This window comes from Prunus mume, linkage group LG8 (genome assembly GCF_029339155.1).
Source record: "Prunus mume cultivar Tortuosa linkage group LG8, ASM2933915v1, whole genome shotgun sequence".
Taxonomy (NCBI): Eukaryota; Viridiplantae; Streptophyta; class Magnoliopsida; order Rosales; family Rosaceae; genus Prunus; species Prunus mume.
Genome location: NC_142705.1, coordinates 18,199,916 through 18,271,842, shown reverse-complemented (window position 1 = coordinate 18,271,842; position 71,927 = coordinate 18,199,916). Strand labels below are relative to the sequence as shown.

General features: G+C 36.4%; 5 protein-coding genes, 1 long non-coding RNA gene, 1 other non-coding gene and 1 pseudogene across 8 annotated transcripts; 6 read left to right on the top strand and 2 right to left on the bottom strand.

The window, feature by feature from the left end:
- Positions 1 to 110: 110 nt before the first annotated feature.
- On the bottom strand, positions 111 to 217 carry LOC148914933 (small nucleolar RNA R71). Its single transcript, XR_016123039.1, has one exon. It is a non-coding gene; the product is annotated as a small nucleolar RNA R71 (small nucleolar RNA).
- Positions 218 to 15,346: 15,129 nt separating this feature from the next.
- On the top strand, positions 15,347 to 18,256 carry LOC103339186 (uncharacterized). Its single transcript, XM_008242468.2, has 5 exons — positions 15,347 to 15,462; positions 16,474 to 16,564; positions 16,843 to 16,927; positions 17,390 to 17,542; positions 18,066 to 18,256. Exons 4-5 carry the CDS (start codon positions 17,420 to 17,422, stop codon positions 18,123 to 18,125), a joined length of 183 nt encoding a protein of 60 aa, XP_008240690.2. The 5' UTR covers positions 15,347 to 15,462; positions 16,474 to 16,564; positions 16,843 to 16,927; positions 17,390 to 17,419; the 3' UTR covers positions 18,126 to 18,256.
- A 6,776-nt stretch (positions 18,257 to 25,032) lies between these two features.
- LOC103339187 (microtubule-associated protein 70-2-like) lies at positions 25,033 to 30,995 on the top strand. 2 transcript variants are annotated; one of them, XM_008242469.2, is made up of 11 exons: positions 25,038 to 25,422; positions 25,749 to 25,834; positions 27,328 to 27,393; positions 27,493 to 27,663; positions 27,968 to 28,138; positions 28,258 to 28,413; positions 28,515 to 28,661; positions 29,459 to 29,530; positions 29,638 to 30,171; positions 30,261 to 30,448; positions 30,705 to 30,995. In XM_008242469.2, exons 1-11 carry the CDS (start codon positions 25,203 to 25,205, stop codon positions 30,724 to 30,726), a joined length of 1,833 nt encoding a protein of 610 aa, XP_008240691.2. In that variant the 5' UTR covers positions 25,038 to 25,202; the 3' UTR covers positions 30,727 to 30,995. The 2 variants fall into 2 exon arrangements, with proteins under 2 accessions (XP_088899635.1, XP_008240691.2); XM_089043509.1 differs by lacking the exon at positions 30,705 to 30,995 and having other exon boundaries at positions 25,033 to 25,422; positions 30,258 to 30,396.
- Positions 30,996 to 34,131: 3,136 nt separating this feature from the next.
- On the top strand, positions 34,132 to 37,306 carry LOC103339205 (receptor-like protein EIX2). Its single transcript, XM_008242487.3, has one exon. The coding sequence runs from the start codon at positions 34,360 to 34,362 to the stop codon at positions 37,108 to 37,110; it is 2,751 nt and encodes a 916-aa protein (XP_008240709.3). The 5' UTR covers positions 34,132 to 34,359; the 3' UTR covers positions 37,111 to 37,306.
- A 1,499-nt stretch (positions 37,307 to 38,805) lies between these two features.
- On the bottom strand, positions 38,806 to 39,725 carry LOC148914932 (uncharacterized). Its single transcript, XM_089043342.1, has 2 exons — positions 39,617 to 39,725; positions 38,806 to 39,398 (listed from the first exon to the last, which is right to left on the bottom strand). Exons 1-2 carry the CDS (start codon positions 39,723 to 39,725, stop codon positions 38,806 to 38,808), a joined length of 702 nt encoding a protein of 233 aa, XP_088899468.1.
- A 6,570-nt stretch (positions 39,726 to 46,295) lies between these two features.
- LOC148914931 (uncharacterized) lies at positions 46,296 to 48,108 on the top strand. The gene is made up of 2 exons (XR_016122955.1): positions 46,296 to 46,470; positions 46,687 to 48,108. It is a non-coding gene; the product is annotated as an uncharacterized LOC148914931 (long non-coding RNA).
- Positions 48,109 to 50,115: 2,007 nt separating this feature from the next.
- Positions 50,116 to 52,279, top strand: LOC148914930 (uncharacterized; annotated as a pseudogene).
- A 2,824-nt stretch (positions 52,280 to 55,103) lies between these two features.
- On the top strand, positions 55,104 to 58,111 carry LOC103339207 (receptor-like protein EIX2). The gene has a single exon (XM_089043508.1). The coding sequence runs from the start codon at positions 55,186 to 55,188 to the stop codon at positions 57,943 to 57,945; it is 2,760 nt and encodes a 919-aa protein (XP_088899634.1). The 5' UTR covers positions 55,104 to 55,185; the 3' UTR covers positions 57,946 to 58,111.
- Positions 58,112 to 71,927: the final 13,816 nt, after the last annotated feature.

Below are 71,927 nucleotides of genomic sequence, written 5' to 3'. Positions count from 1 at the left end.
AAGATAAAGCAAAAATGTGGTTGAACCCCTTGAGGCCTAGATTTTTTACTAGATAGACGGAGGTACAGAACAAGTTCTTAAAGAAGTTCTTTTCGAATGAGAAAACCGATGCACTAAGGGATAAAATAAGGCAATTCAATCAACAAGAAAATGAGTCCTTTTCAGAGGCATAGGAATGGTTCAATAATTTGTTAATACAGTGTCTTCATCATGGTTTGCCTATTGTAGTTCTCATCAGTGGCGGACCCACAGAGGCGCAAGGAGGTGCAGGTGCACCTCCTCTCGCAAGAAAACGCGTTGGAGATTCAGAATTTGCCCCTTTGCTTGTGCCCTCCAAGTGTTCGATTAAAAGCCTCAAAGAGGCTGTTTTGTTGCTGCTATGTGAGACCCTGAATATTTACCTTAGATTGTTGAGCTCGATCTCACCATCACGTAGGAGAAAATGGTTCATCAATTGGACCTCCACAACCAAAGTTATAGATTTTAGAAGATTTTGAAAAATTTTCACTTAAGTTGCAGACACAACCAGCCAAGAAGAAGATGACTTGTGTTTGTGGTTAGAATCCTGTGCTTCTCAACTTGCATTCCTTTTTAATGTGGTCCACTATCAGGGCGCCATGTGTCAAATTTTAATTAGACCAAATTTAGAAATTCATTAAAAATTCATATGTTCTCCAAAAAATTCACTGAAAAATACCCCAAACTCATAATCACATCTACTTTTATCTTGTGACCTCCAAATCACATGTACTTTGGGTTAGATTAATTGGTATTGATTTTGGTTAGATTAATGGATGATTTCATATGAATTTTGATAGACTAATTGTGTAATTGACATGCATTTTGTTCATATTTGATATTAACTTTGGTAAATAATTGTATAACATGAATTTTGTGCATTTAATTTATATAGAAAATAGATTATAGTCAATTAGGCTTAGACGTAAAACTCTTATTTATTTTAATTATGGATAATATTAGTGTTGTTTAAATTGTAAGGCTATTTGGTTATTATTATTATTTTTCGGATGTTCTAGCCTTTTAACATTGCCCCTTCCCTGAAAAATTCCTAGATCCGCCACTGGTTCTCATGCATATATATATTTTTTTTTATAAGGCATTAATCATTTCAAGTAAGGCTGCATTAAATAACTATGAAAGTGGATCTATTAAGAAAAAGACGCGAATTGAATGTCAAACTTTGTTTGATCCTCTAGCTATCGAAACACAACATTCTAAAGCAAGAGGTAAGCATGCCGGAGTTTATGAAATTGGTAATTCTAATGCTTTTGCTTCAAAAGAGTAGGTTGATGCTATTACCAGTAAATTGGATGCCTTACTTGCTATAAGTGGGAGAGTTTCAACACAAGAGATTTACAATATTTGTGTTGTTCCTAGTCATGCCACCATATCGAGTCCTCATGGAGTTGATTTTCAGAATTTGTGCAAGAATAAGCAAACATGGTGAATACCTATAGACATCCTAGCAACGATCCATTCTCCAACATGTATAATCCGGGATGGCAAAGGCACCCGAATTTATCTTGGAGCAATAATCAGAATGTGCAAAGACTATCATCGGGATTTGAACTACAAAAGAAGAAAAATAACTTGGAAGACATAATCACACAGCTCGCCACAAATACAAATAGGATGGAGATAACCCTACAAAACCATGCCGCTTCCATCAGAAATTTAGAAGTTTAAATAGGTCAATTGGCTAATGCACTCATGATACGAGAGAGAGGAGTTTTACCTCCAATCAGAAGTTAATCTGAAAATTCGAGAACATGTGAAGGCATTTACACTTCGAAATGGGAAGCCCATAAAAACCACTGTAGATTTAGACGCAGAAAAGTAGCAACATCAGCTGAAAACTACAGAAAAAGCTTATGAACATAGCCTTAACACTGCTGGACCACCACAACTCGCCGCCATGAGCTCCACCAGAAATTCAGCAAAAACTAAGCAACCACCATCCACATTCCAAAATCCCACGTTTCGCCGATTCCTTTTCCACAACGCCTGAAGAAAAATAAGAAGGATGCACAGTTCTCCAAATTTCTTGAAATTTTCAAGAAACTGCAAATTACCGTTTCATTTAGCGAATCACTAGAGCAAATGTCGAGCTATGGAAAGTTCCTCAAGGAAATATTAAGCAAAAAGAGATGTTTCGAAGATATTGAGATGGTGAAATTGATGGAGGAGTGTAGTGCAACAATACAAATGCAACTACCACCTAAGCGAAAGGATCCAGAGATGTTTTCTATTCCTTGAACCATTGATACTATTTCTTTTCAAAGAGCATTGTGATATCTAGGTTCGAGTATTAAACTAATGCCTTAGTTTATAGCTAAAAGAATTGGTTTGGGGAAAATTAACAGGACCTGCCTTGAATTCCTTGGAATTTGTGATGAGTCCTGTGGTATTTTCGACATCAAGATGATGTTGGGCCACTTACTAATGAAATAGCCTCTTTTCCAAATCAAGGAAAAGAGGGACGAGACTTTCTGCAGAAATTTTGGCAGTCTCCCTTGAAAAACAGACATTTACCAAATGTTTCACCTGTAAATATCACAATATAAAAACTCCCAACTGACAGCATGCACAATAGGAAAGCCATAACGATTAATACCAAGATAGTTCTCATATACACCCCAAGCATTTTCCTTAAAACTTCACAAATCTATAATCTCATGCAATCAAAATACTCACAATCATTCCTCTCATGAATCATATTTTTCAAAGTATAAAATGATACATCACCCAACACTATGTGATTTCATAAATAGAGTATTAGTCATGCATCATACTAGGGTCCAATATACCAAAATACGTATACCTTCAGGTCTGACATCTCTGAACCTACATGTATATTAGTGCATAGGCACTAGAGCCCACAACTAACTTCTCAAAAATACAGGTAACATAGTAAGGCTTTAATACATAAGTGCGTTAACAACAAAGGTTATCTAGCTCTAAGTATACAACCACATAATATTTAAACTTCATAAAATCATAGACTGGACAATTGAACGGAAATGTGTGACATAATAATATCATAGTCAATCTACCTAGACACGAAGTAGATAATGCATAACTTTAACAGTTTATTTTGCGGTTGCACCTAGGTTAAACCCTAGGCTACCTACGTACCCCTTTGTGAGGGATCAAGTCACCTGTATTTCTTAAATCAACATTCACGATTTAGATAATATACGAGTATTTAAAGTAATGTCAACGATTAAATATAGATTCAATTACAACATCAAATTCCACAAGGCAACCACTGAACACTTTAATAGTTCCTTTCCTTTTATATGTTCTTTCTCACAACATACCCTATCCAAGGCGTACGTTGCCGAACAATACTTTCCAAACTATCAATCGACGCTTATACCTGATCGATACTCACGAAGTACCAGGTCAAGAATCACGACCCGAAAATGTATATATATATATATATGTATATATCAATACACACACCTCACACCATCATCATGTACCAAAGGAATAACAATCCAATCCGACGATCGTTTGACTATACCACATGGAGGAATACTTAACAACCATGCGGCCAGGGACGAGCCGTCCATCTAGGGGACTAGGCTAACCGTAAAGCACACAGAATTCTCAATACTGTAAGCTCAGAATAAGTCCTCACGTGCGCAGACTAACCAGCTATCCATTTTTATGTATCCAAGTATCCATGTCCACAGTTTCCAAGTATTGGTATCCAAGGGGAAGTCCATATAATAGTATATATCATATAACGAGGAAAACAATCCACACGGGGATCGTTTGGCTAAACAACACGAAGGAATCCTCAACAACCATGTGGCTGGGACTAGCCGTCCAACCGGGACTGGGCTTACCAAGATGCAAAGTAGAATCCTCAATACTCGTGCGTCTGTGGCAAGTCCTACGTGCGCAAACTACTGAAAGTTCCTACATGTTCAATAGGGTTTATTATACATGTCCTGCAAGTTTGGTCTGAATCGAACGGTCGAATCGCTCGCGATCGCACAATAAGACGATTATCGTTTAACGCAAACTTTAAGTCATTGAATCAGAGTATCCAAGACTCCAATTCATGATCTACGAATTCCTACACGATCCTAGAGATGCCTATATCAACATATTTGAAAATGGAGTCCATCCAACGGTCCGAACATATTGAACCCGAACAACGCCTACTATGCGTAATCCGATCGACACTCAAACGATAACCAAATTCAAATCTGAGCATACCGTCGTGCTCAGGACGACATGAGGATCATTTTAGGACCCAATGGCCCACCACAAAGTGGCCCAAGCATGGGCAGTGTGTGGGTGGCCCGAGTAAATTCCAGAGATCGGAAAATCTCCAAACCGCCAATCAAGACCTATGCCAAAAGGTCAAGCACATCAAGAGGAGTAAGTTTCATACCTGCTTCGAGGACTAATTTGGCCATTAAAGCCCTCGAACGAACGGTTTTCTTAGAAAACCTAGAAGGCAATAGTGGTGGTGGAGTGATTTCGGACCCAAAAGGGGAGGTAGGGGAGTGATTTAGGACCCAAAAGGCACTGGTGGTGGAGTTGGTCGAAAACCAATAAAGTCACAGCTTCGAAGTAGCCATTTTTTGAACCTCTGTTTAGATCGATTTTCTGGTTTAATCACTTGGAATCATGGCTAGATATGGGTATATATGGAAAGAGGAGAGAGAGACGAAGAGTTTGCAAGTTGTGGCACCGATTTTGGGGGTTGGACGGCAGAGATATCTCTATCTGAAATTGAGAGAGAGAGAGAGAGAGAGAGAGAGAGAGAGAGAGAGCATATTTGTGAGGGAGAGAGAAAGAGAACCAAATTTTAAAAACCCATTTTTGAAATATTTACGGTTATGCCACTGGGCTTCCATAGATCATAAACTTTTCGTTACAACTCTGATTTGAGCTTACTACGTGTCTACGGACTCATCTCGACGTGATCTACATCATGGTGCAATTCCCCAATGACCAAAATAACCCTATCCCCGGGGGCAAAATCATAATTTCATAATTTATTAATTTAATCAAATTAAACGAATACTTAAATTTGGGTCGGGATGTTACAACTAAGAAAACTACTATTTCTTTGCAGATGGCGGATAGATCACTTACATATCCTCACGACATTCTTGAAGATGTATTAGTGAAGGTGGATCACTTCATATTCCAAGTTTATTTCAAAGTTTTGGATATGGAAGAAGACGTCGACACTCCAATTATTTTAGGCCGCCCATTCCTCATTAAGGGAAGAATGATAATTGACGTAGAAAAAGGTTCTTTGATCCTACGAGAAACCAATCAAGAGATGGAATTCAAAGTTTTTTATGCAACCAAGTACCCCATTGATTCAAAGTTTTTGGAATTTAAAGCCTAGATTATTGACTTCATATTTCTCTAATACAAAAAGTAAACTGCAATAAAAGTAAATAAACTAGTAAAAACAATGAGAGCAAATCAATAGATTGATCAAAACTAAGGATTGCCACCACCTTGTATCGATTATGGTTCAAAGTAGAGCTAAGGAATAAGTGGCAATCAAGTATAAGATCAGAACTAGGCTGTGACGGGATCATAATGATCAGAATAGAGCAAAAGGCACTAAGAATGGCCTTCAACTGAAGGAATCAATTGACAATCGATACCAAGGAGGCTTGGTAGAGAAATAAACAATGAAACCAAGTCTTCGACTGAAAGAGCTAGGGTTTTTGTGTAGAGTTTATTGTTAAAAAATTATGCCTCCTTTGGTCGTGAAGCATCATCTCCTTTTATATGCACGTAGCCCTAGCATAGAGAAAGTACATTCCTATTAGGTTACGGTTAAGATCGGATCATAATCAATCAGAGTCAATCTTCTCAATTGATTGTCTTCACTGTCAAGTAATCCTCAAGAATATCTATTAATTTAGGTAATTATCATATAAATAATAATTCCTTAATATCAGCCACAGTACGATATTCATTCAATATTAAAGCCCAAGCCATGATTTGGCTCAATATGACTTTAAACTTGGTTCTGTAAAAACAGGTCCAAAGAAAGTCACTTATCGCTTATGTTAGTGTTAGAGGTTATCTCTCACACACTGCCAATGTGTCATAGGGTTCGAACCCAGGACCACTAGTCAAATTCCTTTTCTATTGGGCTAGACCCCCGTTGGCAAAAAAAATATAAATTCTTATTTTAAATTGAATATCTTGAATAGTGGGTGCAAAATAGAAGTTTCCTACTTGTCCTCGCAAGGCCATAAGGCCATTTCCAACACATGAGGCCAAATCTAAAAAATTCAAAATTATAGCCTTATTCTTCTCCTAACCCAAGAAAAGTAAGGGGCCAAAATTTGGGAAAATCCAAACATGGGGCCAAATACCAATCCAAATATTGCCTGGACTGGAAAACTTTTTGGTGAAGCCCACTCAAGGATGACGCAGCCCATGTGCAAGGAAGAATCAGTAGGCCCCGCAGCTATTGCTATGTTGTAGATGTTGTCTCGCCATGTGGCAAATGCTGGCAACAATTCAAACATCTCTTCTTCTTTTTTATTATATTCTAATAGTAACTCAAATCAACGATCTAGATTAAATCGAAGTTATTTTAATGGTAAAAAAAGAAGATCCAACAGCTAAAATTTAAATCCAATGGTCAAAATAATATTTTAAATTAATCTAAATCATATGCAACCCCAAAACTCACTCCAAACTCTATAAATACCCACTCATTTCTCAAATAATCTACCCTTTCATTCTTGTTGAAGATGTCCACAAAATCTCAACAAGGTATGAATTGGAGGTCCGAAGAAGATGAGGCATTGTGCAAAGGGTTCGTTTCCGTTAGTGAAGATGGGACTATTGGCACCAATCAAGCAAGCGACCACATTTTGGCAGCTTGTATATCAAAAGTTTCTGAAAAATTATAGGGGCCTTAGTGGACCCGAGCGACGAACACACCAAGCCATTGCTTCTCGGTTCAAAACTATCAACCAACATTGTTCTCCTTGGAAGGCATGCTTGACTAAGGCCAATACTAACCCACAAAGTGGCTCAAATCTACATGATGTGGTAAGTACCCATTCTTATTAAAGCCTTAAATTATATTTGTCATTTTATTCAACTCCAAACTCTTTTTTTTATCCATGCATAGGACGTGTATGTGAAAATGATCTTTCTTAATGATAATAAGCCTCCTGTTGATGCCCAAAAAAGTCACGGGAAGTCCAAAGACATTTAAAACCCAATATAACGTATAATGTTGGTCATACGTTAATCTAAGCTATATTTTGGGAATTCATTCATTAAATAAATATAGAAATAGTGTGCATGTCATGCCATGCTAAGCCAATAATACATTTTTCATATGTTGATCACCTATCAAGCTCACATGTAGGGGTGGCAATTTCGGACACGACTCGAAACCCGCACGATAAAAAAACAGGTCAATTTCGGGTCAACTCGTTCTTACCTTAATAAACGGGTGGATTTCGGTCAACCCGCTATAATACCTGTCTAACCCGTTTATTAAACGGGTCATGTCAACTTGTGTAATACACGCCAACCTACGAAAAAATGAAGAGAAATGTAGAGTTCAGCACACACACAAGGGGTTTCGAACCTCCACCACCCTCATTCCTCTCCAACAATTTATACTATGGCTTTTAATATTTATAATGTTTCTTTTTCTTCTTTTGTTTTCCGTCTATCTTCTCTTTCTTTTTTTCTTTCTTTTCCTTCTCTCTTCTCTCTTCTCTCCTCTTTTTTTTTTCTTTCCTTCTCTTTAGTTTTCTCTCCTCTCTTTTTTATTTATTTCCTTCTCTCTTCTCTCTCTCTCTCTCTCTCTCTCTCTCTCTCTCTCTCTCTCTCTCTCTCTATATTTTCTCTCTCTCTCCTCTCTCTCTGTCTCTATTTTTTTCTTTTCCTTCTCTCTTCTCTCCTCTCTCTATCTTTTTTTTTCTTTCTTTTCCTTATATTTTCTCTCCTCTCTCCATTTTTTTTATTTAAATTTTTTCAATTGTGAGTTTTGTAACATGCATGTTATTATTTATGAACTTGTTATACGACTCGAAACCCACACGATAAAAGACGAACTGAACCCGACACGACACGTTTATTAAATGGGTTAGGTTCGGGTTGAGTATTCTTGACACATTTATTATCCCGACACGACACGACCCATTGCCAGCCCTACTCACATGAACCCAAGTCATGTGGTTTACAGGGGCTTGCATGAGGGATTGTGGTGTGGAAGGTTACGGAGGTCCATAAGGCCCACAGAAGCTCTTGGACAATGGACACGTTGGGCTAGCTACTTGGGAACACCAAAGTCCAAGCCCATTACTTGGAGTTCTCCAATATGAGTGAGCAAACGAGATATTTTTCAAGCTCTTCCTTTTACCCATAGGAAATAGTCATTTTCCAATACCTAGCTTTACATGCTAGAAATAAGAATGTCCTAATGCTCCCTATTACCCGTTGGAAACAAGCAAATTCCAACACTTCCTTTTACCCATAGGAAATAGTCATTTTCCAATGCCTATCTTTACCTGGTGGAAATAAGAATGTCCCAATGCTCCTTTTTACCCGTTGGAAATAGACTAGCTCCAACACTTCCTTTTACCTATTGGAAACCAAAGAGAGCCTTCACCTTCTATAAATTAGGAGGCATTGCCCAACCAAAATCAACCCCTCTTGGTTGTTTCAAGCCTCTCAAAAACCGAAGAACTCACCTTTCTTCAGCTGCAAGCATTCCAGAACCACCAATTTTTCTTCACCATTAAGCCTCCCTCATTCGGCTGCAAGCAACACAGCAGCCATAGACCAATTTTTCTCCAACCCTCAGTCCCTTCCTTTAGCTGTTGGAGCAGCACAATAACTTTTTGTTTTGGCTACTGCAAGCATCCCAACAGCCATCAACCCCCTTCTTTAATCATCACACCTCCTTCCTAGCTGTTGCAAGCACCACAACCATAATCTCCTCTCCTTGAAACCATTCTCCCTATAAAGCCTCGCCCAGCATAACTCCAAGCTTTTCCTTCCTCTTCATACCCTTCCAAGCTATAAACACCATAGCCTTCAAGCCTCAAGCTTTTCTTCCCATCCTCCTTCTTTTGAAACTCTTAAATCTATAAAGCATCACCTAACTCCAAGCTTTTCTTTCCTTTCAAGCTTTAAACACCATAGCCTTCAAACCTCAAGCTTTTCCTTCCATCCTCCTTCTCTTGAAACTCTTAAATTCTCATAGCCATAGCCACAAACTACAAATTATCAACACCCAAACTCAAACATATCCAACACCAAGCGAAGCACATGCATTCTCATTTGCTAACCTTGTGGGTCTTTAGCTCCCACACTCCAAGCTCTCGTGCCAAGCTCATATAATCTCATATCAACATTAGCAAGTCATCTTCAGCTCTTCGTCGAGCTGCCGGAAACATTAGCACAAAACATGCAGCCGCTGGAAGAAGAATAAAGTACTCCCCTGGGACTTGCTTCTCACTCGGGATACTTTGGGCCTAGTTCTTGCTAACTCAGAAAAAGAGGCAATGAAGGCTTGATTCATCACTCTATGGCGATCCAAGAATCAACAAGCCCGGACGAGCCTTCCGACGGAAAAAGACCCCAACACCTCCAAATAGGCCTTTCAAGTTGTACCATTCTTGGGAAATCATAAAAGATTGCCCAAAGTGGAATGATATAAATGAGCCTCCCACACAACGATGCAGACGATATCGCCATGCCTAGTCCACGACCATCCTTGCCTAGTCCAAGGCTTGAGGGCCGAGATAAACAAAAGGCTGCCCAAAAAAAAAAACAAAAAACAAAAAGGGAATATGGCTGACCCTTCTCAACAAACAAGGGATAAGTACTTGGAATCATTGGTTGAGCAAGGCATTCCTTTCGAGAAGGATAGGAGACCGGAGCTCAATATATTGGACAAGTTTGTCCAAGATCAAGCTTACGCTTATGCTTATGCGTATTAGAAGTAACAAGATAAGGAAGCCCAATAACAAAAAATAATGTCTATAGACGTGTCCAAATTTACTCCAAGAAAGAAGAAGTATTGGGGGGTTAAACAAGATGAAATTATGTAAGAACATGCACTGGGTCAACAATTTGCCGTTAATCTTGAAGACAACTCAGGGGACTATTATCCAAGCCCCCACGATGGTGGTTATTAGTTTATTCCTATTGGGTTTCATGTATGGTGAATTTTGGGTTTAATGTATGGTGAATTTGAAGTATTGTGTGTTCTCTTTTAGAACAAAATTATATTTGTGAAATTTCAAATTTTTTAAGATCAAATTGTTCAAAAAATTAAATTATGAAGTTATTTAAAAAGATTAAATGAAGAAAAGTTATCCATGAAAAAAAAAATAGACTTGAACCATTTTTATACAATTTAGGGTTAATGACCTAAATGGTCCTCAACTATCGCGAGATTATCATTTTAGTCCACCAACTAAAATTTTCAATTCAAACGTCCTTAAACTTTTATAATGTACCAAAATCGTCCTTCCACAAAGTCTGTGTATTATTCCGTTAAATCGAGGGACAAAACCGTATTTTTAGGTGAGTATATTTAACGGAATAATACACAGACTTTGACGGAAGGACGATTTTGGTACATTATAAAAAGTTTAAGGACGTTTGAATTGAAAATTTTTGTTGGTGAACCAAAATGATAATTTCGCGATAGTTTGGGGACCATTTAGGTCATTAACCCAACAATTTAATAAAGTTGCGGATTTTGGGGGGGAAACTGGTTTGAGTCCGGACAAAACTCAAATAGTTACTTTTTGGATAGAGGAAATTTGGATTTAAGTCCAAATGGGTTGGAGAATGCCTAGGACCATCTCCAACCATTCGGGTGGAAACCCAAATTTTCAGTTTTAAGTCCAAAATTCTTCTCAAACCCATGTATTTTCGGGGGTGGAAATTTGAGAAATCTCAAATTTGGGGTGGTCCAAGTTTTGCCTAGACTGGTATTTTATGTGGAGCCCAAAGTTTGCTTGGAAGTAGGGCTCGTCAATGGGTCGAGTCGGGCTAGCCTGGCCCAAATTTAATGGGCTTGAGAAGGGCCGGACCGGGCTTTAAAGAGGAGAGAAAAAATACCGGGCCAGGCCAGTCAAGGTTTCAAAGCCCAAGCCCGACCCATGGGCCGGGCTTGAGAAAGCCCATCGGGCCGTGCCGAAACGGGCCTACTTCATTCGAAAAAAATCAGAAACTTAATCATAAGGGCATTTTAGTCCAAATTTGAGATTAAACTCACTTAATTCCAATATTTTCACATTAAACCAAATTCATAAAACACTCAATAAAGTCACACAACTTAATAAGATTTTCCACAAAAATAATAAAATCAAGTATTATTTTTTAGGTTATTACATAATTAGACCGTAATACGTTTTAAGAAATAATTTAAAAAAATAATAAGTATCAAAAAAATATTTTTTTTAAAGAATGGTATGAATAAATATACAAATGTTTGGTGATGTGTTCAAGAAAAGCATGATTATATTTGGTGGTACGATTATGTTTCGTGATATGATTATATTTGGTGATATGATATGTTTTTCATCTTATTTATATATATAATTGTTGTATTAATAATTGACACAAATTAATGTGCTAATCATCCAATTATAAACTAGGAATGAGTAAAGAAAAGTAAATGAAATGAAACAAATTATATATGTGATTTAGGTGATATAATCCTAATCCTAAACTCTTATTTATACATAATTATATATGTATGCGGGCCTAACAGCCGGCTGCGGGCAGACACCCAAGCCCAAGCCTGTTTAGCCAGCGGCCAGTGGGCCTTTTCGATGGGTGGCGGGCCCCATTGGCCCAGAGCCCGTAGGCCAAAGGATGAGGCCTACTTGGAAGCCCATGTGAAGAAGAAAAGTTGATGGGCCCCACGAGACAGCTTTGTTGTCTGCCAGATTTGTGCGATATAATTAGCACCAAGAAAGTGATTCCAACGCCTAAAAATTCAAAAGCCGTGCTGTTTTTTTTATTAAAAAAAACATATATATTTTTATTAAAAAAACATATATATTTTTATAATTCCAACAACTATATTTTACATTAATGATCAAGATTAATTTTAGGCAATCTGAACTGTAAAATTTCACATCCAACGGCTCAAATTTAAATCCAACGATCAAAATAATATTTATAATTAATCTAAATCAGATCTAACCACAAAACTTATTCCAAACTCTATAAATAGTCATTCATTTGGTAAATAATCCACCAAATTTTTTTTTTCTTTCTCCCTTTGTTCTATTTTTTCATTCTACGTTCATTCTTGTTGAGAATGACCCCAAAACCCCAAAGAGGTGTGAATTGAAAACCACAAGAAGATGAGGCATTGTCAAGGGCGGAACCACAACCACGACTAAGGTGGGCTGTAGCCTAGGTAGCTTTTGAAGGAAAAACCTATATCTATATTGGCCAACAACAACAAGTCTGCTTCCTTTTGGGGAGCTTTTGAAGATAAAAAACCCATATGGCCCCATATGTGATTCTTGAAGGCTTTTCTAATTTGTTTTCTGTTATTTTTAACCAATGACTGGCATCCACGTGTAGATTATAAACGTGTACGCTACAGTTTTTATTTTTGCTTCCTTCTTTTGTTTTTTTATATAAAAAAAAATTATATTTTAAGCTAAAAATTTTAGCTAGCCCACCCGTTAAAAAATTCATGATTTCGCCGTTGGGCATTGTGCAAAGGGTGAGTTTCTATCTCTGAAGATAGGCCTATTGGCTCCAATAAATCAAAAGACTCATTTTGGTTGCGTGTGTACCAAAAGTTTTTGGAAAATAATCCGGGCATGAGCGGAGCCGAGGTACGATGACAGCAAGCTATTGCTTCTCGGTTCGAGATCATCAACCAACAATGTTCTCTATGGAAGGCATGTATGATAAAGGCCAGTGCAAGGCATATGAGTGGCTTCAATCTTGAAGATGTGGTGAGTACCCATTTTTTACAATGCTTAAATTTATAATTCTAATTCTTTTCAATTATTAACTTGATTTTTATTTTATTTCATGGGTATGATATGAATGCAAAAACAATTTTCTTGAATGATAATAAACCTCCAAAATAGACCTTTCAAGTTGTATCATGCTTGGCAAATCTTAAAAGATTACCCAAAATAGAACGACCTATGTGAATCTCCTACACAAACATTCAAAGATTCTTCTCATAGTGGCAATACAGTCAATTTGGAGGAAGATGAAGATGATGTGGTCATGCCTACTCCAAGGCCGTTGGGAAGAGATAAACAAAAGGATGAAAAAAAGAAAGGGAAAGGTGTTGAAGGTTATCTCAACCAAAGTGGAAAGTTCTTGTTTGAATTGGTTCAACAAGGAAATGAGGCAAAGGAGGATATGAGGCAAAAGTTAGAGCTCCTACAAGAACAACATGCCTATCAAATCCAACAAGATAAGGAGGCCAATGAACAGAGGATAATGTCCATGGACCTATCCAAATTTACTCTGAGAAAGAAGAAGTATTGGGGAAATATGCAAGACGAAATTATTGAGGCCGAAATGAATACAAGTTCCCCTTACAATCTAGAAGACAACTCTAGAGACTATTATCCAAGCCCTCCACATAGTGGTTATTAATTTATGTTTAGTTGTAATTGTTGATTATCTTTATTTATAATTATAGTTTATCTTTATTTATGATTGTCTTTTATTTTCCTATGATTAGTCTTTTTTAAAATTCAATGATAAACCACATAATTCATTAAAATCACACAACCACTTTTATAATTTAAACACACAACGTAGCTCATTGGCCCTCTCCTTCGCATCTCCAAATGTGGTTGATCAAATCATTTCTTAGATTATGATGCACTTGCGAAGCACGGACTCCATTATGACGGACCATGTAGTCTGAGATAGTTTGTTTGTCTCGATTTATATTGTACGTGATAGTTGGCTCAAGCTCATAAGCAAGTCTTGCTCTTGCTCTTTTAGATGTTCGTGGACAATTATCATCATCATCAGATTCTGCATCTATATCCTCATACTCATCCTCAACAATCATGTTGTGCAATATTATGCTCATCATGATTGAATGAAGTTGTTCTTTGCGCTACATACGTGCAGGTCCCATAACAATTGCCCATTGAGCTTGAAGTATTCCGAAGGCTATTTGAAATCATTCTTATAAGCCTCTTGTTTTTGGGCAAATAGTTTTTTTGTTTTTTTTTTTTGAGTATCCGGTTGGGATCGTCTTAACCAATATAGCCCAACGAGGGTAGATACAATCGGCCAAGTAATAATCCAGATTGTGTGGTCAATTCGATAGAATAACACTTCTTAAATAGATAAGAGAATGAGATGACCTACATGTTTAAAAATAATTGAATAAAGATAGGAAAAGATAGGAAAAGATAAGGGAATCCAATGAAGTGAGATGAACAAAGATGAGCAATGGTTCAGAACATGATTGAAACCAGACAATAAGAGATGGGAAATGGTTGAGAAAATAATTGAATGAAGATAGGAAAGATAAGGGAATCCAATAAAGTGAGATGGAAAAAGATGAGCAATGGTTCAGAACATTATTGAAACAAGACAATAGGAGATGGGAAAGGGTTCAAAAAATAATTGAAGAACACAAGTGGAGGTGGGCAAAAGTTCATAACATTATTGAATGAGGATAAAGGAATCCAATGAAGTCAAAGTAAAAGTAAAAATGGAAGACAATTATGGTAATGGCTTCAATGAATGGTTCGAATTATTCCGGGCATACGCAAAAATAGCAGCTCTAAGGATTGCTACCGCTTTTAAAAAAATCGTGTGGTTCAATTGTTTTTAATATAAATTGTGTGCTACTTGTTTTTACTTTCAAAGTCCATGAAATAAAATGGTGTTGTACTTGTTTTTATTTTTAAGTGAAATTCTATTATGTTTTGGAATTTTAATTTTTTTTAGGTTAAAATATTTAGAAAATTAAATTACGAATGTTGAAACAAAAATAATGTCAAGAAAAATTAACAAGAAAAAAAAATTATGGGATAATCATTCTTAAAAAATTTAGTAAAGTTGCGGACTCAAATTATGAATATGTAAGGTTGGAGGAAAAAAAAAAATTTGAGTCCTGAAAATACATGAATAGTATTATTTTGGAGAATAAAAATTTGAGTTTAGCTCTAACATGGTTGGAGATGTCCTAACAATGGATGTCCGTGAGGGGAAACCATATATGGTTCATTAACTCTGAAAAACCAAATTTTTTTTAAATGAGTCATCTATCGGGTTAGAAGTTTAAAATGGGTTGGAAGGTGGGTCTTTTAAGTTTGAGATATTGGATCCGACCCGACCCAACAACATAATCCTGGTGGGGCTGAAAATAAAGAGGCACTCACACACGGGTCCTCTCCTCTCGCGTGGCTCTTCTTGCTCTCCATTGCGTTTGCGCAGGTAATTCCCAAGCTTCAACTCCAAGCCTACATTTTCTCCCTTCTCAGTTTCCTTTTCTAAGTGAATGAATACTCTCTTCCATTCTCATCATTTAACATAATAAAACAATCAAATTTTTACTTCTAATTTCGCGTTTTAGTGATTGAGTGGTTGCAATCTTGTATTTCATTGGTAGTAAAATCCATGTGAGGCTGCTAACTGTTTGATGAAATGCCTCTGGGAGAATCTCTGTCTTTTCTCTTTTTCTTGTGCCGTCTGTATTATAAGGGTTTTTTTTCCCTACATTGTTACGACCTCCATTTGAAGCTCAACTATAAAGGGCCAACTAGGCATGTTTGAGCTGCTTCTATCCACTGCGTTGTAATTTGTAGCATATGGCATTTGGAAACTTGTTGCTTGAATTTTTCTACTGTATGCGTACATGTGTTGCTTTTTGGAATAAGTTTCTGAGCGAGCAAGCCTCTCTCAGATTGTGCCCTCTCCTTCAGAGGGAGCGTCTTTCACAGCGAGTTCAGAGTTCAAAGCGTGCTCTTTGTATTTAATGTTACAGGGGCTCAATTGTTTGAACAATTGGGGTCATCAATTTTGGGATCACAAGTGAAAACTTTTTGCATCTGATCACAAGTTAACACTACTAGCTGCCTGGTTTCCTCGTCTTTGTGGTTAGCTGGTTGGTAGGCCCTTTTAACCTCTACGATGGAGTAATATTTCCTCACCTTTGAAAAACGCGTATTGGATCATCTTGTTGTGCATATTATATTTGGCTTTTATAGCATACCTTTTAGTCTATGATTTGGAAAGTTTTCAAAAGGCAAGTGCTTGGTATTTAAGTTATAATTCTCTAAAAACTACTAAGCTAAAATAAAACCAAACCATTTATGTGATCCGTTTCATTTTGTTAAGCATGAAACTGGAGGTCTTCCTCCTTATCCCTTGTATTAGATTGTTAGACATGGATCTGATATGGGTAATAACCTGATTCCTTCTGTAAATGTGAAAAAACAATTTCAGGAGGAGACAGGTTTGCACTCGGTGAAATCATCTCAGCGTACATCTGATTACTGGCCCATTGATGTCTTTGTCAATCTCTATTAAGCCTCATGTAAGTAAATTTTAATCCTATTAAGAGATTAGAGTAAAATATCCAATTGTGCTCTTGTGTCCCTTTCACATATACTTTCATGTGACTGATCTTGTTATATGAGACTTGTATTTCATTATTTAGTTGCTTTGGTTTCTCTGTTTTCGGTTATTAGTGTAAGATCAGTTAAGTGGTTTCTCTGTTTTTGGTTATTAGTCTAATACTTAATAATAATTGTTAGTAATCAGTTAAGTGGTTATGATAAGTACACATGCTAATATTGATGTTCTGTTTTGCAGATAAATAATAGGATTGTCAGTAAATAATTGGATTGTCAGAGATTGTACTTCTCTCTCGTGGCTCTTTTCTTGCTCCATTGCGCAGGTATTTTCCAAGCTTCAACTCCAAGCCTACATTTTCTCCCTTCTCAGTTTCTTTTTTTAAATTGATAATTAAATTTTTGCTTTTAATTTCGTGTTTTAGTGATTGAGTGGTTGTCGATTGTATTTCATGTTTTAAATTGATAATCAAATTTTTACTTTTAATTTTTACATTAGCCTACCAACTGTTTGATGAAATGCCTCTGTGAGAACCTTTTTGTCTTTTCTCCTTTTCTTGTGCCTATTGCTCACTCAAATGAGTCTGTATTATAAGTTTTTTTTTTTTCCCATTGTTACGACCTCCATTTGAAACTTCGAACTATAAACTCTATCCACTGCATTGTAATTTGTAGCATATGACTATGGGGCAACTTGTTGCATGAATTTTTTTACTTTCTCATCATTGTGTGCATGTGTGTGTTGTTTTCTGGAAAAAGTTTCTGAACTGCTATGGTCTTGATTACAGAGCTGAAAAAGAGTCTTGACAGTAAAGAAAATGCCACATAGAACTCGACCTATGACTGCACTCTTGGTGTTTACTGGGCTGAATATTGTACTAGTTTCAACCATTACTCCAGTCTATGATTTTGTCTGCTTCCTTCCATACTGGGAAAGAAGGGTATGTTTTCTGTCACTATTTGTTAAGCAAATTATATTCCAGAGAAAACAAATATGGTATTAAACTTCTTAGAGAACTTTCGTTTGGTTGGCCATACGCTTGCAGGATGCATCTTAAAACTAAGCTTGACCAACTCTTTAACTATGCTTGCTTCCACATGATGTTATTATATTCACTCACTTACCAACTTAAATCTTGATCTTCCCGGTTTTGTATCAGTGAGGTCAAAGTTGTCAAACATAAACATAATTTTTGTTGCTTAAAACTTTCTGGTATGATCACTAAGTTGATATCTATTCCATAATAGTGGCTTCGGTGGAATGAATTTGAAAGCTTGGAAATGTAAAATTAGACATATTGTTACTGAATTTGATTTCTTCTGTTATTCAGTTTCTAAAATAAAAAACTGTAATCCCTCCAATCCAATGCGATCAGTTCTGGATTGGATTGGATTGAGTCAGTTGGTTGGTCTTTTAGATTCGTTTTGTGGATCCCTACATCTGGTATATATGTTTCTTTGCAGAGAGAACGACGTCGTCAGGAACGTGAAGCAATTTTATCAAATGGTCCTGAATCAAAATAGAATTATTAGTGAGGTCAAACCTCTTGAGTTACAGGTTTTAAGCTTTTTTTAATATTTAATGTAGTTCTGCTACATGATTTATTGTAAGATTTTAGTAAATTAAGGATAAGAAGGTATACTAAGCTTTTGCATGCCTGCTTATGGATGCTCTCTCCGTATATTGTGTAATCTAATTATAAAATATGTTTAAAATAAAACCTCAAAAATTTAGAGGAGATTACAGTTCATGTGATGCAGGACAGCACAAGGTGGGGTGTTGCCTATGATTAAGTAGAGAAGAGAAAAGATGTAAAGGAGGGGACAATCAAGGCACCAAGCCTTCAATAAGACTTAATTTTTCTTTCATCCAATCTGGTTTGCTTTGCAAGGAAGTGCCTTGTTTATAGGCTTCAAATAGAACTCTTAGTAACTTTTAGAAATACAAAAATACTCATTAAATAAGAATTGAGTAATAACACTTTTATTTATTTCATGATTCTTGCACTACCATGTACATTTCATTATAGCATTATCATGAAGAGGATATTTTTTTCTCCCACTATTGCATTATCATGTGTCCCCCAATCAAACAAAGTTCCCCGTTCCATAGGCATTGCAACATCAATACTTCATGTAAGCTTGCTTCCTCTTGGTTGGTTTGATTCAGTACTTGCTATCTTAGTGGAGAAATATTTTCTCCCTTAGATTTTGAGAAGTTGCTAGATGATTTGAAAATCATGGAAGTTAAATAAATCCATTTGTTTAACATTATTGTTTTACATTTATTTCTACGTCATTGAAAGGTCTGTGACGAAGTTTGTAAGGCTTGTTAAGAAAGGTCTACTGGTGATTGATTTTGGAATCTACAACTTTAGCATTGAGGTTGAGAGTAACCAAAATAAGGGTTTCTTTTTTCTTTTTCCAATTCAACTGCATCAAGCAATCTGCTTAATTATATCCAAGCACACGGAGGATATAATGAGGGCTTATGGAGGGGGGTTATGTTAAGCCGTGTGATCAAATGCTGAGTTATTATTGAATTGTTGGATTGAACCTCCTCATTATAATCTCTCAATATAGCCCCTCATTATAGAAGCTCCTGACGGAGCATATTCTCTAGGTATTGGGCTTTTAAATATATGCCACAACAATATTGGGTCCTGGCAAGTGATAGGTCTTAATGTTTTGTGCAAGCAAAGTGTTTTCTTTTTCTTCGTTGGTAAATATACAAGCAAAGTTTCGGAAGTATCATAAGGAACGGTAATGTTCAAGAACATGTAGCGGATAAAGTACTTGATCAAACTACCAACCACCCTCGTTCCTAAATTAATGTCTTATCTCCCATAATCGGGAGCTCTTATTTGTGTAACATATAATCCATGTACTGTTTACAGATTTCCAATTTATTGTTTGTTTATCAATCATAAACTGCCTCTTTGTTTTGGTAACGGTGGCAGCACATCCTCCAAATATATATATGCCCAATGATAATTTTTATCTTTTATACAATCAATATTGGAGGAGGGGGGAATCAAACTTAGGATCTCGGATGTATAGATAAATGTTCTTAACCATATGAGCTATAAGCCCCTTGCACGTGCAATGATTATTAAACCTAAGGATTTACACGACAATGATACTACAATCACCAAAATATTCTAAGGATTTGTATTTCATATGTTATAACTTATAGCCTACCCATTACATGTTTTAGATCAGTTGTTTTTCGTGTGCACGTGTGACTATCAATCATTGATGCATATAAAATCCGTACTTTATTAATAGTTGGAAATATATGTATGAGCAACTCTGCTACTCTTAACCGTTGATACATACCAAACACACAATACATCAATAATTGGAAGTCTTGATGATTCTCCCTTCTCTTGTATACACTATTATTGTCTGCTATTCAAGTGGGATTCAAAACTTGATTTGACCCAACTCAGAAATCGTACAGATTAGCCAAGTGTCAGGGATCGAGGTACCATGTCTTAATGAGTGACAAATCATTAGGAAGAATGAGATAGATAGATAGATTGATACCAATAAATTAAATTAAATAATTCTGCAACCAATATATAACTAAATGAATAAACAAATAATATTTAGATAGATAGAGAGCTACAAGCTACAAGGAAGGAAGGAAGAAAAGAATTCAATTCATGCTTTGTCAATGTTGTGGTGCTTCTCTTCTCTACGCTTTCTCACCTCCCATGGCATGTGCTCTTGTCCCACTTTGTACCCTTTACAGTATTGCTTTGCTTTTTCTCTCAGCATCAATCCACTCCCCTCATTTCCTTCCTTCCTGCTTTTGACACATCATTGCTTAATGCTTATACTCTTGTGTTTCCCCAACTCAACGTTCCTTCTAATTTCACATGTTTGATCGCACATCTTCATCATATGCACGCATTTAGGTTTGCTTTCAAAACTCTTCTACTGGATTTGTCTTCCTATTTTTAAAAATCATCATATAAAAAAATGATTAAAGGATATATATATACAACAGGCGCTTAGATGGAGAGCTTTACTTGAGATATTTATCGGGTAACTTTATTTAAGGGACATCCTTGTACGTTTTATTATGCATTGTATTATGTATGGTATATTTTTTAAGTGTTTCTTCAAAGATTATCCTTATAAAAAGTCACAAAATTCAAAACTATTTAATCACTCAATTAAATGGTTGTCATTGTTAGTGTTTTATTGAACACAATGTTGATAGATTTTGTTGATCACAACAAGATGTCTTAATAATTTTCAATTTGTCTAATTATTTGCAATGATGATATTTGAATGAAGATTATCGAAGTAAAATTTGTAGTGGGTTCCGAAAGAGCCCCCTCAATAAAATTGATTGTGTGTATATGTATATATATTATTGGACACATATATGCATATATTTGGGGTAAAAAAAATGTATGCAACCCATGAAAACTACTTTTTGTGCAAATTTTGATTAAATCTCTATCTACATGAAAGTAGGATTGGTAGAAAGCTACAAACCTCATTCATTCATGTGTCCATTTTTGTTTCCAAATGGAGAAGCAAAAGCAACTTATTCTCCCTTTCTTTTTCTGTGTTGTAAATTCACAATTTCCATATTCTCGTTTAGTTAGTTGTCAACTTGGTTAGCATTTCCCTTTCTTGTCCAGAAATTTTGATGACCTGATTAACTAACATGATGTATGTTGGCTTCTTGCCCCTCAAGCACAGTCAAATCAAATTGTTGTTTGATAGACCACTTTAATTTATGGCTAAATTACTGTTTCACCCCTTGGAACAGATGCTCGATCTCACTTTACTCCTTGAAATTGAAATTTTTTCACTTAACCCCTTGAATCTCTAAAAATTGTTGGAATTTTCTCACTTTACCACTTTCATCCATTTTCATCCACAAAACTGTTAAGTATGCTGACGTGACGTGGCAATTTAGTAATTTTACCTCATCTCTCTTCTCTCTTCTCTATGTGCCTCTCTCTCACTCTCACTCCCACTGCCTCTCTCTTCTCTCCCCTCCCCGACCCAACCCCCATCGCACCTCACCTCCTCCCTCTGGTCTCTCTCATCTCTTCTTTCTTCTATCTCCCCTCCCCTCTCTAAACCCAACCTCCACCCCATATCTAACCCTCCTTGGAATTACTCAACACAACCAAACCACCACCACCCAGCACCTCAGCTGACACCACGCACCATGTCTTCTCAAGACACCACCTTGTGAGACAGAGACAGAGAGAAAGTGCTTGCCTAGATTAGGGCCATGCCGAGAATGGAGGTGAAGACGGTGGTTGCCCAAATTCCGACTTGTACATGCATGAACTTGGTCTCATCTCACAGGCCCAAATTCCGCATTGGATTCCATTTTGCAAGTTAGGAAACTCCACTACGATTTTCAAGCTTGCTAATGCTTCCGTTTGCAAGCTTGTTAATGTGTGAAGAAAAGATGGGGGTGGCTGTGGATGAGATTTTTTTAAATTTTGAGATTAAAGATTTTTAAAATATATCCAATTTTCTTACTCATCACACACAAGGACTTAAAATTACTAAAATGTTTGTGCCACGTCAGCACACTTAACTGTTTTGTGGACGGAAGTGGTAAAGTGAGAACATTTCAGCAATTTTTAGAGATTCAAGAGGTTAAATGAGAAAATTTATGTTTCAATGGGTAAAGTGAAATCGAGCATCCATTCCAAAAGGTGAAACAGTAATTAAGTCTTAATTTAATTTTGTCCGTTGCGTTTAAATTAAATAACATCATTCTACGTGTGCATACATGTATGGTCAATAAAAGTGAGAGAGAGAGAGAGAGAGAGAGAGAGAGTTGTAAGTAACATAGTATTAAGGAGATAGAACTAAGTTTTAGACTCAACCGTGTTATGGTTTTTCTAAACTTCTCTTTATACTGATATTTGTTTTATTTTATGTATTTTAATTTGGTATATTTATTTACATTAATTATTTTCTGAATTTTTTGTAAATAGAGCAATTAAATCTCCTTATTTTTCCAACAAGAAGAGCAGGCAGAGCTTCAATGGCAATACAACCAATTTCAGTGGAGCTTTGTTAGTGAGAGTGCATATATATATGAGACATCAGATTACATTACTTGGTCCACATATATGATAAGTACAATTTAGTCCCCGTTGTATACTTCTTTTGCATTGGCATATACTGGATTAAATTAAGCTTATTGAATCCAACAAAATGTTTTCCTAATTAGGCAATAAAACTCAACCAAATATGGAAATAAGATTTCTCTATTACTTTTGAAAAAAGAGGAAGAAGAGAGAAGCAATAGTTATTTCCCTTAATTTAGAAGAGAGAACTCCTAATCTTTGACTTAAAATGCTGAACTCCAAGCTTCCTAGAGATTAGATATCCGGCCGTTCGCTGTTAAGATTTCAGAGGGACGGATTCTTGGCCCACCACTAGTGACATCGATATTGTCCCCAACTTAACCACTTGTTTAGCAGGTGTGAGGTTTTATACAAAAAGCCCTGATGTTATTAGGACTGAAACCATTTATTATATAAGACTTTCTATTTTGTTAAGTTTTCGATGTGGGACTCAGCTTTAGCTATTTTTGGTGTTCTAAACTTGTTGAATTGGATAACTGGATGATACGCCTAGGAAACTTGATTGTTAACCTGCGGGTAGAGAGGAGGCACCAAAGGTTACGAAGTCAAAGAAAAGAGCGGATGGCCCACTCAATCAAATCAATAAACAAAGGAAAACATTATATTCCATACCTATATAACGGCGAAGAGAGGAAGTATTACGTGGAATGGCCGTTGAATGGCCTCGGAGTGAACGGGGGTACCTATAGAATGGGAATTTGCATCGAACTTCAGTCTTTTGGTCAATCTCAAACCTAAACTTGAAACTTGGATTAAAAACCTAGGCTTATAACAATGTTATGATAACATAGAGTTAGATCCTAAGACCCCGTTTGGTTAATGGAAAAGGAAGCTTAGGATGAGAAATCAATTGCTTTCACATGTTTGGTAAGTCCAAGTATGGGAAATGATTGCCTAGCTGGCACATGAGAAAGTAAGAGGGAAAGTGAAGCCCTCCTTCCAACTTGGGTTTTGTTTTTCAATCTCATGGGAAAGTTTGGGAAAATGAGTCAACATTAAATGCACACTTTTCATGACCATTTTGTCCCTATTTACAATTTAGAATTGCAATATATCATTAAATGCATTTTTTTAATTTGATTTAATATAGGTATAATTGGAAAATTATACAAACTTTGTTTTCCATTCCTACTCAAAACAAATATGAGAAAGGAAATAAAGTGATATATTCCGGTTACTTTCCTAGCATTATCAAACGTGGGAAATAAATCTTCTATATTCTTATCATTTGGGAAATGACATGAAAAGTAATTTCCCCTCAAATCCGTTATGTGAACCAAACGGGGCCTATTCCCTAAACCTCGAACCACAACATTGTATAGGATTTAAATCTTGATCACCCTAACTCCTAAGCCCTACACCTTATCTTGCCTTGCCTTGAAGTCATGGATCTTGTGCCTTGAGCGGAATTGTGATGCTTGGCCTTGTAGCAAACACATTTCATAATTCCTGAAGTTGAAAACAATTTTGTACTGGTATCAAACATGTTTTCCAATCATAAGAGTAGTGATATAGGCCACACTTTTTGAATTCTATTTTAGGCTTAAATAAATTATGACATCACATTATATTTTATAGACATTCAATAAGACTATGCTCATGCGAAAATTCCTTAGCATAGTTGATCGGTGACATTGTGCCTTATAATTGATTCATTATTTCTTTTTATACAAGTGATATTTTAGATGAAGAAAGATTTTGAACATAATTTCACATATATAAATAACTGCTCTTAATGACTTGAGTTAAACCTCTTGCAACGAAAGAAAAATCAATTTTAGAACGCTTTCAACATTAGAACGAAAATTCTGCAACCATAAAAGTAAACGATTTCACTCCTATTTTATCACTTATACTTTTTAGCTTATAAAAAGAGTATAATGATAAAATAGAAAAAAAAGAGTGGGAAAATCACCACTCTAAAAGTATACAAACCCTTCAATCAAATCATAGGAAAAATATTTTATATGTTGACTTTAACAAGTAAATTCATTTGGAGACTCGAACTGAGTTTTGTCTTGAGCAAAAAAACAAATTTAAATTCATTTGACGACAAAGAATTAGTGTTGTCAGGTTTAGCTATTTGGACTTTGTTCTCATCGAACAGCCCCCCTTCCTTTGACAGATAGACTCCAACCAAATACGGATGCAGCTTACAAAGGGTAGACAGCACCACACAGTATAACTGCCTCCACCCTCCGTGCTACGTCGTCGTTTCAGTTCTCTCTCTTGCATTTAAACCCCGCCTAAACCCCATCTTAGATTCTTAATCCCTTTCCTTAAACAAAGAATAAATAAATAAATAAAACAAAATAAGACAAAACTCACTCTCACTAACACTTAGAACAGAGTAAATTATAGACTCTCTCTGGGTGGAGCTCTCTGTTCTTGTATTTTAGGGCTCAGGGAGGTGTTGAGTGAGCACGGCAGCAGCGGATCTTTCTCCCCAGCTCCTCCAATGGCCAGCGCTAACGCTCACATTAGCAACGGCGACCACGAGCAGCCGCCGACGAAGCCGGCTGGGCTCACGGCCTCGGGGTCGTTCAGGGCTCGCAGGAAAACCAGCTCCTCCGCCGGAATCTCCCGAGCCGGCTCCGAAGTCGATGACATCATCACCCTAATGCACGGCTCCGATCCAGTCCGAGTTGAGCTCAACCGCCTCGAGAACGATCTCCGAGGTCTCTCTCGTCTTCTTTCCTTCTCCGCTCTCCATTTTCCCGGCAAAATTTGGAGCTCACATTTTCTTTGTACATAGGGAGAGAAGATATTCTTATTTCATGAAATTGACCAATTCGTCGTATTTTCTGGAAACCAATTTCTTCTAAATTCAGAGCCGCATTTTCTTGCTAAGGAAAGAAACGATATTTCAAATTTGTTAGCTTTGATTTTTTCTTTTTCCTAAAAAGAAATTTCTTATTTATAATTATATTTCGTGTACTTTATAATTTATAAGGTCAAATTTGACTGATATATACGTTTTTTAATTTATGAAATGAAATAACAGATAAAGATAGGGAATTGGGAGATGCTGTTGGGGAAATCAAGTCTTTGAGGAATTCAGAGCGCCTTAAAGAGAAGGCGGTGGAAGAGGTACTCTATTTTGCTTATGAAGCCGAAGTTGTGCTTCTATTTGCATTAGCAATTGGATTGATTTTTATTTTCTTATAACAATTTGCGTAGCACGATGTTGTCAAATTTTGGTACTTTATAGTATGTTATTACCAAGTTTTGAGCTAGATAGGCTTGTGAAGTTGTGATTATGGTCATTGATTGTTGTTGCATGATCAAAGAAAGTATCTTTATTGTTTTTTTAATGATGGAATTAGCAATATACTAGAATGTATGAATGAGACAGATTTTGTCAGACTTTTATTTGCCAACTCTTTCTAAAGTTGTTTTTTTTTCTATCTAACAATGTTTTACACCTTCTATTAGATGCAACAGTTATTTTGGAGAACTCTTGCTTAAAAAAAATACCCTTCCACTTCTTAAAATTAAAGAGCAATCTATTTCCATGCAAAAAATATATTGTAGTTATTTTAAATACTGCAAACAATTTAGTATATGCATTTCATTTGAGTTAGGCAGGAAATTTATTTTTTGACTGATTGTGAGTCTACATACTAAGGTGTGCAATGCTGTTTTATATCCATAAAAAAATGTCTGTAAGTGGAACTTCTGGACAACCAAGATGAGATTTGATAGTCTTCTATGTTAATCTTCAGTCTTTTTATACTTTAAGCTGAAACCTTCAGTCTGCTATATTACCTAGTGGTTACTGGATTTTAAGTATTATTGCCTTTTGGATTAATGGTTTTATTCTATTCTAACATTTATTGATCTCAAATTTATCAAGATAACCCTACTTATTCAATTGCCATGTTGTGAATGGATGTTTTGAGCTTCTAATGTTTTAGTTTTTATTTTTTATTTTTTTATATAATCATTTTCTTCTATTGTGATGGATTCACATTTTATTGCTTTAAAATATTGACTATTATATCCAGCAGCTTCACTTAACAAACAGGTGGATGACTAGAATACCCGCCTTTTGGGACATAGACATGGTGAAAATTTTATAATGCCACTTTCCAATGAAAGACTTGAATTCTAAATGATTACAAGAGTCTTAGCAATTGTGTTAAAGCTGTGTCAGTTTTAAGCAAAGCTTTATAAGCAAAATTTCCAATTGGACTCTTTTAACCTTTACCCTCCAAAAAAAAGAACTTGAAATGTAATGGGTTATACATTTTTTTTTACTGACAGTGAGTAGCTAATTTTGAAAAATCCCTGCAACTTGGAGGAGATATTATTTTATTAAACAAATTAAGAAAATATCTCCTTTACCACACGATTATAGCCATATTGTTATTCTCAGTTTTGTTAGTTTTGTTCTGTTCGATTTTTTATTGATGCCTTCTTCTGAGTGAGATAATTATAGGTTTATTACAAAATTATCAAGATTTTAAGAACCATGTTGAATTTTATTTATTAATGTATTGCTCTTTATTACAAAGGAGAAACTTTATGTTCAATCAGAAATGGGACTATCTGATTATTTTTCTGTTGGTTAATGATTCCAGTTGACAGATGAACTAAACAGGGTGGATGAAAAGCTGAAAGCAACTGAAGCCCTTCTGGAAAGCAAGGTACTAGTTGTATTTCCCTTTGCTCCCTCATTGTACTATCTTCTGTAACCAACAAATGGATTTCTGTTTGCAATATAATGAGTACACTATGATTTGCAGAATCTTGAGATTAAGAAAATAAATGATGAGAAAAAAGCAGCTTTGGCTGCACAATTTGCAGCGGAAGCCACACTTCGAAGAGTTCATGCTGCACAAAAAGATGATGAAATGCCCCCCATTGAAGCCATCATCGCTCCACTGGAAGCAGAGCTTAAGCTTGCTAGGCAGGAGGTATATACTTTCCTTCTGCAATACTATGACCTCAATTTGTATTTTCATCTATTCTTTTATTCAACATTCTTAAGACAGATAGGATTGTTGTAAAACTTTTGATGTAGTAATGTTCTGTGTCAATTTTCGCTGTCTATTTTGGTTTCCATATTGGTTTATACATGTGAGGTTTAGAATGTTCATAATGTATTGGGTTTCCATATTCTTACTGTCTTTATGGGTCTATTGATTCATGCACATGAAAAGAAAAATAAAGAGTTAAATTTTTTTTTTCAAAATACCTTTTCATGTTTTGGTTTTTTAGGTAGCAAAGTTGCAGGATGACAACAGAGCACTTGATCGGCTTACTAAATCCAAGGAGGCTGCTCTAGTTGAGGCCGAGAGAACTGTTCAGATTGCTATGGTAAAAGCATCCTTGGTTGACGATCTGCAAAACAAAAATCAAGAGCTGATGAAACAGATTGAAATATGTCAGGTATGTATGCTCTCTGAGTTTTCCTGCTGCAGGCAATGTGTGTGATTGTGGGAATGTACCGTGGGTTTTGTACTAGCATTATACTCTATTTTTTGTAACATGTACTAGTGGATTATCAGGAGGAGAACAAAATCCTTGACAAAATGCACCGGCAAAAGGTGGCTGAGGTTGAGAAGCTAACACAAACCGTTCGTGAGCTTGAGGAGGCTGTTTTAGCCGGTGGAGCTGCTGCCAATGCTGTGCGTGATTACCAGCGTAAAGTGCAGGAGATGAATGTAATAAACATTTCTTGGAACTCCAGTTCTTGCAAATCACTTCGTAGTTGTTCTGAGTCTGTCACAAATGCAAACTGCCTCTAACCTTCAAGCTTGTGTAGGAGGAGAAAAAACTGTTGGAACGGGAGGTGGCTCGTGCAAAGGTCTCTGCAAATAGGGTTGCCACTGTTGTTGCAAATGAGTGGAAAGATTCCAGTGACAAAGTGATGCCCGTAAAACAATGGCTTGAAGAAAGGAGATTTTTTCAGGCATGTTACAACTTCAATGCCACCTCATCATTTCTGCATGCAATTCCTTTAATTTGTACAAATAGTCATTTCGTTTCATTGGCTCAAGTTGCATCCTTAACCCAAGAGGTTGGCATTATGGCAATCGAATGGGGCTTAGGCGCTTCATGCTGGATGAGGCAACTGCATGGACCTAGTTATTATCAATTAACATGTGGACCAGATGCCTCGTCAGCCCAAAAAGAAAGCATGAATTAAATTTTTTTTTTTTCTTCTTTAAATTGTTCTAAAAGTATTTAATGATCATCTATGTTAACCCAAGAGGTTTAACATATGGAATTATCATCTAGTACCATAGATGACCTGCAATGATTTTTGTTGGCCTACTGTCAAGATGCATATAGGATAGTGATAGAGACTACCCCGTATCCCAGGACCTTAAAACAGATATCCCATCTGGAAAATGGTTCTTTATTGCATAGATCACATATAATGCTTTCCCCAAATATTTGCAAATTGAGTAGTTGCTAGAAAACGGAATATATATACAGAAATTCTCCTATGCGGACATCTGGACGTTATTATCGTGCGGACCCCATGTATTTTGTACAACCCCTCCCTGCTTTGTTGCCTATTTACAATGGCATCCGCACGATAATAACATGCGGACATCCGGATAAGAGAATAACTGTATATATGTAAGGAACAGTTTTTATTTTACCTTAAGAAGCGGCGGTGGAAGTGAAAACAGATCAAGAAAGGAACAGTTTTTTTTTAATTTGAGATTTAAAATGAAATATTTGACATGATTTTTGTAGGGAGAAATGCAACAACTTCGAGACAAACTGGCAGTAGCTGAGCGTACTGCAAAGGCAGAAGCACAATTAAAGGTATGCTAACTGTTTTAAATTTAGTCTGCTCTGACAAGTAAGGGTAACTGTTTCCTATTATGTGTTTAAGCCTCTTCTTAACAGTTGAGCATTAATTGATTTCTTAGGAAAAATACCAACTAAGATTCAAGGTTTTGGAGGAAAAGTTTAAAGCAACGAATGGAAAATCCCGCCCATCCTCAGATGCAAGAATCATCAGCAATGGGCCTTCAAGGCGTCAGTCTCTTGGTGGAGCTGAGAACTTCTCTAGAGCGTCCTCTAATGGCTATCTATCTAGGACAAAATCAAATTTACAATCTGGTTTCAACCGTTCCAACACTGCTACTGCAATATTGAAACAAGCCAAGAGTTCATCTAGATCGTTTGATGGTGGTAGTAGATTGCTAGACAGAGATAAGCTAGTACCAGATGCAACTGGGAAAGATAACACAAACAGTGCCAGTGATCAGACTCAGATGGATGAGACAATTGGTAGACATGAGGAGAGGGCAAATGGATCTTTGGCTGAACAATCCAGGACAGAGCATGAAGATTATGTTTCTGGAGTGCTGTATGATATGTTACAGAAAGAGGTCGTATCTTTGAGGAAAGCTTGCCATGAGAAAGATCAAACCCTCAAGGACAAGGATGATGCAATTGAGGTTAGCTAGTAGGATGTATCTCATTAATTTTGCAACCTCTCTCCACTTTTGTTTTGCTCTTAATTTGTTTCTTGTGTGGAATCAAGTAGATGTTGGCAAAGAAGGTGGATACACTTAACAAAGCAATGGAGGTTGAGGCCAAAAAGATGCGGAGAGAAGTAGCTGCCATGGAAAAAGAAGTCTCTGCTATGCGTGTCACCAAGGAGCCTGATCAGAGGGCACGGCGCTCAAGTGCTCCCCGAAGGGTTGTAAATAGCTCTCATACACTTTCTTCTAGGTAAATAGTTGTGTATAATCTTTAATGGCCTAAAACTGATGCACTAGTTGTGGAACAGGCCGTCATTCTTGTTCCTGCTAAGTTCTTGATTATATAAAACAAACAAAAATGCATGGTGCGATATACTTATTTTTTTCTTTTCACTTTCTTGGTCATCACATGGTGTAATATCAAATGCTGAAAGTTGATAACTTTTGAGCTACTTCGAGTAGAAGACCATTGATCAATCTGAACAAAGTTTTCTTCTTTCTTTCAGGAATGCACATAAGTCTAGGTGATTGACATGGCCACATGAAGGGCGCCACACCAATTCTTCGGATCTGCAATCAATATAATTGTACGGTTTTGTCTATGATTTTTTTGCTCGTCTCCATCTATTTAAGTTGTCTTGTCCAGGTAGGCAATTTGTAAAGAACTGACTTGAGGTTTCTCAGGTCACCCTGCCGTGTATATTTCTTTTGTACTAATATTTCCCAAAAATATACCAACCGTGGGTGGCATGAAAGTTATGAAAGAGATGTGGCTTGTTCGATGCTTTTCAAGGAAACTGCAGGCATGATAAAACTCTGTATACCATAAATGTATATTGGTAAGGAAGTTCTCGTTAATTCAATACAGCTTTTAGGCTACACCTTCTCCAAAAATGGATTTACTGGGTTGATGGCATAAAAGGTTTTATGCGGACAAAGGCTAGAGTTAACAAAGCAATGGAGGTTGAGGCCAAAACAAAATTTGAAGTCTTTTATTTGAATTAATCTGATAGACTACTGAGGGCCATTACTAATTTGGTCAGACATCAATATTGTTCCAAACTCAACAATGACCACCAATATTGTTCCAAACTTAACAATTTAGGTATAATATTGTGAGTAAAATTAGACTCAATGGACTCATCCAGGTTGTCCAGGTATTGGTCTGGAGAAATTTGCTCGGGTTGGAGGTTGATAGGGTGGTGGGTTGTTGGAAAGAGAAAAGAGAGAAGGGTGGTAGAGATTAGTGCATGTGGTAGATTGTGATCTTATAATATTACATAATCAGCATTGGCTTATGCATACTGCTTGATTTGTAAATTATAAACAATTTTCATTTTTGATAATGTCCTCATATGAAATTCGTAGGATTTGAGTGTTTAAAATATATATATATATATATATTTTAGCATGACCTCTTGTTTCATATTTATGGCGAGTTATTTACACTAATACCTTATGAGGTTTCTTATGTTTTCACGAAACTCTTTCAGGTCTCAAAAATTATATAAACATCCCCTGAGGTTTCAGTTTGTTTTCACAAAACCCTTTTCATTAATTGTTTGTTCAAAAATTGATGATTTTATTGAATTTTTTTAATGCAAATGACAAAATTAACCTCAGAGTATCCACAATTATGCTCCCTATTTTTTAGTTAATTTTTAGCTAAAAACATATCAAAGTTATTTTAGGAGCTCTTTATAAAATTTGAACTCCAATCATGCTCTTTAGTTTAGGGGGTCATAAATACTATAAATCTTTTTTAATTGGTCAATCTCTTTTAAAAAAATAATATAAAAATAGTTAGCATGAATCAAATGTTTGAAATACTTATTAAATAAAGCAGCATTAAATTATAGGGAGTCATCAGGAGTCCTTTCTCTCTTTTCAGATTTAGGATTCCTAGAGGTCTCCGTATTTTAGGAGGTGGATAGGGAGCATGGTTGGAGTTGTATTTTTCTAATTCCTCCCTAAAATTTGTCTAAAGATATGGTTTAAGGAGCCCATTGTGAATGCTCTCAATGAAGTATATGCAATCTAATCTCACAGGACAACTGTCAATTGGATAATTTTTTTGGTATAAAATCATCAATTTTTAGATGAAGAATAAATGAAAATGAGTTTTGTGAAAAGAAATTTAAAACCTCAAGAGGTGTTCGTATAATTTTTAAAACCTCGAGAAGTTTTGTGAAAAAGCCGAAAATCTCAAGGACTGTTAGGGTAAATAACTCCTCTATGACTACCTCTAATTGTTTATTTGAAAAATATGTGACGTAAGTATATTATTTTGGATATCATTTGTCTGACTTGTACTCCATATTTGTGGTCTTAAATATCCCAGTCACATTGACTGAAATTGCTACTTTAAACTTCAAAGTCATTATCTGGCTTGGAAGTCTTTGCGTGCTGATGGGGTTGAACGACTTAGCCCATAACTCAACTTGACTTGGAAGTCTTTGCGTGCATGATCGTAGCAGTGTCATTATCAGTATTTTATCTTTATCAGAGACTTGGAAGTCGTTTAATCGATGTTCACACAATTTGTGTTGGTAGGGACCCGTTTATGAAAAAAATTTGTGCGGACAAAGGCTAGAGTTAACTCATGCTCTCCTTTTGTCTCAGTGAGATAAGCTGCCTTACTTGGATTTGCTATCTAACCATTGTATGAAATATTTTTCCTCATCGTTCAAAGAATATACCGTCATCGAAAACAAAATTTGAAGTCTTTTATTTGAATTAATCTGATGGTGTCTCTCATTTACTTTTAGCAAATATTTAGTCAGATCAGTTGGTGTTCTTATGTTTTAAGTGGTGTACAACGGACTACTGAGGGTCATTACTAATTTGATCCAACACCAATATTATTCTCAATTTAATAATTCAGGTCTAATTTGGTCCGACATCAATATTGTTCTCAATTTAATAATTCAGTATAATATTGTGAGTAGAATTCGACTCAATGGACTCATCCAGGTTGTACAGGTATTGGTCTGGGGAAATTGGCTCGGGTTGGAGGTTGATAGGGTGGTGGGTTGTTGTTGGAGAGAGAGGAGAGAAGGATAGTAGAGATTAGTGCATGTGGTAGATTGGGATCTTATAATATTACATAAACAGCATTGGCTTATGCATACTGCTTGATTTGTAAATTATAAACAATTTTCGTTCTTGATAATGTCCTCATATGAAATTCGTAGGATTTGAGATTTTTTTTTAAATAAAAAAAAGGAAAAAAAAAGAAATATAGCAGGATCTCTTGTTCCATATCTATGACGAGTTAATTACACTAACACCATATGAGGTTTCTTGTGTTTTCACAAAACCCCCTCAAGTCTCAAAAATTACATGAACACCTCTTGAGGATTCAGCTTGTTTTCACAAAACCTCTTTTCGTTGATTGTTTGTCCAAAAATTGGCGATTTTATTGAAATTTTTTTTTATGCAAAAGACAAAATTAACCTCAATGAAGTATATGCAATCTAATCTCAAAGCATAAGTTTGTCATTTAGAGAATATTTTGTATAAAATCATCAATTTTTGGATGAAAAATCAATGAAAAGGAGTTTTGTGAAAACAATTTTAAACCTCAGGAGATGTTCGTGTAATTTTTAAAACCTCAAAGAGTTTTGTGAAAAAGCCAAAAACCTCAAAGGATGTTTGTGCAAATAACTCTTCTATGACTACGTCAAATAGTTTATATTAGAAAAATATGCGATGCAAGTATTCTTTTGGATATTATTTATCTGACTTGTACTCCATATTTGTGGTCTTAAATATCCCATTGATTGAAATTGCTACTTTAAACTTCAAAGTCATTCAGGCTTAAGTGCTGATGGGGTTGAACAATTTACCCCACAACTCAACTTGACTTGGAAGTCTTTGCATGCATGATCGTAGCAGTGTCATTGTCGATATTTTATCTTTATCAGAGACTTGGAAGTCGTTTAATCGATGTTCACACAATTTGTGTAGGTAGGGACGGGATTATGGAAAATTTTCGTTCTTGGTAGCGTATTCGCGGCGTATAATTTTATACAATTCGAAGTGTACAAAAGCTCAACCATCTGAATTGTCATTTATTCCTTTATACAGGGCATCTCTGTACTCTTAAATCTTCCAGACTCATATCTTTAGTCCTACAGGTCATCCCATTGCAAAAGAATCATGGGTCACAGCAGTGCTAATGCTTCCATCCACCTTGTCTCACTAATTATACTGTCAGGAATTTTATCCCTTGAAACCATTAAACTCGGTTTGTGCAGTGATGATCATAATGTGGGATGCATAGATATAGAGAGGAAAGCCCTTCTCAAGCTCAAACAAGGCCTCATGGATCCTTCCGGACGGCTTTTGTCTTGGGTGGGAGAAGATTGCTGCAAATGGAGTGGTGTAGGCTGCAACAACATAACTGGACGTGTCAACAGGCTCGATCTTCGCAATCATGATTGGTATCACGATTTTTTTGATAATTACGGAGCAACAGAGCATGCATTTAGTGGTGAGATCAACCCTTCTTTGCTTGTTTTGAAAGATTTGGATTACTTGGATTTGAGCATGAATGACTTCAGAGGTGTCTTTCCAAGTTTCATTGGATCACTAGAGAAACTGAAATACCTCAATCTCTCTGGTTTATCTTTTGTTGGAGTCATTCCCCCCAATCTTGGAAACCTCTCAAGGTTGCTTTATCTTGATCTTAAGAGTATTGGAACTCTTGAGACTGACCTTCAGTGGCTTGCAACTCTTTCTTCCTTAAAGTACCTTAACTTGGAAGCAGTGAACCTTACTAAGACTACATCCTATTGGCTTCACGCTGTTAATATGCTCCCTTCACTTGTTGAATTGCATTTGCCCTCTTGTGGTCTTCCCATGCTTCCTCTCACTCTTCCTTCCATCAATTTCACATCCCTTTCAGTTCTTGATCTCTCTGGCAATAAATTCACCTCCACGATACCTCCTTGGTTGTTCAATCTCACTAAACTAGAGAATTTGGATTTCGCATATAACAGTCTGACAGGAAAATTGCCTGATTATTTGGGATATCTTAAAAGCTTGAGATACCTCGAATTGTTGGATAACTCACTTGAGGGTTCAATCCCAAAATCGATTGGAAATTTAACATCTCTGAAGGAGTTTAACCTTGAACATAATCAAATGAGTGGGATTATCCCAGAAAGTCTTGGGGAGCTCTCATCGCTGGTTTCACTTGATATCTATAGCAACACATGGGAAGGTGCCATTACAGAAGCTCATTTCGCGAAACTTGGAGGCCTAAGAGAAGTATCAATCGGAAATTATCCCCCAAACATTTTGCTTTTCAACGTAAGTTCTGATTGGATACCTCCTTTCAAATTAATATACTTGTACATTAGATCATGCCAACTGGGTCCCAAATTTCCTACGTGGCTTAGAAATCAGACTGAGTTGACCACAGTGGTACTCCGTAATGCTAGGATTTCAGGCACCATACCAGATTGGTTTTTGCAGTTGGATTTGCAATTAGATGAACTAAATTTCGCTAATAATCAACTAAGCGGCAAGGTGCCCAATTCATTAAGATTCAGTTATGGTTCCACTGTTGATTTGACTTCAAACCGCTATAAGGGCCCACTCCCACTCTGGTCCTCAAACATTTCCTTTCTGTATCTTAGAGATAATCTATTTTCAGGGCCAATTCCTCATAACATTGGTCAAGTGATGCCCAATTTGACATATCTAGACATTTCTACGAACACTTTGAGTGGAAGCATTCCCCTGTTCTTGGGTAATTTAAGCCAATTGCAATTCATATTGATCTCAAATAACCTCTTGTCTGGTGAGATTCCTCATTTTTGGAACAATATGCCATCATTGCGTTGTATAGACTTGTCAAACAACAGTCTCTCTGGCACAATCCCAAGATCTTTAGGCTCTCTTACTTCACTCGAGTTCTTGGGCCTCTCCAGCAACAACTTTTCAGGTGAAGTTCCTTTCTTGAAAAACTGCACTTACCTGAATATTCTTGATCTTGGTGATAACAAGTTTTCTGGACCGATTCTGGCTTCCATCGGAGAAAGCATGCCCAATTTACAGATTCTAAGCTTGAGGTCCAACTCATTTACGGGACGCATCCCTTTAAGTTTATGTGGCCTTTCCGCTCTCCATATATTGGACTTCTCACACAACAATCTTTCCGGAAATATTCCCCACTGCGTAGGTGATTTGAGTTACTTGAAATCTGAGTCCACTGACTATTATCCCTATGGTTACTTGGGAAGATTTGAGTTGGTGTCAAAAGGAAGAGTGTTGGTATATGATTATATCTCCATCCTTTACCTTGTTACTAGCATTGATCTCTCGGACAATAAATTGTCAGGAGAGATACCTATGGGCCTAACAAGCCTTATAAACTTGGGCACCTTAAATTTGTCCATGAATCATTTGACAGGAAATATCCCAGCAAATATCGGAAACTTGGAGTCTATAGAAACTCTTGATCTATCGTTGAACAAACTTTCAGGTTCAATTCCACAGAGCATGGTTAATTTAACATTTTTGAATCATTTGAATCTGTCATACAATAACTTGTCCGGGAAAATTCCAATGAGTAACCAGTTTCAGACCTTTGTTGATCCGTCAATTTATGAGGGCAACCCCGGTCTTAGCAGTTGTCCATTACCAATTGTTTGCCAAGACAACAAAGGAGCACCTCAAGTTCCAAGTGGAGATGGAGGAGAGGATGATGACAGTAAACTTGAAAAGCTACAGTTCATCATCAGCATGGTGATAGGTTTCTGTGCAGGGTTCTGGGGAGTTTTTGGGACTTTGGCCATGAAGAGGTCTTGGAGGCTTGCCTATTTTCACTTCCTTGACAAAGTGAAAGATGCTGTCCTTGATTTTTTCTCAGCCATTGGTACTTATCTGCAGAAAAGATCCTAGAGCATAGAAGAAGCTGCACATGCTAAGGCATATGTATGCAAGCAAATAAAGCAAAGTTTAGAATTGTCCTTTACAATTTTGTAAGTTGGTTATTGTAATATGAATTTATACTTTTGTGTATTGTGCCTTAACGAAACAATCGCTTCAATCCATTTGAGTCCGAAAATAAAAGATTTAATGAAGTTCCTCACAATAAGTATAATTGAGGTATGTCCTAGAGCAACATGTGCAAACACATCCACTATCAACAAATTAGGATGTTTATAAATTGTTTGGCAACCTCACATAATTTCCTCCTATAAATTGTTTTTGTGCTAAAAGGGCGTTATTTTCCTGGTGTTGATTTCACTAATGCCGTTGGTGGATCCAGACCTTCATGGGTTTGGACAAGTCTTCTGGAAGGAAAAAGGGTAGTCATTGATAGAGGTCGAATACATATCATAAATGGTGAGAATATATACTTGTATCTGGTCTGACAGCTGGCTCTCCCCTTCACATGATGGTCGCATTACTCTGATCAACCCTGTCCCCACTTCTGCAGAGATTGACTATTCTACCCCTAATCAATTAGATTCACAGGATGGAGTCCAACTTTGGGTCAGTTGAGTGGTTTCCTGGAAAATGTGGCAACTAAGGAATTAAAGTTACTCTGTCAGTATTCTTGTTCAAAAATAACTTTTTATTTGTTTGAATTTGAGTGATTTTATTTCATCAAATTGACCAATTCGTCGTAATTTCTGGAAACCAATTTCTTCTAAATTCGGAGCCGCATTTTCTTGCTAAGGAAAGAAACAATATATCAAATTTGTTAGAGCTTTGATTTTTTTCTTTTTCCTAAAAAGAAATTTCTTATTTATAATTATAATTTATAAGGTCAAATTTGACTGATATATACGTTTTTTAATTTATGAAATGAAATAACAGATAAAGATAAGTTCTTCCGATCTAATATGAATCTAGGAAAATTCAACTTATTACATTGAAAGAATTGTATAGATGAATAGATGAAAGAGGTATTATTCAATTAATCACAGAGAACAGTGACATGAAATGATAAAAGAAAATTGCTAAAAACCCTGCGCATCCTATTTAAAATAAGTCAAGAGTATTGATATTATTGCATTCGATTGAAGTCCCAAGCACTAGCATAAACCATTTCCAATCAAATTGTAGGTAAAACCTCTTTGAAGATGAATTAAGCACAACCAAATAACATGTGACAGATATGTACATATTCAAACCTGTAAATAAATAATAAAAAAATTTAAAAAATCTCACAATCCAAAATGAAAAACAGCCACAAACAGACCAAACATTTTTTTCTTCTTTGTATTTCCAGCTTTCCCAGATAGTTATTTTTTTGGTAATTAAAAGGGGGTATTCAATTGAGATTTTAATAGATTGTAATTACATAATTTTAATGTAATTGATTTCAGCCGGATTTGTAATTATATGATTTTAATTAACTTCGAATTTTACTTATGATTTCAAGAAATTGCAATTACATAATTTTACTTATATTTCTTTACAAGCTTGACAAGTGAAAATGAATCAGCATGGGACTGAGAGCAAAACATGGAAGAACTATCTATTGCTACTTTTTACTTGCTACAGGGACAAAGTCGCAGTAAATGATAGGTGAAGTACTCCCAATTTCCGTATATGGCGTAAGCAATCCTTACTTCTCCACTATGGTCACCAAAAGTCTTCCCTAATTTTCTTTGTATTTCCACCCACAAGAGACGGTGGTGGCCTTACAGCCCAACAATCCAGTTGCACCGCTCTAGCTCCAATCGCAGCTGCCTTATGAGCGGCGCAATTCAAATGCCTAGGCACCCAATTCCATCTAACGTCGCTAAAGAAGCTAGATAATCTGTCATACTCATCCAGTAACGGTTTGACTGTCCAAAGCCCATTGTCTGAAGCCCCCCTTGTACCTTCCACAAGCACCTTGGAGTCCGTCTCTAAAATAATTTTTCTATACCCTCGGCTGATTGCATACTTGACAGCACATAGACCTGCAGCTGCCTCAGCGACCAAGGCTGCACTACAACGGAAAGATGTTGCCAGCCCCCAACAAAACAAGCCTTCCTCATTTCCAACAATCACCCCTAAACCTGCTTTAAAGAACTTCAATTGCCAAGCCCCATCAAAATTGATTTTTAGGAAGTTCACCTCTGGGTGCATCCATCTTGACGTTTGTCTCAAGGGGTCTGGAGGGGCAACCCAAATTGAGACTTCAGGTCTAGTCTTTACTCCCTTTAAATTCTCCGAAAGCTCGCATGGTTCTATCAATTGTAACAATAGGATCGATTAAGTAGCCTTTGAAGATGAAATTACATCTGGACTTCCAAATTTCCCAGCAAGTAAAGCTGATCATTGAGAATAAGTTCATTATCTCCTTCTTTCCCATGTCCTTCAGGCTTAAGACTTCCAACAACCATTTATCAAACGTAGAAAAGCCCTGCAAGTTCACTCTGTAACTGAGGGGAGCCCCAAACCAAACCGCTTGTGTCCATGGGCAGAGAAAAAGCAAGTGTTCCACTGTTTCCTCTAACTGACCACAAATGGGGCACAATGGTGAGCTCACAATTTTCCTCTTGAACAAATTCCATCGAGTAGATTTGGCATCATTTAACAGTCTCCATAAGAACACACGAATTTGGGTAACGTAACAATCTTCCAAATACTCTGCCACACCTCCTTTTGAACTACATGAGAAGTCGAGCCCCTTTCACCCTCCCTGATTCGTTTCTGAGCATGGATTCTCCGATATCCAGATTTGACAGTATAATCTCCATTTGAGGTCCAGGGCCAAACCCTTCTATCACAGCCGTCAGAATTACCAATAGGACAGCAACGAATAATGAGGTCCACTCTCCATGAGTGATTAACTTTGTCCATAATTTCACAAACCTGTTGGGGGGCAGAAGGAGAGATCAACTGAGACACATTAATGATCCCCTCATGAGGAGGAGGTAGCCAAGAGTCCTTCCAGATGTTCGTATTAGCACCATTAAAGATTTGACAACGAGAGTCTTTAATAAGAGCATCTCTCCCTTCTAATAAACTGGCCCAAGCCAAGGATGCTCAAGCTCCCTTCTTCGCCTGTAAAAAATCACAATCCGGGTAATATCTAGCTTTCAAAATCTGCACCCATCCTGCATTTGGATTTTGTAAAAATCTCCAGCATTGTTTTGTGAGCAGAGCTGTATTGAAGGACATGAAATCTCGAAAGCCCAGACCACCCTCTTCCTTCGGATTGCACAAACTCGCCCATGACTTCCAGTGAATTTTGGAACCATCATCACCGTTCTTCCACCAAAATCTAGCCAAATCTCCATTAATATCTTTACAAACAGCAGCAAGGAACTTAAAGCAAGCCATGGGATACGCCGGAATGGCTGTAGCCACCGCTTTAAGGAGGATTTCCTTTCCTGCCAAAGACAAGGCTATCTGTTTCCAGCCGTCAATCTTTCTTCTCACTCTATCTCTAATATAAGCTAAAGCTGCTCTTTTTGACCTTCCCCAAACCGTTGGCAACCCTAGGTAAATACCAGCATTCATTTTCTGCTCCATTAATACCAAAATCTCACACAACTGCTCTCTAAGGGGTTCTGGGGTATTCGGGCTAAAAACCATATTAGATTATTCAAAATTCACTTTAGATATAGATTTTAAATAATATACACGTGTAATAATTTGTAGATGCATCTTCATGATACATGGTGTATCGTATCAACACCCTAACTCATCCGTAAAATAATCACAATTGACATGCAACTTTCGTTCGTATTTATCTTACTAGCAAGAAACAAAAGAAGTTTAGTGTGAAACCAAATATGAACAAAAAGGAAAATTGCATCATCATTTGGAATTTAAAATGTCTAGATTTAATAAGGGATTTATAGCTCAAGTGGTTAAGAGCATTTACCCTTGCATCTCAGTTCTTAGGTTCGATTCCCCTATCCCTCAATATCTCTTGTATAACAAAAAAATTGCCTTTTTTTTTACAACATATACCAATTATTACCTCAAGTTAATTAACAAATGAGGTGACACATAATATAACACTTGCTTTATTGATTATAAAATGAAATGTTATCACATCAATTTGAATTTTAAAAGTTGGAATAATTATCAGAGATTCTCAGATTATTCTCATTTGGATGTCTCTAGGATTATTTCAATTATTTTTTTTTCTTTTAGTACAAGCGATTGATGGAGGTGGATTTACACAAATATTCATTAATTGGGAACTGCTCCCAACTTAGTTACGACTATAGCTAAGTAAAACTTGAAACTAACCTTTTTTTTTCCTCATATTTCCAGCTTTCCCAGACAGTTATTTTTTTGGTAATTAAGGGGGTGTATTAAATTGAGATTTTAATAGATTGTAATTATATGATGTAATTGATTTCAGTTGGATTTGTAATTATATGATTTTACTTATGATTTTAATATATTGCAATTACATGATTTTACTTATGATTTTAATTCACTTTGAATTTTACTTATGATTTTAATAGATTGCAATTACATGATTTTACTTATATTACTATACAAGCTTGGCAAGTAAAAATGATTCAGCATGGGACTGAGAGTAAAACATGGAAGAACTATCTATTGCTACCTTTTACTTGCTACAGGGACAAAGTCGCAGTAAATGCTAGGTGAAGTACTCCCAGTTTCCATATATGGCGTAAGCAATCCTTACTTCTCCACTATGGTCACCAAAAGTCTTCCCTGATTTACTTCTATTGACCAACTGTCGTGTGTGAAATTTGAATTCATGTGCGGAATTACTTGAAGAGTGGAACGAACTCTAGTCATGTCCAAGTTGTTTATTAAAACTTTTCCTTTGTGTATTTTCCTGTGTTAATCCCATCTTAGCGCTTACCTCCAGCCTAACAGGCCAACCCAAATTTCCAGCCTAGTCCCTTTCAGAGAAACTATAATGAGGGTTGCCTAGCTATTATTAGACGTTTAAATTGACCCCCTCAATTGTTAGCAAGATCCTAGCTTAATTAGAATATTTATTTCCTAATTTATTAGGATTATATTTCTTTCCTTTTTGTACAGATGTTGTGTAATTAGGTTTTTATCTTGTTTTCTAGTTTGACCTTACTAGGGTTACATCCTTGTACTATAAATACTTTCTTTTGGAGAATGAAATACAACCTGAAAAATATTCTACCCATATTGTTTGACTTGGTATCAGAGCCAGGTTTTCTGGTGACTGTGTATTGTGCCCACCCGTGTTCTATCCCCATATTTTTTTTTCTTCTCTACCTATGCTGTGTGTGCCCTCTTGGGTTTGTGTGCTGTGTTGTAGTGTTCATGCCTCTACTGTGTTCGTACCATTCCTGTGTTCGTGCATCTGCCGTATTTGTGCCTTTGCTGTGTACTGTTGTATACTATGTCGTGATTTGTTGAGTTTCTGCTGCAATCATGGGTGATAACTCCATTGTTGGTGTTGTTGCTGCTGCCTCTGCAAATTTGTGTGTTTCTGATTCTATTCCAGGTATTGGCTCTAATACTTGGATAATTGACACTGGTGCTTCTGATCATATGACTTATGATGCTAAATTTTTTGATGAGTTGTCTGTAACACCCGTGACCCATACATAACTAGTGCTAATGGCTTGCCCTCTCCAATTACTGGTGAGGGCACAATCTCTCTCACTCCTACTTTGTCTTTGTCTCGTGCGTTACTAGTTCCCAATATTCATTGTAATTTGTTATCTGTTGGTCAATTACTTGATACACTTAATGCTTCTGCTACTTTCTATCCTACGCATTTCTCTTTTCAGGATCTCAAGACTCACGAGACGATTGGGCATGGTAAACGGATAGGGGGGTTATATTATTTGACATTGCCTTCTGCATCAGTTCGTGATCGTGTCATTAATACTGTTCAAAGTTGCAGTGTCAAAGACAAACAACAAATTTGGTTATGGCATCGTCGCTTGGGACACCCGTCATTTGACTACCTTAAGCGTCTGTTTCCATCTTTATTCTGCTATTGTGATGAGTCCAGTTTTAAGTGTGAGGCATGTATTTTGGCCAAGAGTTATCGCAATGTGTTTCCTTTGAGTGATAGTAAAGCTACAAAGCCTTTTGATTTAGTGCATTTTGATGTGTGGGTTTCGGCTCCGTTACTTCGAATGAATTTCGTTGGTTCGTCACATTTATTGATGATTGTACTCGACTCACTTGGGTTTTCTTGCTGAAAAATAAACATGATGTTGCTTCCATCCTTCCAGAGTTTTGTACTATGGTGTCTACTCAGTTTCATGCTCGGGTCAAAGTATTCCGAACTGATAATAGAGGTGAATATGTGAATAACACTTTTGCATCTTTCTTCCTTGCTCAAGGTATTATTCACCAAACGACAACCCCATTTACTCCTCAGCAGAATGGTGTGTCTGAATGCAAAAATCGCCAGTTACTTGAAGTTGCATGCTCCCTTATGTTGGACATGTCTATTCCTCATCATCTTTGGGGGCATGCTATTTTAATTAATGGTACTCCTAGCCGGGTTTTTGATTTCAAGACTCCACATGATGTGTTTGGTGACCATGTTTCCTCTGTCTCAGTCTCCAAGTTGCCCCCTCAAAGTTTTTGGGTGTGTTGCCTATGTTCATGTCTACTATCATCAACGAAGTAAACTTGATCCTTTCGCTCTGCGATGTGTCTTTATTGGTTACTCTTCTACTCAGAAAGGTTATAAGTGCTATCATCCATTTACCCAGAAAGTACATGTTACTTTAGACGTGACTTTCCATGAAGAAGTGCCCTATTATGTCTCTCATTCCTCTCCAATTCAGGGGGAGAGGGGGAGTGAATTGGAGAGTCTTGGATTGGAGAATGATGTATTTGAAGATACTGATCTCAAGAAGGAAACGACCTATCGCACTGAAGCAAGTGACCGGTCGCCTATATCCGAAGATGAAACTTGTGGTCCCTGTGAAGAAATGAATGATCACCTTTTGGAACTCAACCAGTCGCCATATCCGGAGATGAAGTAGGTGCTCGATGTGAAACGACCGGTCATGCTGAAGCAAGTGACCAGTCGCCTGTATTTGAAAATAATGATAGTGATTCTTGTATGGATGAATTCGATGCAATATCCTCATTTTCCCTGTCAGTATCCCTATCTACTCGTGATAGTGAATCAAGTGAGGTAATTTCTAATGATCTATCTGTGTCAACTTATCAATTACCCCCATGAACCACTCGTGGGAAACCTAAAGTACAATATTTTCCTGATATACATGTCAAGTCTAAATATCTCATTAGCCATTATGTGTCAACTCATCGTTTGTCTAAGTCATATGCATCATATTTGTGTCAATTATCTAGTGTATGTATGCCAACTAAGCTGCAGGATGCTTTATCTAACCCCAAATGAATGGATGCCATGAATGTTGAAAAATAACTTTTTATTAGTTTGAGTGATTTTATTTGTGAATTTGTCAATTTTGGTGATAATATATTAGTTTGGGAAATGCACATACATCTATATATATAAAGCTAAAGGCATAGAATGGTAAAACATTCAAAATACCAATAAAATGCCCTTGGTTAATGCAAACATTAAAAATTGAAATTATTAATTAAATGAGGATAATCCGCTGAAACTTATTAATCTAATCCAATTCAATTCAATTTCAATCGGTTTCAAAGATTTGACGGATTAGATTGGATCTATAATTTTCAAAACCAACATGATTGGATCAGATGACAGATTTGCTTATGAGAATCCAATCAAATCAAATCATATCAAATCTAGTTAATTTTAAGTCTAATTTGATAACAATCAATAAAATGGAAATTTATAAGGATATAGTCAATGGACTTTTTTGAATTTCTGTTAGCTTGAGGTCAATGGGCCTTCACAAGGCCTTTAAGGCATGTTTAAGTCAATGGAGTTTCAATCAAGTTGTGATTAACTGAAAAAAAAAAAAAACACATAGTATATATATGTTTAAAACTGAAAACCCCAGAACTTTAAAACAAGATCGATCCTCACCTTTAGGTGAAGAAATCAAAACATGTTTATCAATACTAAGGCATGAAAATCACATAAGCTTTCTGTACAAGAAAGGTTCCACATCTTTGGACAGAAGAACAACCTTGATAGCCTACGTGTTTCATCTCTTATGCTGTTCTGCTGAAAATAATTGCAGGATAAATCATTCACATCTTTGGACAGTGAATCATTCATTATGCCTTTATTTTCAACACAAGTTTGATCATAAAACTTTGAATGTACAGATCTTGTTGTGTCTGAGTTGCTTTGGCTTGCTCAGAGCACGACAAGAACTATACAAACCTTTGATCAATTTCCGTTTGTCACAGCAAGGTGTTAACTTTAACTCTTGCTGTGTCAAGTTTCTTTAACCTTGAAAACTTAATTATCCTTCAATTTTCAAGTTCTAAATGCTGCAACAAAATTGGTTAGGTAGAAGATAAAATAACTTATGCTCTGATACCACATGTAAACTTTAAAGCTATAATAACTTGAACACTAACCTTGTTCTGCCATTGAAACCTTTTATCGAACACTTGGGAGACAGCTCTTCTCTAAGATAACCGACTGCCTTATTCTCAAATTCCAGATGGGGTGAATTACTTGATGAGATTTTTGTGTGTATCGGCTCTTAGAGGGAGCTGCTCTATTTATATGCATCACTCAAGGAGTCTTGCCCATCAAGAGACTCCTTGAGGTATCCTTATTGCTATAGAACTGTTAATCCTAATTCTCATAGAACTAGAAACCCCTTTAGCCTTGTAATCCATATGGAACACTGACACAGAGGCTGCAGGTCGAGAATTGTGTTGAGTTCTTGATCAGTCTTGAGTCTTGCAATCCGATAATGAATAGAAAACCAATTCTAAAAGGATTGGGATAATAAACTATCTTACATTATTGTCTCAGCCTTACTTCTTACACTTTTATCTTTTTGATGGCATAGCCAATTGGAGAATTGACGGTGAAGAAGCGGTTGGTGGTTGGATTGAGAACATATATAATAATAGTCATACTGGATTTTGCCTGTTGCAGAGAAGGGAAAAATGAAAAGGAAAAGGAAAAGTGATTCAAGACATAGAGTTACCTGCAAAAGCGATGGAGGAACTAGAAAAGAGGGACCTGGTCGCAATAGGAGTCGCAGGTTGCTGCTTCTTTTCTTTTCCTTTTGTTTCTTCCCTATGTATGCTCTTGGGGGCGTCGTTTCAACAATTGAGGTGGTAGTCCAAAGCTTCTTCTAGTTGAGTTTTAGACAGTCATCGAATAACTTGGTCAGATGCCCTCCAATGTTTCCTTGGTTCGACGGTGGAGAGGAATTGGGAGAGGTTGGTTTCATATTCAGAGAATGAATTTTTGAATTTTTCTATTAAAAACCCACACTTTTCTTTGTGGTTAAAATTTGTAAGGTGATTATTTTTTTATTAAAGTTTGTATTTAGTGAGTATGTAAGTCAATTTCCCTATTAGTTTTTGTATTTTGCTACATGGTTTTTTCTTGGGAATTTGGAAAGTGTTTAAGGGTTTTGTTATTGGTGGTAACAGGAGTCACAAGACAGAGTTTTCACTTCAGGGTGTTCCTAGCAAGAGCGGATCCGGTGTCCTCATTTTCTATGTCCCTCCATGCCCCTTCTCTAAGTTTTTGGCAAGTATCTACCTACTTAACTCCGATATAACAACATTAAATTCTATTAAAATAATACAAAAAAAAAAAGAAAAAAAAAAGAAAAACAACCTAGCAGGTAATAGAAAACCTCGCACCCACTACAACCCACCCAACCCCATCTCATCTACCATGTGCATCTTCCCTTTTCACTGCCAGTGACCCTATTTGGCAGCCACCAAAACCCCAACCAATCTTTCCATGAGCTAGGGGTGTACAAGATCGAATCTAATCCGCCGAAACCGATTAATCTAATCCAATTCAATTCAATTTTAATCGGTTTCAAAGATTTAGCGAATTAGATTGGATCCATAATTTTCAAAATCGACATTATTGGATCTGATGACAGATTTGCTTATGAGAATCCAATCAAATCAAATAAAGTCCAATCTAGTTAATTTTAAGTCTAATTTGATAACAATCAATAAAATGGAAATTTATAAGGATATAGTCAATGGACATTTTTGAATTTCTGTAAGTTTGAGGTCAATGGGCCTTCACAGGGGCTTTAAGGCATGTTTAATTTGTATTTTAATTTACGTTTCTACCCTTTTATAACTAAAAACACCCCAAAATCCATCAAAACACAATATACCGTTGTATCCCATCAAATCCACCGAACTGCAATGTCGAACCCAACCCCACCTCCGATCTTTCCCGTCTCTACCACCTCTGATCTTTCCGGTCTCAACCACCACAACCTCAGTCGGCTCCGCCCAATCCCAAGCCCCGATCGCCACCCCAGGCTTCCACACCTTCCTCAACCACATCTAGGAAAATCTCCGCAAAGGCCTCTCCCAGCGCCGCCTGTGGTCGGAGCTCTTCGACCACTCCACCTTCGCGAAGCCTGAGTTGTTCTCAGACGCCACCAGCCGCGTCCGCAAGAACTAGAGATTCTTTCTGAAACCAATTCATTAATTGATTACACTGTAAAGTGTAAACAGCATATCGTTCTTGACTATGCTCTGTTTACAATCAATCAAACGTCCAACACCTTAGAGGATGCTAGTTCTTCTTACTGTTCAGTATCATTACAAGTTGTTGACTTTCATCCTTCAACCTCTGTAACACTCTAGACTTATATATCTTTCTTACAGTGCTTTAGTTCTCGTGTACCCCTGCAACCGAGGCTTTTCAAGGCAGCTCCGGCTCCAATGCTTATGGGTCTGATCATAATGGTCACATCAAGGGCGTCACGCCCATTCTTCGGATCTGCAGTCAATAGAATTGTACGGTTTTGTCATGATTTTTCACTCCTGTCTCCATCTATTTAAGTTATCTTGGCCAGACAGGCTTGTAAGGAACTGACTTGAGATTTTTCAGGTCACCCTGCCTTGTATACGAGGATGGCATGAAAGGCATATGAAAGAGATGTGGCTTTTGTTAGATGCTTCTTTCAAGGAAACTGCAGATACGATAAAACTCTATATAACACAAATGTATATTGGTAAGGAAGATGACGTTAAATCAATACAGCTTTTAGGAACAAAATTTGAAGTCTTTTATATGAATTCATTTACTTGCTGTAGCAAATATTTAGTCAGATCAGTTGGTGTTTAGTACCTTCTTATGTTTTAAGTGGTGTACAACAGACTATCAAGGCCACTATTAATCTGGTCCAACACCAATGTTGTTCTCAACTTAACTATCTAAATCTATATAACACAAATGTGTATTGGTTTGGAGATATTGACTGAGGGTGGAGGTTGATGTATAGGGTTATTCGAAAGAAAGAACAAATAGAGGAGGAAATTATGAACCTTACAAAGCTACAAATGTAGAACACCTCTCTTTGAATGGATGATCCAAATGGTGATCTCCACACAATCGAATCACCATAATTTTATGCAAGGAAACTATTCAAGCATAGGATCATACCTGTTCAAGAGCATATATGGCTCAAGAAAAGAAAAAAAAAACAAGGAAGCACATGGCAATAATAACAAAAAATCACACATCAAAATTATCATTTGGGTAAGAAATTTCATAATTCAAGTAGGCATGATTATGGCTCAAGAAAAGGAAAAAAGACAATACAAATTGAAAAAAAAAAAAAAAGTTATGAAAAATTACCTTTTGTAATGTCCATGAGAGGTTGTTCAAATGTCCTATATCAAAAATCAAGACAATCTAAATCATCACTTTAACCATTCAAATGACGTGACACAAAAGTTAAGAAAATGTCGATTTTTAGTCCTTATAATTTGAAAGTTAGTGTCTATAAGTTTTTCAATATTTTCTAAAGTTGTCAAGACTTAGAAATAATTAAAATTATGTTTTGTAATTATGTTTTGTTTTGAGTTGTTTTATCGTGTCAACCCACAACCCAGGTGCTTGTCCCTTTCATATTTTGCCCCTCATATTTTGCTTATTAAGTTTGGTTTCCTAGAAAACACGAGAACTAGAGAATAAGGCTACTCTATCAGTATTCTTGTTCCAAACTAACTTTTTTTTTGTCTGAATTTGAGGGATTTTATTTGTTCAATTGTTATTTTTGGTGATAAGATATTAGCTTTTGTATTTTGCTGCACGGTTTTTTCCTGCCTTGTATATTTCGTTTGTACTAATATTTCAAGGAAACTGCAGACATCATAAAACTCTGTATGTACAGCTTTTAGGCTATGCATGGCCTTTACCAAAAATGGGTTTACTGGGTTGATGGCAAAGAGGTTTTGTGCAGACAAATGCTATTCAACCCTTGTATGAAATAATTAAGGGTTACTCATGAGTCATGCTTTCCTTAATTTTGTCCCCAGTCTTGACATAATTTCCCAGAGATAAGCTGCCTCACAAGGATTTGCTCATCGTTCAAAGTAATAATATCGTCAACACAAACAAAATTTGAAGTCTTTTATTAAAAATTAATTTGATAGTGTCTCTCATTTACTTTTAGCAAATATTTAGTCAGATCACTTGGTGTTCTTATATTTTAAGTGGTGTAGAATGGTCTACCGATGACCATTACTAATCTGGTCCAACACCAATATTGTTCCAAACTTAACAATTTGAGTCTAATATTGCAAGTAGAATTAGACTCAATGGACTCATCCAGGTTGTCCAGGTATTGGTCTGGGGAAATTGACTGGGGGTGGAGGTTAAAAGTCATTTGGCTGAAGTGCTGATGGGATTGAACCATTTACCCCACAACTCAAACTGACTTGGAACTCTTTGCATAATTTCGCACTATTCAAAGACTACGAAAGCTCAACCATCTGAATTCTCATTTACTCATATATACAGGCATCTTTGTACTCTTTAATCTTGCAGACTCATATTTTTAGTCCTGCAGATCATCCCATTGCATAAGAATCATGGGTCACAACAGTGCTGCTTCCATCCTCCTTGTCTCACTAATTATACTGTTCGTAATTTTATCCCTTGAAACCATTAAACTCGGATTCTGCAATGATGATCATAATGTGGGATGCATAGATATAGAGAGAAAAGCCCTTCTCAAGTTCAAACAAGGCCTTGAAGATTCTTTGGACCGGCTTTCATCTTGGGTGGGAAAAGATTGCTGCAAATGGAGTGGTGTTGGCTGCAACAACATAACTGGACGTGTCAACAAGCTCGATCTTTGCAATCGCTTTTGGTCAGATGATGACGGAGCAATAGTGGTTAATGTAATTAGTGGTGAGATAAACCCTTCTTTGCTTTATCTTGATCTTAATAATGACCTATTTCAGACTGACCTTGATAGCCTTGGTGACCCAAATGAGACTGACCTTGATGGCCTTGGTGACACAATTGAGACTGACCTTCAGTGGCTTGCAACTCTTTCTTCCTTAAAGTACCTTAACTTGGGAGGAGTGGACCTTACCAAGGCAGCATCCTATTGGCTTCCCACTATTAATATGCTCCCTTCACTTGTTGAATTGCATTTGCCCTCTTGTGGACTATCCATCCTTCCTCTCACTCTTCCTTCTATCAATTTCACATCCCTTTTGGTTCTTGATCTCTCTCACAATTATTTCACCTCCACGATACCTCCTTGGTTGTTCAATCTCAAAAGCTTGAGATACCTCAAATTGTCATATAACTCATTCCAAGGTTCAATCCCAAAATCAATTGGAAACTTAACATCTTTGGAGAAGTTTTACCTTACAAGGAATCAAATGAGTGGGATCATCCCAGAAAGCCTTGGGGAGCTCTCATCATTGTTTTCACTTTATATCTATGGTAACACATGGGAAGGTGCCATTACAAAAGCTCATTTCCTCAAACATTTCCTTGGTTTTCAACCTAAGTTCTGATTGGATACCTCCTTTCAAATTAAGATACTTGTACATTAGATCATGCCAACTGTGTCCCAAATTTCCTACATGGCTTAGAAATCAGACTGAGTTGACCACGGTGGTACTCCATAATGCTAGGATTTCAGAGACCATACCAGATTGGTTTTTGCAGTTGGATTTGCAATTAGTTAAACTAGATGTTGCTTATAATCAACTAAGCGGCGGGTGCCCAATTCATTAAGATTCATTAAGCGGCAGGGTGAATCGATTGTTGATTTGAGTTCAAATCGCTTTGAGGGCCCACTCCCACTCTGGTCCTCAAACATTACCAGGCTGTATCTTAAAGAGAATCTATTTTCAGGGCCAATTCCTCATAACATTGGTCAAGTGATGCCCAATTTGATAGATCTAGACATTTCTAGGAACTCTTTGAGTGGAAGCATTCCCCTATCCTTCGATAATTGAAGCCAATTAGAATTCATGATTATCTTAAATAACCAATTGTCTCGTGAGATTCCTCATTTTTGGAACAATATACCATCATTGCAAATGGTAGACATGTCAAACAACAGTCTCTCTGGTACAATCCCAAGATCCTTAGGCTATCTTACTTTACTCAACTTCTTGATCCTCTCTAGCAACAACTTTTCAGGTGAAGTTCCTTAAAAAACTGCACTGACATGTTTATTCTTGATCTTGGAGATAACAAGTTTTCTGGACAAGTTTTCAAGAAAAGAAAAAAAATAAAAAAGGAAGCACATGGCAATAATAACAAAAAATCACACATCAAAATCATCATTTGGGTAAGAAATTTCATAATTCAAGTAGGCATGGTTATGGTAAAAGGAAAAAAGACAAGTTACAAATTGAAAAAAAAAAAAAAAAATGAAAAATTACCTTTTGTAATGTCCATGAGAGGTTGTTCAAATTTCTTATATCAAAAATCAAGACAATCTAAATCATCACTTTAACCATTCAAATGACGTGACACAAAAGTTCAGAAATTTTTTGTCCATAAGTTTTTCAATATTTTCTAAAGTTGTCAAGACTTAGAAATAATTAAAATTATGTTTTGTTTTGAGTTGTTTTATCGTGTCCACAACCGAGGTGCTTTTCCCTTTCATATTTTGCCCCTCATTTTTTGCTTATTTTGTGTTTGGTTTCCTAGAAAACACGAGAACAAGGGAATAAGGCTACTCTATCAGTATTCTTGTTCCAAAATAACTCTTTATTTGTCTGAATTTGAGGGATTTTATTTGTTCAATAGTTATTTTTGGTGATAAGATATTAGTTTTTGTATTTTGCTACACGGTTTTTTCCTGCCTTGTATATTTCTTTTCTACTAATATTTCAAGGAAACTGTAGACATCATAAAACTCTGTAGTGTTTTTTTTTTTTTTTTTTTTTCTCCTTTTGCTGTCAAAATAAGAAACAAAGTTTCGTTTATCTATATATATATAGCAATAGGTAGAGAATGGTAAAACATTCAAAATACCAGAAAATGCCCTTGGTTAATGCAAACATTAAGAATTGAAATTATTAATTAAATGAGGATAATATGGTAAATTCACACTTAAAAAAATTAAAATTAAAAGAAAAATCAGATAATAGATCTTATTTTTACGAAACACAACTACCCATTATCTTTTTAATTCAAAAAAATAAAATAAATTCTTTTAAAAAAGGCCTCTCGCAGGCGTGGAAGCGCATGCAGAGAGACTAGTATATATAATACAAATTTATATATAAAGCAAAAGGTAGAGAATGGTGAAACATTCAAAATACCAGAAAATGCCCTTGGTTAATTCAAGTATTAAGAATTGAAATTATTAATTAAATGAGGATAATATGATAAATTCATATTTTTTCATATTTAAAAAAATTAAAATTAAAAACAAAATTGGATGATAGGTCTTACTTTTATGGAACATAACTACCCATGTTATCTTTTCTTAATTCTAAAAATAAAATAAAAAAATAAAAAAGAAAACCAATTGACACATGCTCACACACATGCGTGAGCATGTGCGAAGAGGCTAGTATAAAGAAAGCATAAAAGAAGAACCAAATACGGAAGGCACTTTCAAAATTAAGCTTCACAGTGAGTGTTGGATAATGGATGAGTGAAAAGGTCAAAACAATTTTGGAAGTGTGAATAAAAGAAAGTAATCATGTCACGGAGAAAAATAAAAACCCTTCATTGTCTTGGTGTTGGAAATATTAGAGTGGATGCATAAAACTCTAAAACAATTTGAACGTTAATAAAAAGGTGAAGATGTCATTACAAGGAAAAAAAAAAAGACAAAGCTTCACGGTGTTGGAAAAAGTTTTGTGGACTACTTGTTTCAAAAGTCTTCAAATGAATGTGCTCATTAATTTTTTGACTCACACATTTTGGTCTTTGTCATCGCATTTTGTCAAAATTTTCGTAAAAATTGGTCGCTTGACAACGCATGACATAAAGTAAACAAAGCTATATATCGGAGAACAAAAATATCTTCAAAATGAGAATGTTTCAAAAATTCAAAAGCCACTTGTGATAGTGTGAAAGAAAGCTCCATTTACATTAGTGTTGGAAAATTTTCTATGGACAAGACAAGACCAAAGCATTCATACAACTATGAAAGCGGGCATAAGAAGGAAGAAATCTTATCGGAGAAAGAAAAGCTTTAACACTGCGTTAGTGCTGGAAAAAATTTAGTGGATGAATAAAAGTTGATAACAATTCTCCAAGTGGTGTGCCAATTTTAGTGGATGAAGAAAAATTCAACACGGGCTACAGATGAATCTGTATGCTTGTCATCTTCATACTCCTCGAGACTGATTTCTGATCATACCCTGCAAAGATGGAAACAAATTTGAAATTAGCTTAGTATTAATTTGAAATTACCACATTTGTATACCACATTCTCATATCACCTTATGTGGCAGATTTGAAATTAGCTTAGTATTCTTTTCTCTTATGATTTATTAACACTTTTAAAAAAATGACTAATTAAACTTGCTTTATTAAAATACACTTCATTGATTTAAGTGATGCAAATATGATATATGGTATAGAAATATGGGATAAAAATGTGGTAAGTGTAGCATTACTCCTTATAATATTACATAAACACCATTGGCTTATGTATACTGCTTGATTTGTAAATTATAAACAATTTTCATTTTTAATAATGTCCTCATAAGAAATTCGTAGGACTTGAGAGTTTTTTAATAAAAAAAAGAAAAGAAAAAGAAATATAGCAGGATCTCTTGTTCTATATCTATGACGAGTTATTTACACCAATACCTTCTGAGGTTTCTTGTGTTTTAAAAAAATCCCCTCAAGTTTAAAAAATTACATGAACACCTTCAGAGGTTCCAATTTGTTTTCACAAAACCTCTTTTCGTTGATTGTTTGTCCAAAATTTGACGATTTTATTGAAAAACAATTTATGCAAATGACAAAATTAATCTCAATGAAGTATATGCAATCTAATCTCAAAGCACAAGTTTGTCATTTGGAGATTTTTTTTTTTTGGGTATAAAATAATCAATTTTTGGATAAAAAATCAATGAAAATGAGTTTTGTGAAAACAATTTAAAACCTCAAGAGATGTTCATGTAATTTTTAAAACCTCAAAGAGTTCTGTGAAAAAGCCAAAAACCTCAGAGGATGTTTGTGTAAATAACTCTTCTATGACTATGTCAAATAGTTTATTTGAAAAATATGCATTGCAAGTATTCTTTTGGATATTAAATTTCTGACTTGTACCCCATTGACTGAAATTGCTACTTTAAACTTCAAAGTCATTATCTGGCTTAAGTGCTGATGGGGTTGAACCACTTAGCCTACAACTCAACTTGACTTGGAAGTCTTTGCGTGCATGATCGTAGCAGTGTCATTGTCAGTATTTTATCTTTATCAAAGACTTGGAAGTCGTTTAATCAATGTTCACACAATTTGTGTTGGTAGGGACCGGATTATGGAATTTTTTTGTTCTTGGTAGCGTGTCCGCAACACATAATGTTGAACAATTCGAAGTGTACAAATTCTTAACCATATGAATTCTCATTTACTCCTATATAAAGGGCATCTTTGTGCTCTTTAATCTTGCAGACTCATATCTTTAGTCCTACAGATCATCCCATTGCATAAGAATCATGGGTCACTGCAGTGCTAGTGCTTTCATCCAACTTGTCTCACTAATTATACTGTCAGGAATTTTATCCCTTGAAACCATTAAACCTGGTTTCTGCAATGATGATAATAATGTGGGCTGCACAGATATAGAGAGGAAAGCCCTTCTCAAGCTCAAACAAGGCCTCACAGATCCTTCTGACCGGCTTTCGTCCTGGGTGGGAGAAGATTGTTGCAAATGGATTGGTGTAGGCTGCAACAACATAACTGGACGTGTCAACATGCTCGATCTTCGCAATAGCTATTCAGATGGGTTAAATGGTTACAGATCAATAGAGCATGCATTTGGTGGTGAGATCAACCCTTCTTTGCTTGTTTTGAAAGATTTGGTTTACTTGGATTTGAGCATGAATTACTTTGGAGGTGTCCAACTTCCAAGTTTCATTGGATCACTAGAGAAATTGAAATACCTCAATCTCTCTGGTGCATCTTTTGGTGGAATCATTCCCCACAATATTGGAAATCTCTCAAGGTTGCTTTATCTTGATCTTGGTAATAACTATGGTCACCCAATTGAGACTGACCTTCAATGGCTTGCAACTCTTTCTTCCTTAAAGTACCTTAACTTGGAAGGAGTGAACCTTGCTAAGACTACATCCTATTGGCTTCCCACTGTTAATATGCTTCCTTCACTTGTTGAATTGCATTTGCCCTCTTGCGGACTTTCCATCCTTCCTTTCACTCTTCCTTCTATCAATTTCACATCCCTTTTGATTCTTGATCTCTCTATGAATGGTTTCAACTGCCCACTACCTCCTTGGTTGTTCAATCTCACTGAACTAGAGATGTTGGATTTGACATATAACAGTATGACAGGAGAACTGCCTGATTCTTTGGGATATCTTAAAAGCTTGAGATACCTCAAATTGTCAGTTAACTCATTTCAGGGTTCAATGCCAAAATCGATTGGAAATTTAACATCTTTGGAGGAGTTTAACCTTGGATGGAATCAAATGAGTGGGATCATCCCAGAAAGTCTTTGGGAGCTCTCATCGCTGGTTTCACTTCATATCTTTGGCAATACATGGGAAGGTGCCATTACAGAAGCTCATTTTGCGAAACTTGGAGGCCTGAGAGATGTATCAATTGGAAATGATTCTCCAAACATTTCCTTGGTTTTCAACATAAGTTCTGATTGGATACCTCCATTCAAATTAAGAAGCTTGTACATTAGATCATGCCAACTGGGTCCCAAATTTCCTACATGGCTTAGAAATCAGACTGAGTTGACCAACGTGGTACTTCGTAATTCTAGGATTTCAGACACCACACCAGATTGGTTTTGGCAGTTGGTTTTGCAATTAGATGTTCTAGACATCGCTTATAATCAACTAAGTGGCAGGGTGCCCAATTCATTAAGATTCAGCTATGATTCCCTTGTTGATTTGAGTTCAAATCGCTATGAGGGCCCACTCCCACTCTGGTCCTCAAACATTACCGTGCTGTATCTTAGCGATAATCTATTTTCAGGGCCAATTCCTCATAACATTGGTCAAGTGATGCCCCATTTGACACATCTAGACATTTCTAGGAACTCTTTGAGTGGAAGCATTCCCCTGTCCTTTGGTAATTTAAGCCAATTAACAACCATGGTTATCTCAAATAACCACTTGTCTGGTGAGATTCCTCATTTTTGGAACAATATACCATTTTTGGTTGCTATAGACATGTCAAGCAACAGTCTCTCTGGTAAAATCCCAAGAACCTTAGGCTCTCTTACTTCACTCAAATATTTGATCGTCTCTAGCAACAACTTGTCAGGTGAAGTTCCTTCCTTGAAGAACTGTTCTGACATGAGGATTCTTGATCTTGGTGATAACAAGTTTTCTGGACCGATTCCTGCTTCCATCGGAGAAAGCATGCCTTCTTTAAAGATTCTATGCTTGAGGAACAACTCATTTACTGGAAGCATCCCTTTACAATTATGTGGCCTTTCCACTCTCCATATATTGGACTTATCACACAACAATCTTTCCGGAAATATTCCCCACTGCGTAGATAATTTGAGTGGCTTGAAATATGAGGTCAAAGACATAGGTATAGAAGTCTACGGTTACCAGGGAAGATTGGGGGTGGTGTCAAAAGGAAGAGTGCTTGTATATGACTCCATCCTTTACCTTGTTTATAGCATTGATCTCTCGGACAATAACTTGTCAGGGGAGATTCCTGTGGGGATAACAAGCCTATTAAAGTTGGGCACCTTAAATTTGTCCATGAATCATTTGACAGGAAATATCCCAACAAATATCGGAAACTTGAGGTCGATAGAAACTCTTGATTTATCAGTGAACAAACTTTCAGGTTCAATTCCACAAAGCATGGTTTCTTTAACACTTTTGAATCATCTAAACCTGTCATACAATAACTTGTCCGGGAAAATCCCAATGGCTAACCAGTTTCAGACCTTTGTTGACCCATCAATTTATGAGGGTAATGCCGGTCTTAGCGGGTGTCCATTACCAATTGGTTGCCAAGAGAATGAAGAAACACCTCAAGTTCCAAGTGGAGATGGAGGAGAGGATGATGATGACAGTAAACTTGAAAAGCTACAGTTCGTCATCAGCATGGTGATAGGTTTCTGTGCAGGGTTCTGGGGAGTTTTTGGGACTTTGGCCATCAAGAAGTCCTGGAGATACGCCTATTTCCAATTCCTTGACAAAGTGAAATATGGTATCCTTGATTTTGTCTCAGCCATTGGTACTTATCTACATAAAGGATCGTAGAGTACAGAAGAAGTTGCAAATGTGAAGGCATATATGTATTCAAGCAAATAAAGCAGTATTGTCTTTTACAATTTTCTAAGTTGGTTGTAATATGCATTTGTACTTGTATGTGTTGTGCTAGAAGCACCAAGCCTTAAGGAAATAATTGCATCAATGCATTTCGAAATCGATAAATTTATACTGAAGCAGGTGCTTCTAACCCAAAGATAATAATAGAAAATAAATGTAAAAACAAGAAAAATAAAAGATTTAACAAATTGGGTATAACTGGGTATGTTCCAAGAGCAGCATGTGCAAACACATACACTATCAACAAATTGGGATGTTTACAAAGTGTTTGGCAACCTCACAGCCCAAATCGCCAAATACACCTAATAACATTCACAGCACAAAGAACAAAAGACGTGACACCGAATAACTAAAGTTAAGAAAATGACGTGACACCGAGTAACTATTCAAAAGACGTGACATCGAGTAACTAAAGTTAAAAAGAGGAGACAACGCTCGCACCAATTTGGGATCAGCGGATCTGCTCCCCTAAAAGACAAAGAAAGTAAAACAGAGTGAAAACCAAATCCTATGGCGCTTCTTCTTCTGAGACCTCCACCTCCTTATCTTCGCTTCATGGCCTTACGCTTTCTCCCACACTCTTCTCTACCCTCACTTCCCCTCCTCTTCTTCTTCTTTCTCGTCTTCCTCTCTTGCTCGTCCCTCACTCTTGTTCAACCCACAACCCAGTTGCTTTTTCCTTTCATATTTTGCCCCTCATTTTCTGCTTTATTTTCTGTTTGGTTTCCTAGAAAATGCGGCAACTGGGGAATTAAGGCGACTCTATCAGTATTCTTGTTACAACATAACTTTTCCTTTGTTTGAATTTGAGTGGATTTATTTGTTCATTTGTTATTTTTGGTGATAAGATATCATGCTTGTTATTTTTGTTTTAAAAATAGATAAGTAAGTTTATTAAGGTGTTTATGTTTGTTGGAAATTGTTGCTTATTGATGGGTTTGGTTAGAAATTGTTGAGTGGGTCTTGTAAGCTGTCACTCCGACTTAGTTTTGGCTTGATGCTGTAACGTCTAACATGTTCAGGTATTGGAAGGCTTAGACCCTGTTAGAAAGAGGCCAGGGATGTATATTGGGAGCACAGGACCTCGTGGTCTTCACCATTTGGTATTGTTTTTATTCACTTTTATCTTTCCATTTTTAATAATGTGCTTTTGCTCTTTTAGGTCTATGAAAAATTAGATAATGCTGTGGATGAGGCTCAAGCCGGATTTGCTTCAAAGATCGAGGCTGTTTTACTTGCAGATGGTTCTGTGAGCATCGCTGACAATGGTCGTGGGGTATGCTACATCTTCTATGCCTTTTAGTCAAAAGCTTCAAAAATCCTTTTTTGTATATATTAAAGTAAGAACACAGTGTCATGATTTCTTATAAGGCTTGTCAAGATATTCTAATGTTCACATGTAGTTTGATTGATGTGCCTTTATACTCTATCATGCCTTCCATACTTATATTTCTCATATGTATAGTGAATATGTCTAGAGTCTGTAAAAGGAAGAGTGCTTGAATATGACTCCATCCTTTTCCTTGTTAATAGCGTTGATCTCTCCGACAAACTTGTCAGGAGAGATGCATGTGGGGCTAACAAGCCTCATAAAGTTGGGTACCTTAAATTTGTTCGTGAATTGTGTAGCTTCTTTAAAAATTTTGAATCATGTGAATTTGTCATACAATAACTCGTCTAGAAAAATTTCATATCATTAAACAAGATGTATATTGCTAAGATTAAACATCTCATTAAAATAACATGTCAAGAAACTTTAGCCACAAAAACAGTGCATTATACATAAGAGATATGCTTAGAAAAAAAGCATACACGGAAATCAAATATCATATTTGATTACATGTGTAGTTTAGCAAAGACTTTCTATTGTTGTCAGCTAAGTTCTTAAACTCCAATCTAATATGAATCTAAGAAAATTCAACTTATTACATGAATTCTGCACGCCCCCACAAACCCCATCTAAAGTATCACACACCAATCACAAAAACCTACTCCAACATTAAAACTAAAGAACCAAATCCATAAAAGGAGAGTTTAATATGAAAAACTGATGCCTCCAACCAAGAACTGAAACCTTTGAAAGAATTGTATAGATGAATAGATGAAAGAGGTATTATTCAATTAATCACAGAGAACAATGACATGAAATGATAAAAGAAAATTGCTCAAAACCCTGTGCATGCTATTTAAAATAAGTCAAGAGTATTGATATTATTGCATTCTATTGAAGTCCCAAGCACTAGCATGAACCATTTCCAATCAAATTACAGGTAAAACCTCTTTGAACATGAATTAAACATAACCAAATTACATGTGATAGATAAATAATAAAAAATCTCACAATCGAAAATTCAGAGATTCCAAAACCAACTAAAGCAATATCTAACCATTCCCCAAAATGAAAAACAGACACAAACAGAACAAACATTTTTTTTTCTTCATATTTCCAGCTTTCCCAGACAGTTATTTTTTGGTAATTAAAAGGGGTGTATTCAATTGAGATTTTAATATATTGTAATTACATGATTTTAAAGTAATTGATTTCAGCCGAATTCGTAATTATATGATTTTAATATATTGCAATTACATTATTTTACTTATGATTTTAATTCACTTCGGATTTTACTTATAATTTTAATAAATTGCAATTACATGATTTTACTTATATTTCTATACAAACTTGGCAAGTAAAAATGATTCAGCATGGGACTGAGAGCAAAACATGGAAGAACTATCTATTCCTACTTTTTACTTGCTACAGGGACAAATTCGCAGTAAATAATGCTAGGTGAAGTACTCCCAATTTCCATATATGGCGTAAGCAATCCTTACTTCTCCACTATGGTCACCGAAAGTCTTCCCTAATTTACTTCTATTCACCTGTTGTCGTGTATGAAATTTGAATTCATGTGCAGAACTACTTGAAGAGTGGAACAGACTCTAGTCATGTCCAAGTTGTTCATTAAAACTTTTCCTTTGTGTATTTTCCTGTGTTAATCCCATCTGAGCGCATACCTCCAGCCCAACAGGCCAACCCAAATTTCCAGCCTAGTCCCCTTTCAGAGAAACTGTAATTGTTAAAATGTAAACTGCCTAGCTAATTTCTGATTAGTTAGTAATCACTTAGTCAATTTATATTTAGTCTGTTCAAGTAGTCTGTTAGCTGAGCACCTTGAGCTCATATGCCAAGTGTAAGGCTTAGGATAGTCTCTCTTATTTCAGCGGTTCTAAAAGCTTTGTAATGCCATGTGTCATATTCACATTGGCTTAACCCTCACAACCGTTAGATTGTATTTGTTGATGTAAGAACACATTTTGGGTATAAATGAAAATACTCTGCTACAACGGTTTTGCAGAGCTGTTGTGGTCATAACCATACCTTTCTTTCTTCTCGCTCAAGCCCTCTCTTAGTCTTTTGCTCTCTAGCTCCCTTGACAATCCAAATCTCAACATGGTATCAGCAACAATGGTTGGATCTGGATAGTGGGCGTTGAAGCTGTGTAGGCTGAGCTTGGAAATCCGACGAGAAATTTCCGACTCAGTTCATTGATTCTGGTCTCAGATGGCTGGGTCAGGTGGGAGTGATCTCAGAGCTCCAATATTCAATGGGGACAACTATGAGTTTTGGAAGATTCGAATGAGAACGATTTTCAAATCTCATGGAATCTGGGATTTAGTTGAAAAGGGGTTTCAAATTCCATATTCAAAGGGGAAGAAGGTGGATGATGTTGGGTCATTGGATTCTGAGAAGGAAGCTCTGTTAATGAAGGATGCTAAGGCACTTGGGATTATCCAAGGGGCTGTCTCAGAAGACATTTTCCCTAGGATTTCGAATGAGGAAACCTCAAAGGCATGGGATATTTTACATCAGGAATTTCATGGTGATAAGCAGGTCAGATCCATCAAATTGCAGGGTCTGCGTCGTGATTTTAAGTACACAAGGATGAGGGATGATGAGACCTTGTCTGGGTACCTCACTCGCCTACTTGAGCTTGTGAATCAGATGAAGGGATATGGGGAAGATCTATCCAAAGGAAGGTTAGTTCAAAAACTACTTATAAGTCTGACTAAGGAATTTGATCCTGTCTGTTATGTAATTGAACAAACTAAGGATATTGAAACGATTGAAGTGCAAGAGGTGATTGCTGCATTGAGGGGTTTTGCTCAGCGCCTTGATAGACATACTGAGAGCACCACTGAGAAAGCTTTCAGCAGCATGAGCATAAATAAAAAAGGATCTCAGTCAAATTCTGGTTTTGGTAATAATAAATCAAAGAAGAGCTGGAAATCGAAGGGTAAGAAATGGGATTCAAAACCTCAAAATAGTGGCAACCAAGGAGGAAAGCATGAACAAGGGGAAAACTCAGATCAAGCAAAAGGGAAATGCAAGCACTGTGATAAGCTTCACTATGGAGAATGCTGGTTTAAAGGAAAGCCAAAGTGCTATGGGTGCAATCGTTTTGGGCATCTCATCAAAGACTGTGAACAATCAAATAAGACTGAGAGACTTGCAAACTTGGCTAGTAAGGTAACAAAACCTGCTACTATGTTTTATGCTTGTCATTCAGCTACTATTGGAAGAAATATGAATGTTTGGTATGTGGACAGTGCTTGTAGTAATCATATGACTGCTCATGAGTCCTTGCTTATTGATATAGATAGAAATGTGAACTGTAAAGTTAAGATGGGTACTGGTGATTTAGTACAATCAATAGGCAAAGGTACTTTGGCTATAGATGTGCAAGGTGTTACTAGATACATTAGAGAAGTTATGATTGTACCTGGTTTGGATGAGAATCTGTTGAGCGTAGGACAGATGATAGAACATGGGCATTGGTTGGTGTTTGGTGATAATGGGGTTGACATTTATGAAGATAAGCAATTGAAAGAGCTGATTGCAAGAGTTCAAATGAAAGGGAACAGATGTTTTCCTTTGGATCTCAAATATGTCAATCCTCCTATGGAAAATAGAGCAACATTTGGAGAACCAGCTTGGCTGTGGCACAAAAGATTTGGGCATCTAAACTACATTAGTTTGAAGCTCTTACAAGAGAAAGACATGGTTCAGGGTCTACCTAAGCTACAAGAACCAGAGAAGATTTGCTCGGGTTGTGCTATAGGCAAGAGTTACAGAAGTTCATTTGATAAGGAAAAAGCTTGGAGAGCCTCACAACCACTAGAACTGATTCATTCAGATATCTGTGGTCCAATGTAGACTATCACTCTTGGAGGGAATAGATACTTTCTAACCTTCATTGATGATCACACTAGAATGTGTTGGGTGTTTTTCTTACAGCATAAGTCTCAAGTATTCAACATATTCAAAAGGTTCAAAAACATGGTTGAGCTGCAAAGTGGTTATCAAATTTAGAAGCTAAGAAGTGATAGAGGTGGAGAATATACATCATTGGAATTTTCAAAGTTTTGTGAAGAGATGGGATTAGAAAGGCAATTGACTATAGCTTACTCTCCGCAACAGAATGGAGTTGCAGAGAGAAAGAATCGTACTGTGATGGAAATGGCAAGAACAATGATGCATGAGAAGAAAATTCCTTTGAAATTTTGGGCAGAAGCTGTCAATACAGCTGTATACCTGCAAAATAGAAGTCTAACAAGTGCTCTGGATAATATAACTCCATTCGAGAAGTTCAGTGGGAGAAAACCAGGTGTCAAACACTTGAGAATATTTGGTTCATTGTGCTATATCCATATTCCTTCTCAGAAAAGGCACAAGCTGGAGGAAACTGGAATGAATGGAGTATTTCTTGGATATGGGATTTGTGAAAAAGGGTATAGAGTCTTTAACTTAGAAACTAAAAAGATTGAACTCTCAAGGAGCATTATCTTTGATGAGAAAGCAATGTGGAATTGGGAGTTGAATGAAGAAGTACAAGTGACTATTCCATGGCATGAAGAAGAAAGTTCAAGAATATCAGAAATTGATTCATATTCTAATGAATCGCTTCAGTCAATTCAATCTCCACAGATATCACAAGTGGTTAATGATCTGCAAACCACTATGGAGTCAGCTACACATGATTCATCAGTTTCAATCTCTGAAACTTTTGATCATACTCCACAAAACTGGAAGAACTTAAGTGAGGTCTATGCTCAATGTAAAATGAGCATTATTGAACCAGAAAGTTACAATGAAGCAGCCAAAGATGAAGCTTGGAACAAGGCTATGACTGAAGAAATATCAATGATAGAGAAGAATTCCACTTGGGAATTGGTTGACAGACCAAGCAGCAAACCAATTGTGGGAGTGAAGTGGATATATAAAACAAAGCTAAACCTCGATGGCTCCATTCAAAAACACAAGGCAAGACTTGTAGCGAAGGGTTACACACAAAAACCAGGGATTGATTTCAATGAAACCTTTGCTCCAGTGGCAAGGTTAGATACAATTAGAACTCTCATTGCACTAGCTACACAGAAAGGCTGGAAATTGTGGCAATTGGATGTCAAATCAGCTTTCTTAAATGGTGTTCTTGAAGAGGAAGTCTATGTGGATCAACCTGAAGGCTTTGTGATTAAAGGAGCTGAGGATAAGGTGTACAGATTAAGAAAAGCCCTCTATGGACTAAAGCAGGCTCCAAGGGCCTGGTACAGTGAAATCGACACTTACTTATATCAGTGTGGTTTTCACAGAAGTCCAAGTGAAGCAACTCTCTATGTGAGAACCAAGGAAGGTGTGGGAACATTAATCGTACCAATCTATGTAGATGACATAGTATATATTGGAAGCAGTGATGAAATGGTGAAAGAATTCAAAGCTGAAATGATGTGCAAGTATGAAATGTCTGACTTGGGTTTACTCTACCATTTTCTTGGTATGGGAGTAACACAAACTGAATGGAGCATTTTCATCCATCAAAAGAAGTATGCACTCACTCTCCTAGACAAGTTTGGACTCAAGGATTGCAAATCAGTGAGCACTCCATTAGTTGCCACTGATAAATTGCAAAGAGAGGATGGAAGTGAAGCAGCAGATAAAACTTGTACAGAAAAATTGTAGGAAGCTTGCTATATCTAACTGCAACCAGACCTGATATCATGTTTTCAGCTAGCCTGCTTGCAAGATTCATGCACAATCCTTCTAAGATGCACTATGGGGCAGCCAAACAAGTTCTAAGGTACATACAAAGCACAATTGATTATGGAATTGAGTATGTGACTGGAAAGTCTGCACTTTTAGTAGGATATTGTGACAGTGACTGGAGTGGATATGAGGAAGATATGAAAAGCACTTCCGGATATGCATTTTCATTTGGAAGTGGTGCATTTTCGTGGGCATCAGTCAAACAACATAGTGTGGCCCTTTCAATAGCAGAAGCAGAGTATGTGAGTGCAGCTGAAGCTACATCACAAGCCATTTGGCTCAGGTTTGTTCTTGAAGATTTTGGGGAAGAACAGACTGCTGCAACAACTGTGTTCTGTGACAACACTTCAGCCATAGCAATGGCTAAAAATCCAATATTTCATCAACGGAGCAAGCACATTAAGAGGAAGTTCCATTTTATTAGAGAAGCAATCCAAGAAGGAGTGATTGAACTGCTCTACTGCAAAGGAGAAGAGCAAATTGCTGACATCTTCACCAAGGCACTTCCCAAAGACAGGTTCAGCTATTTGAGGAGTATGCTTGGAGTGAAATCAGCTAGCACTTTAGAAGGGAGTGTTAAAATGTAAACTGCCTAGCTAATTTCTGATTAGTTAGTAATCACTTAGTCAGTTTATATTTAGTCTGTTCAAGTAGTCTGTTAGCTGAGCACCTTGAGCTCATATGCCAAGTGTAAGGCTTAGGATAGTCTCTCTTATTTCAGCGGTTCTAAAAGCTTTGTAATGCCATGTGTCATATTCACATTGGCTTAACCCTCACAACCGTTAGATTGTATTTGCTGATGTAAGAACACATTTTGGGTATAAATGAAAATACTCTGCTACAACGGTTTTGCAGAGCTGTTGTGGTCATAACCATACCTTTCTTTCTTCTCGCTCAAGCCCTCTCTTAGTCTTTTGCTCTCTAGCTCCCTTGACAATCCAAATCTCAACAGTAATGAGGGTTGCCTAGCTATTATTAGACGTTCAAATTGACCCCCTCAACATACCCTTTATTATAAAAGCTCATATTTTTGGTTCCACTATTGGACAAAGTGAAAATTAAGTGCCATTAAACCAAATGATTAGTCGATAATTATTCTAGTGTATTCAATACACTCATGACATACTGATGTGGTATATCGAATCCACCCAAATTATATTACATATACTGATTGTAAGTCCACCATTTAGATATAGATTTTAAATAATAATATTTTTATAAGAGTACACGTGTAATAATTTGTAGATGCATCTTCATGAAACATGGTGTCTTGTATCAAGACCCTAATTCATCCGTAAAATAATCACAATTGACATGCAACTTTCGTTCATATTTATCTTACTAGGAAGAAACAAAAGAAGTTTAGTGTGAAACCAAATATGAACAAAAAGGAAAATTGCATCATCATTTGGAATTTAAAATTTCTAGATTTAGCAAGGGACTTATAGCTTAAGTGGTTAAGAGTATTTACCCTTGCATCCCAGTTCTTAGATTCGATTCCCTCATCCCCCAATATCTCTTGTATAACAAAGAAAAGGCCTTTTTTCAAAACATATACCAATTATTACCTCAAGTTAATTAACAGATGAGGTGACGCATAATATAACACTTGCTTTATTGATTATAAAATGAAATGTTATCACATCAATTTGAATTTTAAAAGTTGGAATAATTATTGGCGATTCTCAAATTATATTCTCATTTGGATGTCTCTAGGATTATTTCAATTATTTTTTCTTTTAGTACAAGCGATTGATGAAGGGGGATTTATACAAATATTCATTAATTGGGTACTGCTCCCAACTTAGTTATGACTATAGCTAGGTAAAACGTGAAACCTAGAACCTAGCTTTGAAAATGCTTGGCTTTCAGATTTCGACATTGAATATGAAATATGAAGTAATTAACAAGATTGTAACTCTTTTTCAATAAAGAGACCCAGCTTCTTCTTTTTTTTCCTTTTTCTTTTTGGTAAAGAAAGAGACCCATCTTTTTCGATAAAATGAGAAAGGAAAAAAATAAAGTATCTAGTTTTCTCTAGAGTGGAGACTTAATAATTTGACGTGGGTGCATAACGGGCGTGAATTGCCCTGTGCGTGAGACCATTTTCTGAAAATCCTTAACCATTAATTTACTCAAATGTCCATGCAAAGAGACTGCAGCTAGGTATATATATTTTCAACCAAAATCCCATTTGAAAACTCCAAATGGAACTCTATCACCCATCATCATTCACCTAAATACATAACCTGAAGGCATACACCATTATGGAAACTATGGAAGCTGATGATTTGGAGAAGCAGAAACATAATAATACTAGAATGGAAGTCTTTGCTCGTTTGGCTAAACCGGAGGCTGCAAATGCTGACCTTGCAAAATCCCTAGCCACCTTGCAATGGAATCTTGAAGTAGAGGTTAATTAAGTAGCAGAACTTCGACAGCAAGTTGAGTTAAAAGAAGTGAACCATGAAGAACTCAGGAAGAAGATTCTCCGATGCTCATCAAGCAAACGACGAAATGACAAGGAAAGAGATAGAGGAGCCAACATAAGTAGAAATTGAGGTCAAGAGAAGGCTTGCTCAGATGACTGACCATTTGATTCATAAACAAGCCCAGGTTGAGGCTCTTTCCTCGGAGAAAGCAACTCTTCTGTTCAGAATTGAGGCAGTGTCAAGGTTGCTAGATGAAAGCAAGTCAATGATTGAAATTTCTATCAAAGGACAAAGAATCAGGCAGACCATTGTTTGAAGACAAGATCCGTTCCAGCAGGAGGCAAAAATGTCTTTAAAGAAAGTAGCAGCTCCAAAAGGAGTTGAATTTGAACAAAAAAGATTAAAAAAACAAATTATATTATACTATACACTTCTCAACCTTTCACCCACATTCTCCCCTCCATATTCTTGTTAATGTTTCTTTATCGTCTATATGAGAATTAGGCATAGGAAGGTGGGATTTGTTATTTGATTTGATATTTATATCACACACACAAAAGTCTCACACAATACACCATTTAATGAAATACATTAAAATCAGTAAGTTTTTGAATATTATCTTCTCTTTAAAAGTCTTAATTGAATATCACCGGACTCACATTAATTATTTAAAAATCCTAATTGAATATCACCAAACTTTTATTGATTACTTAAAAATCATAATTGAATACTGGTATAGTTTTAAGCTTCAAAACAATCGATAACTTCATTATCGCATCAGCCAAAGACACCAAAGGCCAACAAAACAAACCAAAACGACAAACAGAAAATAAATAAAAGAAGAGAAAAATAGCTATAAAGTCAAGGCAACTAAAACATGAGAAAACGAACGCAAAGGGAACCCCCCAGGCAAAAGAAAGCATTGCTGGGACCAACATGCATCATTATGGATGCTTTGCCAATTTAAAGTCCTTTGCACACCACATTCCCTTTGTTCAAATTAAATTCACCAAATTTTAACAAGAAATGAAAACTAAACTAAATTATTGTTGAGAATGAATAAAAATCTAAGCTTTTTAAATGGACTTGGAAGAGGCACTTAGAGATTTCTCTCCTTTTGAGATCTACCTTTTGAGCGAATGTGCGACAGAGAGACGAGCAACAGAGAGAGAAATTCACAACAGTTGTGAGAGGAGAGAGCATAGACGAGAGAAGAGAGAAGAGAGAGAAACAAGCTCAGAATCGATGAGCTCAATAAAGGAAAATTGAAAGGGGGAAGATGCTTTGAGATGTATGCATAATCTTGCCATCAACACCCTCAGAACTTGCCGTCCTTCTTGCCACTGGGCGGCTGCTTTCTTTTCATTGAGTTAAGCAACCCACGACAACCAGTTTGCCAGTTTTTTATGTGGTTTTTTTTACACTTTATTCTGGACCATTGGATCAAATAATTCGAATCTGACCGTTCAAAAGTTAATGTATCGATACTTTGATGTATATTAGAATTTTCGTTTTCGTAGCTGCGTGATTCGAACTGCGGTTGCTCCAACAGCTTTTATGTCGTCCACCCCTGCAACTGCAGACAATATAAAACTCTATATAACACAAATGTTTCTTGGTAAGGAAGATGGCGTTAAATCAGTGCAGCTTTTAGGATATATAGCCTTTTCCAAAAATGGGTTTACTGGGTTGATGACCAAAAGGTTTTGGGCAGACAAAGGCAATAGTTACTCATGCTTTCCTTTTGTTCCCAGTTTTGATAAAATTTGCTAGAGATGAATCTGGATGCCTTTCATATGAATTCATTTACTTGTAAAAAATATTTAGTCAGATCAGTTGGAGTTTAATACCTTCTTATGTTTTAAGTGGTGACAATAGACTATCAAGGGCCACTAGTAATCTAGTCCAACACTAATATATATTGTTCCCAACTTAACAATCTAAGTCTAATATTGTGAGTAGAATTAGACTCTCACTACTATAAAAAGTGAAAAAGACGACCAGAAAAACACGACGGTCTAAGTGAAAACCGCGTTGTTTTAAAAGACGACGGTTTTATAAAACCGCCGTGAAATAACACATTAGACAACTAAAAAATGGAGTTTCAAATGGCTGTTCATAAAACACGACGTACTTAATTTAAAAACCGACGTCTTATTGAAATAGGATTTTCAAGAGGTAAAATCGAAGCCAACAAATAACGGCGGAAGTTATGAACCGACCGACGTAGAAAGTAAAGACGACGGTTTCAAAAAAAGCCGTCGTTTTTACCCGAAATTAACACGACCAAGTTTTCGTATAAGGCGCCGATAATTACAAATAAATCCACGGTAAAATACAAAATACCACCGTATTAAATTAATGTACAACTACGGCAAAGGTAAATATAACGACGCCTTTCTCGTATTTCTACGATTTACATCTTTAATTCTACCAAGTTGGGGTTTTCATATAACGACGTATTATATAATTTAACGTCGTATTTGTCCACTTTATACGTCATACATTATATTTAAACCGTCGTCTGAATAAGAATTGTTTTTAACAATTTATTTCTTGGATTTTGTTATCCTCACGTGGTAGATCTACTTAACGACAAGAATTGAAATAACCACGACGGTTTATATAGAAAACCGCCGACATAATCAGATTATTCTGAGATCACAAGGGTTAGGAAATCTTACAAGATGGAACTCTGTTGCTCATCATCATCTTACCAGAAGACAATATTTTAGAGGTTAATGATGTATGTGTATTTGTGTCTTTGAGATACACAAACGCACATACACATTAACATCCAAAAAATTGCATCTGAAATTTGACGACTGGGCAGCCTCGTAGATTTAATCGAGAGACACTTGGAAGTGAATGATATGCGTGTGCGTTTGTGTATCTACACAAACGCACACACACATTCACATCCAAACAATTGCCTCCTAAAACTTCACGACGGCAGCCACAGATTTGCAATCAGCGAGACAATTTATTGAAAATTGGTGATTTGCAATCAGATTTGCAATCACCACAGATAACCAACATTCAAACAATTGCCTCCCAAGAGATGAGGTGAGACAGAGAAAGGGGCAAGAAGAAGTTGAAACCCTAATCGAATACTAAAACTGAAAGAACCCGTGAAAAAAACCCTATTTATAATTAAAAAACCAAATCCACGTCGGTTATATTACACATAACGACGTTTAACAAAAATAATCCTCGTCTGGTAACAAATACATTACGCTGCTTTCTTCTTACTTAAGATTTACAAGAAACAACGACGGTATAACAAAAACAGTCGTTGTTTTATATTTTTATTTGATTTAAATCAGTCACCTAGAAAAGAAACTTTATATATTCTAGAACATTAATTTCTCGGGAAAAAACTATATGTATAAGGCAATTGTTTTTGAAAATAAACTATAAGAAAAAGGAGAAAAAATTATATTTATAATAAAAATAAAATCCACGTCGGTTATATTACACATATCGCGTTGAAAACGAATCCACGTCGTGAAAAAATAATACGTCGTTTTAGTTTAGTGTTATCCACGTCGGTATATTACAATAAAACGACATATATTATAAAAAAAAAACGTCGTAAATTTAAAACAACCGTCGTGATAAATATTTCTACCATGACGCGAGATATTGAGTTATCGACTTTTATTTAGGAGTTTACTACGGCGGTACCTACAACACTACTGTCGAATTATGTACCACGTCATAAGTTCAAATTAACGTCGTAGTTTGTCTATTAATACGCCGTCGTTATATGTAAACCGCCGCCTTATTACTATGAAACGGTTTGTATACATATACAACTTTCGTCTACCCGACTTACACATGCATTGCTTCCAAACCCGAGAAAAATTTCAATCTCCGAGAAAACTTTTCGCTTTTTTCCTTGTCGAGCATTGTCGAGTATCTCATCGCTTCCTCTTGTCTTCGCGCCGCCTCGAACTTAAACACCAAAATCCGAGATAAAGCTTTCATTGCACGCAAAAGGTAAGCTTTCATTTCTCACTATTTTTGTTGCTATTTTGCATGCTCATACTGCTTTTGTTTTGAAAATCTTTTACCTTTTTTCATGAAAATCATTTTTACTCTTTCAAGTTTGATAAAATACACAGAAAGAGAGGGAAAGTTTCAAATTTGAACACAACTAATTCAACTAAATAAGACGACGGTAGCTTTGTATTTGCGTGGTTAAATATGTAGACCACGACGGTTCGTACGCCCTAGCGTGCCTTAAAATTGATCTAAGTTGTTTTTAAATGACGGTCAAATTTTATTTGCTTGTTTAGTTGCAGGTTTGATTTCTCTGAACCATGGTTTTCGTTTTTCCTAATTTGATAAAATACAGAGAGAAAGAAAGTAGGGTT

Bases quoted from the DNA above. Each gene is read 5' to 3' on its own strand.
- LOC103339186 (XM_008242468.2), top strand. From the start codon at position 17,420: ATGCCACATAGAACTCGACCTATGACTGCACTCTTGGTGTTTACTGGG. The intron at 17,543-18,065 runs GTATGTTTTCTG...GTTTCTTTGCAG, and splicing joins TTCCATACTGGGAAAGAAGG to AGAGAACGACGTCGTCAGGA.
- LOC103339187 (XM_008242469.2), top strand. From the start codon at position 25,203: ATGGCCAGCGCTAACGCTCACATTAGCAACGGCGACCACGAGCAGCCG. The intron at 25,835-27,327 runs GTACTCTATTTT...TAATGATTCCAG, and splicing joins AAGAGAAGGCGGTGGAAGAG to TTGACAGATGAACTAAACAG. The intron at 28,139-28,257 runs GTATGTATGCTC...GTGGATTATCAG, and splicing joins AACAGATTGAAATATGTCAG to GAGGAGAACAAAATCCTTGA.
- LOC103339205 (XM_008242487.3), top strand. From the start codon at position 34,360: ATGGGTCACAGCAGTGCTAATGCTTCCATCCACCTTGTCTCACTAATT.
- LOC148914932 (XM_089043342.1), bottom strand. From the start codon at position 39,725: ATGGAATTTGTTCAAGAGGAAAATTGTGAGCTCACCATTGTGCCCCAT. The intron at 39,399-39,616 runs GTTTGGTTTGGG...TACAATTGATAG, and splicing joins TCTGCCCATGGACACAAGCG to AACCATGCGAGCTTTCGGAG.
- LOC103339207 (XM_089043508.1), top strand. From the start codon at position 55,186: ATGGGTCACTGCAGTGCTAGTGCTTTCATCCAACTTGTCTCACTAATT.